At 37.0% G+C, this 72089-nt stretch overlaps 2 protein-coding genes across 2 annotated transcripts; both read right to left on the bottom strand.

The window, feature by feature from the left end:
• Positions 1 to 50939: 50939 nt before the first annotated feature.
• On the bottom strand, positions 50940 to 53330 carry LOC128596599 (izumo sperm-egg fusion protein 3-like). The gene is made up of 7 exons (XM_053606171.1): positions 53099 to 53330; positions 52889 to 52963; positions 52647 to 52736; positions 52417 to 52434; positions 51923 to 52003; positions 51401 to 51491; positions 50940 to 51111 (listed from the first exon to the last, which is right to left on the bottom strand). Exons 1-7 carry the CDS (start codon positions 53328 to 53330, stop codon positions 50940 to 50942), a joined length of 759 nt encoding a protein of 252 aa, XP_053462146.1.
• Positions 53331 to 58600: 5270 nt separating this feature from the next.
• On the bottom strand, positions 58601 to 61587 carry IZUMO3 (IZUMO family member 3). The gene is made up of 7 exons (XM_053606164.1): positions 61356 to 61587; positions 61146 to 61220; positions 60607 to 60696; positions 60246 to 60263; positions 59757 to 59837; positions 59034 to 59124; positions 58601 to 58748 (listed from the first exon to the last, which is right to left on the bottom strand). Exons 1-7 carry the CDS (start codon positions 61585 to 61587, stop codon positions 58601 to 58603), a joined length of 735 nt encoding a protein of 244 aa, XP_053462139.1.
• Positions 61588 to 72089: the final 10502 nt, after the last annotated feature.

The following is a 72089-nucleotide window of genomic DNA, read 5'->3' as shown; positions in this document are numbered from 1 at the left end:
ACTTTCGGAAATCAGTGAAAAAAAAAAAAAAAAAGAAAATGGAATCACAGCTCCAAGGACTACAATTAGATTTGCTGCATAACCCGTCTCGATACTGAGTGACTTTAACCTTGTGAATCCTTAAATATCTTTTTTTTTTTTTTTTTTTTAGTTTATGGCTGGGGCTGGGTTTGAACCCACCACCTCCGGAATATGGGGCCGGCACCCTACTCCTTTGAGCACAGGCGCTATCCCCTTAAATATATTTTTTATAGAGAATCGAAAATAACATTACTGATAAGCTGACTGGGTATTAAACTAGTACAATATGGAACTTCTAACAGTTCTTTCTCCAGGTAACAGTCAGAAGCAGGTCAGTCATGAAGCTCCTACCATGAGTTCAAGGTTTTCTTCAAGAATGCAGGTAGAGGCAGGATGAAGATTTAGGGAAATTTATGATTTTTAATCAGCCTCCAGACATAGAATAGTGTGAGTCTGCACAAGTCTAGCCTCAGCTCCCCCAGGTTTCCCCCCCAGTGTTGTCCTTTTTCACTAAGCAATACCGAGGACCTTCTACCTGCCAGCCAGTGCTGCATGCTATAGCAAAACAGCAGTGAATAAGGCATAAAGATGCGTGCCTATGGAAATATAATAAATAATCTAAATAGGTAAAATTGGTGATGGTAAGAATGAAAATGTATTTGAGAGGTGATAGAAGTAGATAGGGTGTCAGAGAGCACCTCACTGAGATGTTAACTTCTGATAAAGATGCTCTTCCTGTTAGGAGGAACTATATCTGAGGGATTAAAATGGGACCACAGTTTCCCCCTCAATCTTTCACACTGTGTTACTCCCAAGATCTTCTGAATGGACAACGCACCATTTTAGTGAGATGCTCCAAGTCTCATTCTATTGCCAGTTGTGGAGTTACCACTTTAGTTTTCTTCCTATTTTTTCCCAAAAAATCTTGTCTCATTTCCCTGCCATGTTATTTTTATACCCATAAGGAAATATATCTTCTGGGAAATGGTTACAAGTTTGTAGTAACTTGATCTCTGGTCAAGAATGTGCTGGGTAGTCTTGTATCCGTTGCTTGTGCTTGGTTGGGCAGGCAGGTATGGGGCTAGAGTCTTCAAAAAGGCCAGGAAGGAGGAATACAGGGGCATGTACTATGCTAGACACAAGGCAGATGCAAAACTCATAAGGTAGGTGATATTTCTCTTATTTCACTGATGAAGTAATTGAGTTTGAGGTAAGAAGCCTATCTCCCTGTGCAACTTTCTGATCTTCTGTGCTTTCATTGTGTGTGTGTGTGTGTGTGTGTGATCATGTGTGTGATGGATTACATAGGCTTTAGGGGCTACAGTGATAGCACCCCTCTCAATATACTATCCTTCAGCTTTTTTAAAGTTCTCATTGAAATGAAAGAATTTTGCTATTTAAATGATTTGTTCTAGTATCAATGGAATGCTGAAAAACTTATCAAAGAAAATAAGCTTTGTGAAACTTGAAATTTTATTTACTATTATCTCTTAATTTTTAGCTGTAGTAAACTTATCATATCTTAAAGTCATTTTAAAATCTCATGCTTGCTAAACAAGATCACCAAAAACAAAAACCCCATAATCATAGCTAGACAGATGATGAATGTACTTATTATTGCATTCCTCTCATCTTTTACCAAGCATTTACAAAATAAATACTACCATCTATACATTTAAAATGTGACAGTAAAATATCCCACGATTACTGAGTGCTCGCCGAAGTCTAAGCTTGAGGTGAAGAGCTTTGGGTACATTATTTAATTTTCTCTTCATGGCACTCCATTGGGGGAAGATACCAATATGTCTGTTATAAAGATGTTAAAAACATGGCTTGCTCAGGTTAAAAACTTGCCCAAAGTTACATAACCAGACTGGATTTACGATGAGGAGCCTGATGCTAGGACACACAGTAAACTACTGCCACTTGGAGAGATTAGTGGAGAGAACGTGAAATTCAGAATGGGAAGTTTCTCATTTTAATAGCATTGTGGTGTTAGATCTTCTTACTTTTGGCACACGAAAGAATATTGTGCTGAAAAATCAGATAGTATGTGTGAAAGCACTTTGAAAATTTGGATTACTAGGCAGAAAAAAACAGTTTATTATTTCCTTAGAAACCATTTCTAACCAAACTTTCTTTGACATAATAAACCACAATCTAAAAACTAAATGAAAGGCATAAAAAAATATTTAACATATCTTTTTTAAAAAAATGCACTGATCGTTAAAAATAGGATTGTAAATTTCATCAGTTTTATGCAAGAGGAATCTTTATGCTGTAATTTCTGTCTAACACATGGGTACACAGAGAGATATAAGAAACTTGGTCTTAAAAATAGAGTAGAATAGTGTAGCCATTTATCACATAAAGGCAGATATATTTTCCTTATAGCTTTTCTATAGAAATATAAATATGATTATAAAAATAACAGTAAAGGATTTTTAGCTGAACTTCAGAGTACAACAGTGACTGAAATACCTTTTTTAATCTTTTTAATGAAAATACTCATGAAAGTGTATTAGAAGGTAAAAATTTCAAGTATATTTCCCTTAAAACCACAAGAATCAACTGAAAAGCTGTGCGTACTTCCAGGAAAATAGCAAATTTAAAAATAAATACACAGTGTTAGTGATATTTGTATAAAATACATAAATCAGATAGAAAATCTTAAGAAAATCCTTATATTTAAATTAGTAATAAAATATTTAAAAATTCTTAGAAATAAATCGAATAAGAAATAAGCTAAATGTGTTACCTGTTAAAAAACTTGACTATTAGATCAATGGAAAGATGGACCAATTCCCTGATGGTAAATATAATGATCACAAGCCAGCCTAAGAAGACTCTAAGGAAACATTGTAGTATTTTGGTACTGTTTAATGGTGCTCTACTCTAACATTGTTTAAATTTTTTAAATGTAGTGAGGTATAATTGAATGCATTTAAAAATGTACAATTTTATTTTCCAATATGTTTATACCAACAAAGCCAGCAACATAACCAAGATAATAAACATATCCATCATCTCTAAAATTTCTGTCTGCCTTTGGTAATGTTACCTACCCTTCCCTTTCCAACAGTTCTCCTTCCACAAGCAACAACTTGTGTTTTCATTCACTGCAAATTAATTTGCATTTTCTAGACATTTATGTTATGATTCCTTTTTGACTATGGCTTCATCACTCGTCATAATTATTTTCTTGTAGGTAGGTATCAATGCTGTAGGTATCAATAGTCTTTTTTATTGTTGAGTAGTAGTCCATTGTAGGAATATGCAATAATTTGTTTATCTTGTTATCGTTAACGGCCTTTTGGATTGTTTCCAGTTCTTTACACTTGTAAATAAAGTTTCCACATTCATGTAGAAGTGAGCAGTTCAGGTAAGAATGGGATATACTTCTCCCTAGGTGATAAGTATTGTGTTGATGGTGGTGATAATGACAATCATAGCAACTAACACTAAGTGCAGGTATGCTATGTGTCAAATATTTCTTCCCTTCCTAGATGTCAGATATCTTTTGCATGCATAACTGTAATAAGATAAAAATTAAAGTTTCTGCTCAGGCACCAAGACAACAAAATTGTCATTTCCTTAAGTGAGTGCGCAAACATGTTGGAGAAATCATCATATTAGATAGATAGATAAAGATTGTTTTTGTGTCTCTTGGGTGTGGATTAATGCCTAGAAACAGTTGAGAGAATACTATCTCTTTATTGTGAAAGGTAAAGGTAGAGACTTCAACAGGACTTTTGTTGGGGGGGGGGGTGGTTGATGTGCAGCTCCTTCAACTAAGGAACCCTGTGTGGATACCTGACTGTTCCAGGGAAAGCTAAAGCTGAATTTGGCAAGGCAAAGTGTGAAAGCAGGAGGCTGGGCTCAGGAAGTAACAAACCACACTTACATGGCGAGGAGTGATCTGACCTGGGGTTTAATCTTACCAATGTAGCCCTTCTGGAAGATCAGAAGACTCTGATAGCAAGTGTTAAGTTGTGTGTAACTGGAGAACCAGGGCTAAGGAGGGAGAAATGGCCAGAAGGCTGCAATGAGAGAGGTGGGACGGGAGCCCACTGCACAACTCCTGCTTTGACATCGCCTGCCATAGAGACAAACAAAGCTTTTCCTATCTCAGCTTCGCTTCCCCTGCTCTCTTCCACCTTTGTGAGATTTAAAAGCAGCAGGTGATTTGAGAAAGAGAAGGAGTCAACTACCTCCTTTTCCTGAGGGCCAGCAGGTTACCAAATATAGGCCTTAGCTGCAGAGGAAAAAAATAAGTGAAAAGAGATTGAAATGTTGAATTAATAACTTGGATTGGATATATCTAATTACTGAATCAATACAGAGCTTTCTAATATAATCATTATTGTAGAACTATCTTTTATCAACCTGTAAAGGTAGTTGCTTTTTAAACAGGACAAATTTGATACAGTGACTGGGAGGCAAAATAAAGTTGCACTTTGATTTCATCCCAGGTATCATTCTTGGGCAGTGTTCTGATTACATGTGAATTATTAGGTCATATAATCAATTGCTTTTGAATTTTTACTTGTTAAATATAAAAAAATCTTAAGCACAATGTTCAAGTGAAAAGCAAGAAATTTAGCTATTAGATGAGAAATTCAGAAGGAAATAATTGTTACTGCCCCCCTAACCTCCAAATGGCCATTTAAACCAGAGTCACCAACAACTTAATATTGACCTGCCTTGGAAGAGAAAAACTAATTCATATCGCAAAGAGTAAGATTTTAGAATGCTCTTTGCAGATACAAATTTAAGATGTGACTCCTTTGAAAACTGTTCATTTCATTTCTGAAAATGCTACTGTTCTACTCTAGGTTCCTATCAGCTAAATGCATGTCTTTCTCTGGAGCTCGATGTTTGTTTTTAAGCAGGAGACATGAAAAATGAGGGTTCTGTATTGAGATGTAACTTGGTCACAGCAGAATGATCTCCATCTAGTTTTATCACAGAGCTAGCAGAGCCTTAAGAAACTAGAGACAGGGCTTTGAAATGACAATTGCACGTATAATGAAATAGTCACTCTCTTTACCCAAAGCATATGAGTAAAGACTTTTCCCTGGAAGTTTTATGTTTTCTTTACATCAACCATGAGTCTCTCACACACATACACACACGCGCGCGCGCACGCACACACACACACACCCCTACTCCCAAATGTACACACCCTCCACTCACAATTTTGTGGCCTATGTGTGTACATTTAGCAATGGGGGAGAATGTGATTTTAAATAGAAGTCAATTTAGGAGTCGGTTTATCCTTACCTTTGTACTAGGATTTTATATTATCTTTTCTAAAAATAAACTGTGAGTACTGAAAGAGACATTCTGAAACATCTTTTATCTGAATAGCAATGCAAATCAAATTCCAGTAAATTTATTTATTTACATTTAAAATATGTTCAATGTTTCTTATCTTGTATGTGTTCTAACTAGGAAAATTTCCAGCATTTTGCATTGTAATTCCCAATGTTAGATCATTACAAAGCAAATGTTAGGAAATTTTTTATATAAAGCGATTATGATTATAACCATTTAGAAAAAAATGCCTAATATGCTATGGTAGGAAATACTCAGCATATTTAAATTGAATACATGTTCAGAAAAAAATTCTCATAACGTCCTAGTTCCCAGTTTTAATTGCTCTTCTTGTATTTTTAATGAGTCTTCGTTCATTTTACAATCTACTTGTTATATGATTACTTCCAGAAAAAACTGGTCTTAGTCCCAAAACATTATAACAAGTCAACATATCTGATTGGAATATTCTAATGTTTAACTAGGCAAGCGCTAACAAATTTACATTTTAATTGAAGAAATACTTTAAAATTAAAGAAAAAATTATATTTATGGATAAAACTATAGGATATATTGGACATTCTAAGCTCATCATTTTCAAAATGGATACACTGAGGTACAGAGCAGTAAAATGATAGAGTCTAAATTATTTTGTGTCAGGGAATTGATTATACTATTTATTGTTTCTTTTTGAACCAATGCTTTGAAATCAATACGAAGAAGCTAGGGTGATGAATTATGATAAGCATTTGTCCATATGTATAATCCTTTAATGTCAGTGATGTGGAATAGTAGGGTGAGTGTACAATAATTCTAAGGTAGAGTTACTTATCTTTCAGGAGAAAATGTTTTCTTATTTTGTTTCTATTCTTCTGGACTTTGTAATATCCTTTATAAAATTGATTCTGTATATTTATTGAGTTGAAATAAATTGGTGGTAGGAAATATTTCTAAGGATAGTATAGTAAGAATAGAAATCAGTATTACAAATAATCTAGAGACAAACTTAAGACTAAATTTTCTAATGCATGTGGTAGTTAATGTCGAAATATTTGGTGAGTGCAATCACTTTTTTGACTTACTGTTTGACTTAGATTTTGTGATTTAGGATCATATTAAACCAATCCATTTGGAATTTGTGGACATAAGACTATTTTGTGTGACATTTACAGATGATATGTACCCTCAGGAAATAGAAGAATACACACACACACACACACACACACACTCACAGGCGGTCCCCAGGTTAGAGGCGCTACGCAGCCCTGAGAAAATCTTCAGGTCAGATTTATAATGCGTATGCAGTAGGAGCAGTAACAATAATCATAATAATAATGAAAATATTATGACTCACGTGGTAATAATACAATGTAATACTATAATAACAATAATACCCCTGTACAATAATAAATAACCAAAACTACAATTGTATTTTGCGCTCTTTTAATTTGAACAAGCAGAACACAAAAACAATCTCGTACAAAATGTTTAGATAGAAGATAAAGAGGAATTTCAGAAAAGAATATTGAAGGTTAACACAGCCGATGCTGCATCAGTGCCAGGCTAATGAGAATGTTACACATATTTTGATCTTCTGATCAAATCAATAATAACTTTTCCATTTCAATAATTAATCCACTGCTCTGCTTAGTAATAATTGATGCTTTCATTGGAGCATTGCCTTTTGTATGCTCCATTATTCTCACTTTATTCTTTATAATTGTTCCAATAGTCCAGCAACTGAAGCCTAATGCTTTCACAGTGAATATGGAGTCTGGCCCTTCTCCAAAAGCTTAATTATTTCTGCTTTCATTTCCGTTGTAATCACCTTTCTCTTCACTGCAGGCTCATCTGGATTTGCAATGGACTTTCGCGTTGGAGGCATGGTCATAAGGGTAAACACACACTCACAAAATTGAATTAAAAAGTTAACACAAAAGTGGTGCTGTGTGTAAGTGACCATCTAAACAATGAGACTAGCTACTAGCGGAAGGATGCTATGTCAAGGAGCCACTCACACCATGTGTGTTTGTGTACATGTGCATAAGGAGCTAGTTCCTGAATTATTAATTTAATCATAAATTATCCCTGTGGGGCGCTTTGGGGGCCCATTCGTAAGTACAGAATGCCATAAGTTGGGTTGTCTGTAACCGAGGGATTGCCTGTGTGTGTCTGTGTGTGTAATTAGTATCATGTATACATGTACATGTAAAACAATACTTATGTTATACATTCATGCATAATATGAAGTTTGCATATATAATGTTTATAAAGTATAATGCATGTAAGTGTATATACATGGTCATTTAAGCCAACCACAATTCTGAGATAGGGAATAGTTTTGCTTGTTTGTTTTTTAATGGGCTTTGTTTTTAAAGCAGTTTTAGGTTCACAGTAGTTGTGTGAAAGGCACAGATGTACAGCCTTCCCCACGCATGCACAGCCTCTCCCTTTATCAATACCCACCAGATCAGTACATTTGTTACAACTGCTTAATGTACACTGACACAACAATGTCGCCCAAGGCTTATAGTTTACATTAGGGTTCACGCTTGGTGCTGTACATTCTGTGAGTTTGGAAAAATGTATAATGGCATGTATCTACCACTGCAGTATCATACTATCCTACGCTGTGCTCCGCTTTTTTATCTTACCGCCACCATAGCCCTGTAAACCATTTATCTTTTTTCCCCATTTTTTAAAATTTTGGATTAATGTAAGGATACCTATATTTGGGTTGCATTGTTTGCATTTGGTAGGTAGCATCTGAGCTGTAGTTGAGTCCTTCACCCAGGAGATGTACCATATACCCCTACATTGTACCCATTACCAAGCCCCCTCCTCTTTTCCCTCTCTACCCTATTTGAATTTAATTGTATTTTTTCCCCGTGTGGCATGGAGTTATTCATCTACTGGTTTCAGATTAGTATTGAGTACATAGGGTGGTTGCTTTTCCATCCTTGAGATATTTACTAATGATAACAGTCTTTAACTCTATTCAGGTAAACACAAAATAATATGTAAGGATCTTTTTATGGCTGAATAGTAGTCCATGGGGTGTGTGTGTGTGTGTGTGTGTGTGTGTGTGTATACCACAGTTTATTAATCCATCCACTGGTTGATGGGCATTTGGATTGTGTCTACATCTTTGCAATATGAATTGAGCTGCTAAACATTAGAGTAGAAATGTCCTTATGATAACATTATTTTCTTCTGGGTAGATACCTAGTCATGGAATTGAGGGATTTAATGGAAGGTCTACTTTTAGCTCTTTGAGCATTCTCCATACTTTTTCCCATAAAAGGCTGTACTAATTTGCCTTCCACCAACAGTGTGTGAGTTCCTTTCACTCTGCACTTTTGCCAGCATCTGTAGCTTTGAGACTCTGTGACGTGGGCCATTCTCACTATGGTTAGGTGATATCTCAAGGTGGTTTTGATTCGCATTTCTCTGATGACTAAGGATGTTGAACATTTCTTAAATGTGTTTGTTGTCCATTTATCTGTCCCCTTGGAAGAAGGATCTGTTCATATTTTGCCTAGTGATTTATTGGGTTGTTTCCCCTTTTCTTGTTGATTTGCTTGAGCGCTTTGTAGATACTGGTTATCAGCCCCCTTTCAGATTTTTAACATACGAATATCTTCTCCTATTCTGAAGGTTACCTATTTGCTGTGTTTACTGTGTCCCTCGCTATGCAGAAGCTTTTAAGCTTGATCAGGTCCCATTTATGTATTTTAGTTGTTGCTGCAATTGCCAATGGGGTCGTATTCATAAAATCTTTACCCAATCCAGTATCATTAAAAGTTTTTCTCACACTTTTGTCTGGAATGTTAATAGTTTCATATCTTAGAGTGACTATTATCAACATGTTAAACCACTGAGTAAAGTGAGGCTCAGTAAGATTAAGCACTCTGCCAGATTTCAGACGACTGTTAGAATCCATGCTTTTAACTGAAATCCACACATTTCCATAGCTCCATGCTCTTTCCTATTGACTCTCCACCTAAGAATCAAGCAGTGCAGAGGAGTTGCAGAACACTAATAACCTATTGTCAAATGTTGACAATTTCAAGATATAAATGGACTTAATCTATTCAATAGAAAATTGTGATCATGCTTAGTTCATGGTAGAACCTAAGCCATAAACATTAAGTACTAGCTTGTGTCTAGTAGCAGGTGACAGGAAAAAGGTGTCATAAAAGGGCAATGTGCTTGAAATAATTATCAGAATATGTGGTGAATTGTGATAAGGGTTTTTAACAGTTGCTTATTGTAATATTTAAATCAGTAACTCCTGGCTTGTAGCTATGAAGCATGCTAAAAGTACTGTACTCAGAGTATTGTGTTGAGCAAATGGCAAAGACACATTTTCTTGGGATACAATTTTTTCCAATAAACAAACAATATCCTCCTCTATTTGGATGTGAACAGATGGCTGAAGCTTCAATGTACTTACTGCCCATAGTAATGGATGATTTTATGAGACATTCAAATTAGGCTCAAATAAGTGTTAGGAGTTAGTAGATCTGCTTAGCTTGATATTTTTATTCTGACAAATAATAAGAATTTCTATAAGAAAGGGTGAAACTGAAAGGGCAACTGAGACCCCTTTGAATGAATTAGTATTCCTACTGTGTTACTTGTGTGGATAATATTCTTTACCTTTGATGTGACCCTTACAAATTTAATTAAGTGTGATGGCTGGCCAGCATGTAGATTTTTTCCTGCTAAAAATATTTGAATGTTTTATAGCTGTGAACAAAATATTTGTGGAAGTTCCTGCTAATTTATGTCACTCACTCAACTTTTTAAATTTTAGATGTTTGAGTTGAGGAACAAATTATGTTTGTTGCCTTGCTATTATGTGTTTTGTGTCTATTAACAGTCATTCAGAAAGGTGTGGTAATGGCACATGGTCAAGGCTACTGGAGATGTGTTATAAAATGTACTTTTTTTTTTTAATGTTGGGGATTCATTGAGGGTACAAAGAACCAGGTTACAATGATTGTATTTTTTAGGTAAAGTCCCTCTTATAATTGTAACCTGACCCCCAAAAGGTGTGCCACACACCATGACCCCCCCCACCCTTTTCCCTTCTTCCCTTTCTCTGTTCTTCCCTTCCCCCACTCTCTACCTTCCTTCCCTCTCTCTGCTCTCCTCTTCCCCCAACCCCCATGGTGTACTGGGTCATTAATTGTTCTCATATCATAATCGAGTACATAGGATTCATGCTTCTCCATTCTTGTGATGCTTTACTAAGAATAATGTGTTCTACTTCCATCCAGGTTAATAAAAGGATGTAAAGTCTCCACCTTTTTAATGGATGAATAGTATTCCATGGTATACATATACTATAGCCTGTCAATCCATTCCTGGGTTGGTGGGCATTTGGGCTGTTTTTACGTTTTGGCAATTGTAAATGGCCATTTCATTTTAAGCTAAGTTGATAGGTAAAAATTAGTGTTTTTTTTTTTTTCTTTTTCCTTTGTGTGTGTGTGTGTGTGTGTAAAATTTGGAATCATATTCTCTAAAGTAAACTTTAAAAAGAACCACATTTAATTCATATAACACAGATTTTTTTTAGATATAAACACTTAAATATTTTCTATTAAAAACATAGCTCTGAGAAAAGTTTTCTCCTCTGAAATAATTTTATTTTTCTAAGTATCTTGATACATAGTACTTCACATCTATTACATTTATGTTGTTTGGTGACTTTGTGATGTGATATCTTTCTGAACGGAGCCTTCTCACTGTCTTAGAAGTTTCTAATTGGAGAGATAATATAATTGGTAGAGCATACTGTGAGGCAGGAAGTGTGGTGGAAGCCATGTGGTACAATTAGCTGGGTGTTATGGCTCTGGATAAAGCAGTCTGTGCTGTGAGACCTCCATTTCTTCATCTCCAATAAGTTATTGAAAACACTTTCACTGTGATAATGGACAAGTAATACCTTTGGGAGAGTATCATAAACTTCACTTTTTTTCATAATTACTGCTAAAGCACTGATAAAGGTTACTAATTAATAGTAGAGTTGAAGAAAAGAAGAGTATTACAAAAGAGTGCCTATAATGCAAAGCAAAAACTACACTGATTCTCTGAGGAGGAGGACAGCAGTGTGGTAAGACCAAGAGACCAGGAAGTGCTACAGAATCTGACCCCCCCTCCCCCCGACACACACACACATTGTCATTCTTATCTCACTGGCTTCATTGCTCTTTCCAGAACACACTGATCATGCTTGGATTGATCTTGCAGACACCAACATGCCTCACTCCCTTACTTCCTTCACATCTCTGTTCAAATAAGACTTCTTCACGAAGGTCCTACATAAAAGCACCCCCCCCCACTCTTACCCATGTTGGTTTTTATCCCTTTAGCCTGCTTTACGCTGCATTACCACTGTATGACATACTGAGTTGCTTTTGTTCTACCCAATAAAACATAAACTTCATAAGAGCAGGCACTTTGTCCCTTTGGTTATTGCTCTATCCCTAGAAGTTATTGTGTGGATTAAATGCATGAAAAAAATCAGTGCTATGAAAGTACACAGCTATGATTTAACAATAAAAAAAATTTAAAAAATTTAAAAAAATTAAAGGTATAAAACTCTTAAGTACAAAATATATCATTTAATCATCAAAATAGCAAATAAATTAATGAATAGCTATCTTTAATAAACTATCCTATAATTTGCTAGGTAGAAAAGATATATAGTTAGGTTACTTTCTCCTCTTTTATAACTTTAGGCAAAAATGAGAAATAAGTAAAACCAAAATCCTTTATTTGGATATACTTGTATTGTTATCGATACTTTCTGATTGTTGATAGGTTTATGGTCTTCACCTTTTATAGAGATAGGTAATAACTTGAAAGCAGTAATATCCTACTATCTCAGGCTTTTGTTATGGATTTTTTTGCAGATCTACTTAATTTTGTTTATTTCAGCAAAAGATAATCAGTTGCTGCCAGTATTTTGATTTCATTATTCATTTGATAAGTGAATTGATTTATAGGACTCTTATAATAAAGGTCTTTTAATATTTGCAGCACAGGGTTTGACAATATAGAGAATACCTTTTCAGCCAATTTGGGTACATAAATAATAGGCTTAAAAATACTTTTTTCCAAAGAAAAGGTCATGGAAAGATCTTCTGAAGAGGATTTTCAAGGGTAAAAGGGAGAGAAAACACAAAAAGATTCTCCATAGAAAATCATTTAAATGACAAGATCTCTGAATTAGTTGCTCACTCTCAAAGGCTGACAAATAGAAGAGGAAAATGGTGGGCTTGGTGGACAGAGGGAAAAAAAGAACTGTCTTTATTCTAAGTGCCTTAGACTTCACGTTTCCTTATTAAAATTTGGCAGAAATAAGCTTAAATGGATCTAGAGCCATTTAGAAACACTGAATAATTAATTCCTATTGCCATTTGTTTTTCTATACGAGGCCAAAATATTTTATTTTATTCACTTAAATAGTTTTAGGCCAATAGACAATGGGCCAAATGAAAAGTTTGTCATGTGGAAAGATCTTAAAAAATAAAGCAATTTTTTCACTCTTAATAATTAATTTTAAGATACTTAGAGATCTCATTTAGAGTATATTAATAAAATATAATTACCTTTTAGTTTTGATTCTCCATGTCTAAAATACATCAAAGCCTCATTAGAAATCCACATGTGATTTCCTTTGTTTAAGCATAGAAAGGTACTGAGATGCTTTTTAGTTTCTGTGTTACTGGATGGTATGTCTCTTGCTCTGGACATGCTATTTCAAATCCCCTGGGGGTAGTTTAAATGAAATTGGCCAAATGAAACTGACAAGAAAAAACACTTTTTATTGTTCTCTAGAGTTAAAAAAAAAAAAAAAAAAAGGCAGTGAGAACATGAGATGAATGAGGGAAATGAGCATCAGATTATCAACCAAAGGTTGGTACAAATACACTGTTTGATTTTTCTGGTAAAACCGATCAGTCATATAGGGGACCTATGTCATCAGTCTATTTATGATTTTTTGCTTAATTATTTACTTGAAAAAAATCAAAACTAATATTTAGTAAATATTAAAAAATGTTATTGTGTGAAATGACAAAACAAGTCAGGATATACTATATTGCCTTGCTTTTATGGAAACATTCTTTTCTGATGTTCATTAGAAATACATGGTTCTAGGTGCTATTGAATGTTAATTAAGAGGAACTATAAAGTGCAGAATAAAGGATAGAAAGGATGGAGAAGGGTGAGTGGGTGTGAGTTCATATAGGAGAATGTAATTGAAACACTTTCATTTTGGTTTGGCTTCCTGGAACACAGAAGAGAACTATATCCAGGTGCGTGTGGATTGTACCTGTTTCCTTTACAATGGTGATGTATTAAAAGTTTAAATAGATGAAACATATTTCTAGGGAGAAGAATATTTTAATGTAGACCACTCAGCTGGGCCTAGTATGTGGACTAATGAGTATGTTACCATACTGCTTTAAAAGGAAAAATATGCTTGGTCTGCAAGGATCCTTTAGAAAACAAAGCCAAACAAAAATGAAAGGAAAATTCATATATATTTTTTCTTATTGTACATTGCTTTTTTCCATGAGCAGCAGTATCCTAGCAGTTTTTATCTGAACATTAGCCTGGCCCAGTAGGTGTTAGATTAGATATACATTACTCCATTATCTGGGTATACTACTTTGCATCAAAGGATCTATGGACTTGGAAACTGAAAGAGAAAGAGAATAAATAAAGGATATCTCTTTTCAGTTTTAGAGTAGCACTCTTAACATTAAGAAAAATCAATAGCTGGATTGACTGCATTCAGTAGGGAGCATTATTGTTTCCCATAATGTATCTAATGCATATCATTACCAGAGTAATCACATTATTATCTGCCTCTGCCTTGCTGCTTGCTTGGCTAGATATGAAGCCAGAGCTATTTGTGAAGTAAGGTTTTTTTCCTCTTTTGCAAAATTGCTGCAAGTTGTATTCTTTCCATTTTCTTTATTAGTTATATGAACTAGCCAGAACCCCAGAATTCAGATTAAGTGACTTGGTTTGTTGTTGTGATTATTATCTTTCTCCTTTCAGATTTCTTTTTTCTCTTCTCAAATTCTTCTCACCTTTAGGAAATGGGACAAATCATTTGTGGTCCATTGTATTGTCTGATGTGGGAGATGGGGGAATTAGAAACTGTATGTGGGAGTGGGTTTTGTGTTTCTAAGTGATCTTTTGAAATCAGCAATTGCAGACTGATTCTAGGATGTGTTTGAAATAGTGTGACTTCTGACACTCCTATGAAGGGGGCTCAGTGTAAAACAATAAAGAGTATCTACAGACTAAAACATTCAATTTCTTTTCTGTCTCTGATTATAAAAGGGGATAAAAGATGTGCCTCTACTAACATTTAGTGACATGTCTAGCTTGAGTGTAGCCCTTTTACTAATGAGCTTCATGCTATTGAACTAAACTTGATAAGCCTTAGTTCTCACTTGTAGAATCAGAGTCATAATAAATTCCATGGTACAGATGTTTGGTGGAGATTCAAGACAATACATGTAAGATATCTAGCCAAAAGTAGTGTAGTGGTGACCTTCCAAGTGTCAGTACAATAAAAGAGGGTCTGTGGGGCTGAAAAACTTCCCAGAAGACTAAAATAAAAACATATGGAATGTGTTTCTATAAAGAATTCTCACTTCAACACTTTGAGAAGTTGCTGATGATATGTGACTAAAGATGAATATTGAGAAAGAAAAAAGAACGTTCAGGTAACAATGAGATTATTTGATTAGTGTGACTTGCGTTGTTCATTTCTGTTCTGGGTTGAAAGATCACTTATTGTCAACCTGTCACAACATCTGTTGAAACATGTTCCTGAGAAAAACAACAAACTAAATTAAACCAGCAAAAATACACACACACACATACACAAGGTAATTGCCCTATATTTTCCTTTTTACATATTTCTTAAACTGTTCCCTCTTGCTGAGCAATGCAGTCAAACCAACCTCATTTTGCGTTAGAAATAAGGGGAATGTGCAGCTGAATTAATTCATGAGCCTGTCTGATAGATTTCTGAGAATGAGAAGATGACATTTTTGGTAAAATCATTGTTCTTAGGAAACACTGGTTGGTATTCCCCTGGATCTTCCATCCTTAATTTGTCTCTTTACTTGTGTACTAAGGAGGAGATTTCAGAGTTTTACGGTCAGAAAAACAAATTACACTTCTTTCTCCTTCCTTTATTTATTTTTTTTTTTTGAGGCCTATTCAACACTGTGGCTAATAATTGATATAAGAGCCTATTTGACAGAAATTTGAACTTTGGCAAGCAATCCACTTTACACTCACTTGAAAACACTTATTTGGTCACAACTACTTGTTCATTCAGTTTGTAGAAGCCAATTATGCCAAAGAGCTGGTGGTATGCTTTCAGACTGAATTTTGTCTTGACATTAGGGAAAGAAAACCAAAGTACTTGGGAACTAAGAACCTCTTCGAATACAGAATTCAAGAGCATTGCTCAATTTGGAACTGGCAAGGGATGCAAAAGAATGAAGCAGAAAATGGATGTGGAAAACGGATGTTCTAATTTTCCTTCTAGTCCAGATGGAGGCATTTAAAAGAATCGTGCTTTTAGGATCCTTTGAACAAACCAGTGGAGCTTGTAATATGAAGACCAGGCATTACTGGATGATACGTAGGGAATGCTTTTGCTATGATGCTTAATTTTTAGTCTACAATCTGACATGATTTTGAAGTACGAATTCCACAGTGTTCAAGCAATTCAAATCCAGTGCACACACACACCGAAATGCAAACACGTAACTAAAGAAAAACAAAGGTATTTTGTGACTTTTTTTTTTTTTTTTTTTTTTGCAGTTTTTGGCCAGGGCTGGGTTTGAAACTGCCACCTCTGGCTTATGGGGCTGGCGCCCTACCCCCTTGAGCCATAGGTGCCACCCTATTTTGTGACTTTTTTTTTTTTTTTTTCTTTTTTTTTTTATTGTTGGGGATTCATTGAGGGTACAATAAGCCAGTTACACTGATTGCAATTGTTAGGTAAAGTCCCTCTTGCAATCATGTCTTGCCCCCATAAAGTGTGACACACACTAAGGCCCCACCCCACTCCCTCCCTCTCTCTTTCTGCTTCCCCCCCCCCGATAACCTTAATTGTCATTAATTGTCCTCATATCAAGATTGAGTACATAGGATTCATGCTTCTCCATTCTTGTGATGCTTTACTAAGAATAATGTCTTCCACTTCCATCCAGGTTAATACGAAGGATGTAAAGTCTCCATTTTTTTTAATGGCTGAATAGTATTCCATGGTATACATATACCACAGCTTGTTAATCCATTCCTGGGTTGGTGGGCATTTAGGCTGTTTCCACATTTTGGCGATTGTAAATTGAGCTGCAATAAACAGTCTAGTACAAGTGTCCTTATGATAAAAGGATTTTTTTCCTTCTGGGTAGATGCCCAGTAATGGGATTGCAGGATCGAATGGGAGGTCTAGGTTGAGTGCTTTGAGGTTTCTCCATACTTCCTTCCAGAAAGGTTGTACTAGTTTGCAGTCCCACCAGCAGTGTAAAAGTGTTCCCTTCTCTCCACATCCACGCCAGCATCTGCAGTTTTGAGATTTTGTGATGTGGGCCATTCTCTCTGGGGTTAGATGATATCTCAGGGATGTTTTGATTTGCATTTCTCTAATATATAGAGATGATGAACATTTTTTCATGTGTTTGTTAGCCATTCGTCTGTCGTCTTTAGAGAAAGTTCTATTCATGTCTCTTGCCCATTGATATAAGGGATTGTTGGCTTTTTTCATGTGGATTAATTTGAGTTCTCTATAGATCCTGGTTATCAAGCTTTTGTCTGATTGAAAATATGCAAATATCCTTTCCCATTGTGTGGGTTGTCTCTTTGCTTTGGTTATCGTCACCTTAGCTGTACAGAAGCTTTTCAGTTTAATGAAGTCCCATTTGTTTATTTTTGTTGTTGTTGCAATTGCCATGGCAGTCTTCTTCATGAAGTCTTCCCCCAGGCCAATGTCTTCCAGTGTTTTTCCTATGCTTTCTTTGAGGATTTTCATTGTTTCGTGCCTTAAATTTAAGTCCTTTATCCATCTTGAATCAATTTTTGTGAGTGGGGAAAGGTGTGGGTCCAGTTTCAGTCTTTTACACGCAGACATCCAATTCTCCCAACACCATTTATTGAATACGGAGTCTTTCCCCCAAGGTAAGTTCTTGTTTGGTTTATCGAAGATTAGGTGGTTGTAAGATGTTAGTTTCATTTCTTGGTGTTCAATTCGATTCCAAGTGTCTATGTCTCTGTTTTTGTGCCAGTACCATGCTGTCTTGAGCACTATGGCTTTGTAGTACAGACTAAAATCTGGTATGCTGATGCCCCCAGCTTTATTTTTGTTACTAAGAACTGCCTTAGCTATACGGGGTTTTTTCCGGTTCCATACAAAACGCAGAATCATTTTTTCCAAATCTTGAAAGTACGATGTAGGTACTTTGATAGGAATGGCATTGAATAGGTAGATTGCTTTGGGAAGTATAGACATTTTAACAATGTTGATTCTTCCCATCCATGAGCATGGTATGTTCTTCCATTTGTTAATATCCTCTGCTATTTCCTTTCTGAGGAGTTCATAGTTTTCTTTATAGAGGTCCTTCACCTCCTTCGTTAGGTATATTCCTAGGTATTTCATTTTCTTTGAAACTATGGTGAAGGGAGTTGTGTCCTTAATTAGCTTCTCCTCTTGACTGTTATTGGTGTATACAAAGGCTACTGACTTGTGGACATTGATTTTATATCCTGAAACATTACTGTATTTTTTGATGACTTCTAGTAGTCTTGTGGTTGAGTCTTTGGGGTTCTCTAAGTATAAGATCATGTCGTCAGCAAAGAGGGAGAGTTTGACCTCCTCTGCTCCCATTTGGATTCCCTTTATTTCCTTGTCTTGCCTAATTGTATTGTCTAGAACTTCCAGCACTATGTTGAATAGTAAAGGTGACAGAGGACAACCTTGTCTGGTTCCAGTTCTAAGAGGAAAATCTTTCAGTTTTACTCCATTCAGTAAAATATTGGCTGTGGGTTTGTCATAGATAGCTTCAATCAGTTTTAGAAATGTGCCACCTATGCCTATACTCTTCAGTGTTCTAATTAGAAAAGGATGCTGGATTTTATCAAATGCTTTTTCTGCATCTATTGAGAGGATCATGTGATCTTTATTTTTGCCTCTGTTAATATGGTGGATAACGTTTATGGACTTGCGTATGTTGAACCAGCCTTGCATCCCTGGGATGAAGCCTGCTTGATCATGATGAATGACTTTTTTGATGATAAGCTGTAATCTATTGGCTAGGATTTTGTTGAGAATTTTTCCATCTATATTCATGAGTGAGATTGGTCTGAAATTCTCCTTTTTGTTTGGGTCTTTTCCTGGTTTTGGTATCAGGGTGATGTTTGCTTCATAGAATGTGTTGGGGAAGATTCCTTCTTCCTCAATTTTTTGGAATAATTTCTGCAGTACAGGAATAAGCTCTTCCTTGAAGGTTTGATAGAATTCTGGAGTGAAGCCATCTGGACCAGGGCATTTTTTGGTTGGAAGATTTTTTATTGTTTCTTTGATCTCAGTGCTTGAAATTGGTCTGTTCAGGAGGTCTATTTCTTCCTGGCCAAGTCTAGGGAGAGGGTGTGATTCCAAATATTGATCCATTTCCTTCACATTGTCAAATTTCTGGGCATACAGTTTCTGGTAGTATTCAGAGATGATCTCTTGTATCTCTGTGGGATCAGTTGTTATTTCCCCTTTATCATTTCTGATTGAGGTTACTAGAGATTTTACTTTTCTATTTCTAGTTAGTCTGGCCAATGGTTTATCTATTTTATTTATTTTTTCAAAAAACAAACTCCTTGTTTCATTAATTTTCTGAATGATTCTTTTGTTTTCAATTTCATTGATCTCTGATTTGATTTTGGAGATTTCTTTTCTTCTACTGAGTTTAGGCTTAGATTGTTCTTCTTTTTCCAATTCCATAAGGTCTCTTGTGAGATTGTTGATGTGCTCTCTGTCTGTTTTTCGAATGTAGGCATCTAAAGCGATGAATTTTCCTCTCAAAACTGCTTTTGCAGTATCCCACAGGTTTTGGTAGCTTGTGTCTTCATTGTTGTTATGCTTAAGGAAGTTAGTGATTTCCTGTTTGATTTCTCCCTGCACCCATCTGTTATTCAACAGAAGATTGTTTAATTTCTATGCCTTTGGATGGGGTCGAGCATTTTTGTTAGAGTTGAGTTCCACCTTTAGTGCCTTATGGTCTGAAAAGATACAAGGTAAAATTTCAATTCTTTTGATTCTGTTGATATTTGTTTTGTGTCCCAGGATATGATCAATTTTGGAGAATGTTCCATGGGGTGATGAGAAGAATGTATATTCTTTATCTTTGGGGTGGAGTGTTCTATATGCGTCTATCAAGCATAATTGTTCTAGGGTCTCATTTAAATCTCTTATATCTTTGTTTAATTTCTGTTTAGAGGATCTGTCCAGCTCTGTAAGAGGTGTGTTAAAGTCCCCTGTTATGATGGTATTATCAGATATCATATTGCTCAGACTGAGTAAGGTCTGTTTCAAGAATCTGGGAGCATTTAAATTTGGTGCATAGATATTTAGAATTGAAATGTCTTCTTGTTGTAGTTTTCCCTTGACCAATATAAAGTGACCATCTTTGTCTTTTTTGACTTTAGTTGCTTTAAATCCACATGTATCTGAAAATAAGATTGCAACTCCTCTTTTCTTCTGAATTCCATTTGCCTGAAAAATTGTCTTCCAACCCTTGACTCGGAGCTTGAATTTGTCTTTTGAAGCCAGGTGTGTTTCTTGCAGACAGCAAATGGATGGCTTGTGTTTTTTAATCCAGTCAGCCAATCTATGTCTCTTCAGTGGGGAATTCAAGCCATTAACATTTATGGAGATAATTGATAAGTGTGGTAGTATTCTATTCGTCTTATTTGGTGAGAGTCCATTGCTTAGTTTTATCTTTTGCATCAGTGTGGAGGTTAGGTTCTGTCCTTTGATTTCTGAGTTCTTACTTTGCTGCTGATCCATTGTGGTGGTCAGTGTGCAGAACAGGTTGAAGTATTCCCTGTAGAGCTGGTCTTGTTGTGGCGAATTTCCTCAATGTTTGTATATCCGTAAATGATTTGATTTCTCCATCAATTTTGAAGCTTAGCTTAGCAGGGTACAGAATTCTGGGCTGAAAATTGTTCTGTTTAAGTAGATTAAAGGTAGATGACCATTGTCTTCTTGCTTGGAAAGTTTCATTAGAGAAGTCTGAGGTCACTCTGATGGATTTGCCCCTGTAGGTCAACTGGCGCTTACTCCTGGCAGCTTGCAGAATCTTTTCTTTTGTCTTGACTTTGGACAGGTTCATCACAATGTGTCTTGGAGAAGCTCGGTTAGAGTTGAGGCGACCTGGGGTCCGATATCCCTCTGAAAGCAGTGTGTCAGAATCTTTCGTGATGTTTGGGAAATTTTCTTTTATAATATTCTCTAGTATGGCTTCCATTCCTCTGGGGCATTCTTCTTCCCCTTCTGGAATTCCTATAACTCGTATGTTGGAACGCTTCATAAAGTCCCATAATTCTGACAGTGAACGTTCTGCTTTCTCTCTCTTCTTTTCTGCCTCTTTTACTATCTGAGTTATCTCAAAAACTTTGTCTTCTACCTCTGAAATTCTTTCTTCTGCATGGTCTAACCTGTTGCTGATACTTTCCATTGCATCTTTAAGTTCCCTGATTGACTGTTTCATTTCCTTCAGCTCTGCTATATCCTTTTTATATTCTTCATATCGTTCATCTCTGATTTGATTCTGTTTTTGGATTTCCTTTTGGTTATTTTCCACTTTATTAGCAGTTTCCTTCATTGTTTCCATCATTTCTTTCATTGTTTTCAACATGTGTATTCTAAATTCCCTTTCTGTCATTCCTAACATTTCTGTATAGGTGGAATCCTCTGCAGTAGCTACCTCATGGTCCCTTGGCGGGGTTGTTCTGGACTGGTTCTTCATGTTGCCTGGAGTTTTCTGCTGATTCTTCCTCATGAGTGATTTCTTTTATCTGTTTCCTTGCCCTAATTTTCCTTTCACTTCCTCTTGCTCTTTAAGTTCTTGTGCCTGTGGACTAAGGGTTACAGGACCAGAAAGGTGAGAAGGTTGAAGAGCAAAAAAGGGATGAAAGAAAGGAGGACCGAGTGATAAGAAAAAAAAAGAAAGATAGAGAAAGGAGAGTGGGTAGGGATAAGGAATATTGACAAAAAGAAGAGAGGCACAGAAAGAGGGAGACAGGGCAATATAGGTGTACAGTAGGGTACTTTGACACAACCTTACAAAACCCCACCTTCTGGGGGTTGGGTGCCCAGTTGGGTGGTTCCCTTGAGGTCAGCAGCTCTTTGCTAACCTGGTCAGACACAGTACCCCACCTCCACCAAGTAGAGAGGAAAGACAAAAATGCTATAAATCAAACTAAAACAAGCAAACAGAAAACTTTATGGCGATATAATTGGGTGAAAAACCAAGTGATAGTGGTAGAAACACTAGCAAAAATGAAGTTGTAGTTATTAAAAAAGGCAGCAATGGGAAATTATAATTAAACTAGAAAAATTGAGAAAGAAAAAGGGATCTGTATGGAAAAGATTGAAATTAAGAAACAAAAGAACATCAACAACGTCAAAATAAACAAACAAAAAAACCCAACCAAACAAAAAAAAAAGAAAAAAAAATACACAACCAAAAACAAAGCAGTTTGTATATGTTGTTGAATATTGTCTGGGCAACAAGTGGTCTTTTGGGGTATGAGATGTTAGTCACAGTTCTGATACGACTGGAGGCTGCTGATTTCTCAAACCCCAGCAGGTAGACACCCTAAATCTCTCTTCAGCCCACTTAAAAGGCACTTTGAACTTGTAAACTTGCTGAGCAGAAGCTTTCCCAGCTTTCTCGCTGGAATCACTGCTGAAGTGGCTATCCACTTACTCAGTGTGCCAAAATCGGTCTCACTCTGCCCCTGAGGGTTAGGGCTGCAAGGCGGCTCAGACCCCACCCTTAGGCTACTTGGTTGCTGGGTTACCAGCTCCCACCCGTTTCTAGCTCTGCTACCCTGAGGGCGGAGCTTGCCGGGGCAGATCACTGACAATGGATCCGTGTGACCCACCGCCAAACACTATTAGCTCCGTCTGGCTCAGCGGCTCAGACTGGGGCCCTAGACAACGGCCAAAGTTCTCCGCACTCCCACTCAGGCCTTCCCCAAGGCAGTTCAACTCAGTGCCAAGTCCAAGGACATCAAAAGAGTTCACAGGTAAGGCCTTTCTGGTTTGCAGTCTCGCTGCTACTGAACTTACAGTTGTGGGCGGGTTTAGACGGGTTGAACACACGCGACCACTTGCCGGTTTTCCACTGTTTTAGTCCTCCTCTTGGGGTCCAGAAGTCTCTCGCTGACTCCCTGTATCCTCATAGGAGTGATGATAGGCAGTTCCCACCAGCCAGAGATGCCTGGAGTCCTATCTCCCCAGACTCACGGTGCCCAGATGCAAGGAAGCTGTTACTCGGCTGCCATCTTGCTCCGCCCATCCCCTATTTTGTGACTTTTTAAAAAAACAAGTTTGAGAAATATATGAACAGAAAAATGTGGGAGAATTAGCTTTTGTGTGGATGCGTATCTCTGTGTGTATGTTTGTGTATTTTTACTGATATAATTTAGTTTGTTGTTTTCCTCAGGAACATTTTTTAGCAGATATGGCAGGTTGATAGTAAGTGATCTTTCAATCCAGAACAAAAATGAACACAAGTAACTCTAATCAAATAAATTCTTAATAGCCTCTGGTCAGTGAGAAAATTCAATTGTCTAGTCAGGCTTAAAAATCAATAGTAGCCACTCCAAATTTGACTATAGTTAGAAACCAAAAAACTTGAGCACATTCTCAAAGATCAAAATATTCTTTCAGTTGAAAGCAATGATGTCATAATCTGGAAAAAAAAAAAAATAGATGCATTGAAACCTGAAAGAGAATTAGGATGTTTCACAGTAGGCTCCTAAAACCTACTCAGAAAAAATAATGATGAAATCACCAAACGTAAGTAACCAAGTTACTGCTGAATATAAGATATCAAACATTTTGTAAAAATGTTCTTATAAATAATATATTTTATATTTTATTTGCCTAATATACCAAATGCATGTCATTCAGTAGAACATCCCTAAATTTAGGAACACCATTGTTTAAAGACTTTCTTATTTAAGATTTTTAGAATGAGATGCCTCAAGAGGCAGTCTTGTACAATAAGTAGTTAAGAATCCAGTGAGAGGTTAAAGACGGAAAATGAGAGATTATTCCAAGATGTGAAATGACAGGAATCTGAGTCCAGTTTCTGTGTGGGCAACACAGCTCTTATTTACACTCAGACTTGAGTCAGCTGAGTTAGAAAAGGAAGTCAGCACATGGGTTAAGATGGATGGGAATATAAAAGTTCAGAGGGGTAGGTATTGGTGCATTCATTTCTTCCTGGGTAGAACGTTCATGCACACATTCCTTCCTGGGTAGGACAGTTCTATTTGGGCAGGTCCCTACATTCAGCCCTATCATCCCAGTCTTTTTAGTCTATTATAAGAAGGCAGGGTGATGGGTGTGGTGACTCTTTAACTGCTTCCTACAGATTGAAGGTTGGCATGGGCTACCTGTCAGGAAAATGGGAAGAGGAAGGGAGTAGTGGTGTTTACAGGAACATTCCTGGGTCTTCAGTCTGAACTGGTTGATATCCATGTAAGGTGAGGATATAAGCAGTTGGTTTTGGGGTTACTGCCTGGTCAATAAATCAGGGAATGAGGTAGAGGACTACTGGTCTAAAACTGAGAATGAGAAAGATCATAATTAGTGATTCTAACATAGACAATAGCCATGGAGGCCATGATTTGAATAAGGAAGAGACATTAGATTTTCAAGGTCTGTCTGTCTCTGTTTGATTTATTCTCAGAATTCTTTTACTTTGCCCATAATTATTCCTGAGTGGTTAACAAAGAAGCAACATTCCTCTTCCCAAAAAATATATATGCCCCCTTTTTCTTCTGTTATTAAATCTGAGGTTTGGCAATTTTGGATGACCACTGCAGCTAAATAATTAATTTGGGATTCTAGGGTGACTAAAGAGTCTGCTACTCTTTCCATGTCATCATCAAGTTCTAGGGAGAATTGGTCATAAAAGTGGGTTGAAGTACTAATGCCTGCAATGCCCATGCCAATTCCAATCATTATGCCTGCTCCAAGGAGTACAGGAAGGATGATATCTCTTTTTTTTTTTCTGGAGTAGGAAGATATATCAGGGCCTAAGTTAGAAAGGAGTCATTTAAAAAAGACATTTGGGGGATGTAGAAAATTTGGGTGCAAAGATCAGAATGTTCATTGTATAGCCACCAATTGGCAAAGTGGCCACAGAGGAAAAATATTCTTGGAGGGGTGGAAAAGTTAAGTTGAGAGAAAAGTTAAGTTGAGAGAAAAAGGAAAAGTTAAGTTGAGAGAACAGAGATCAAGCTTTATAAAACCTATAGAGTCTCTTGTACTGGTGAAATTGAAGCAGGCTAAATTGGGGGAGGCTAGGGCTGGAAAGTCCATAGTTACAGGGCCAACAGAGACGTGTTAATTTCTGCTGGAATGGAAGAGGTATATGTGTCAGGTACCAGTATGGGATTGAAAAGATTTTGTTCTAGAGAAAGTCGTATCCAGCATCCTGAGGGGGAGAGGAGAGAGGAAGAGTCCAGGGCAGCTGAGCAGGAGGTATTTAAAAACTGGGAATAAGAGAATGTTGTTGTATGTCTTGCAGGCCAGTGAGGTCTAATCTTTTATAGGGTAAAGGGGTTAGACTGGAAGAGAGTTTTTTAACGATTTTTTTTGTTTCTTACTGACATGCTATGTCCTGGACTTCTCCTTCACCTGGTAATTCTACATGTGAGAGATATGTCCAGCAGATAGTGGTCCCGACTTTACCTCTGGGGCATGTAGCACTCTTCATTTTACCAGTCCAGTGCCTCTTTCCTCCATAAGAACATTCAGATGCTTTGGTAAACTCATAACAATATACTAGCATGTAAGTATAGCTAGTGAAAAGGGGGGTCTGAGGTAAGAATTGGGCATAGTTGATATGGGAATGGGGGTTGGTAAGGTACTCATGGATATATGAGGATTAGGTAGCAAGAAAACCTGTGCATTCAGTAGGGGTCAACGGTGGGGGGAGAAAGGCCAGAACTGACAGGAGGGGTAGACAGAAGGAAAAGAAGTAGGGAGAAGAAAAATTGAGTTCCCTTTGGAGGAAAGTCTTGGAAGGTGCTTATAGCCACAGATCTTTAAAAGCTTCAAAGAGGTCATCCCAGTTTTGAACGTGTGAGAGTCTCCAGGCATCCTGAGAAAAGTCATGAAGAAAAGAGAAGAAATGGGGAAGAATTATATACATTTATGGGGTAGTGGATTCTTCTGGGATCCTGGTGAGTTTTAAGCTATTGGCGGATAGTTCTTGCATTTTCCAGTGGGGTCTTCCAGTTTTGGAAGTTTTTCTGTAGGACCCAGCTTTATTCAGGATTTGCAGATACAGACTGGGGAATTCAAGAGATGGACGGCTGTGGGGGTGCTGGAAAGAATTGTGTGAGCACTTGTTCTGTGAGGAGTTAGAATCCTGAGGGGCAAGGGAGATTCGAGGAAAACTTGTTCCTCAGTCAATTGGTCTCTGACTTTCTCTTCTGAGGGTTGAGGTAAGAGCTGGTTTATTGTTTTTCTAAGTTCATCCCTGATTTCCTGGAGGATGGGAAAATAGTTTCCTATAATAGAGTCGGGGGTGGGTATTCCCAGGCCCCAGAATAATAGTTCTGTCATACGTTATTTCAAAAGGGGTATAAAAGAGAGGTTGACAAGCTGTAGAGTGAATGTGAAGTAAAGCAGTGGGGAGGAGTTTAATCCAATCTTGTTTGTGTTGCAGTACTAATTTTGTGAGATGTTATTTAAAGATGTTGTTCATTTGTTCTACTTTCCCTCATTATTGGGCCCTGTAAGTCACATGTCAGCACCACAGGGTTTGTGAAGTTTGGGAGGTGATCTGGCTAATGAAAGCTGTCGGTCACTCTGAATGGAGCTGGGGAGGCTAAATCGAGGAATAATGTGGTGAAGGAGGGTGGAGACAACTTCCTGGGTTTTCTCCCCTGTAATGGGAAAGACTTTGACCCACCCTGAGAAGGTATCAACCCAAACTACAAGGAGTTTATATTTTCATGCAGGAGGCATATGAGTGAAGTTAATCTGCCAGTCTTGTCTGGGTGGTTGGCCCCAGGTCTGCTGTGTGGGAAAAGGGGGTGATTTTATAGTTCCCTGGGGTGAAATCTGGGTGCAGATTGTGCAAGACTGGGTTATCTGTTCTAAAAGGGAAGATAGTTGTGGGTGAGAAGGGAACAGATAAAGAAGGGTCAAGAGGCTTGAAGCCAAAGTGAAGGCTATTGTGGAGGGGAGAGAAGATATTTTGTGTTTGGGAGGAAGGAAGAATAAATTTTCTCTGTTGAAGGAATCATCCTCTCTATGTGGGAAGATGATGGCAATTGTCCTGTTTTTTGGATATATAGACTGGAGAGCATTTATTGAAGGACATGTACAGGCCTTTTGGGGTGAGGGAGGGTGTAAGGGCACTGAGCTGCCTGTCTGACCTCTATATTGGCTTTTTGGTTGCCTTTGGAAATTAGATCTGTTTTATTTTGGTGGCCTTTACAGTGGATGGCTACTTCTTTTGGAAGTGTGGCTGCATTTAGGTTTTTAGTGAGTGTGGTATTGATAATAGAGGAGCCTTTGGTGGTAATGAATCCTCTTTCTTGCCATATGGCTGCATGGTAATGGATTATGTGGAAAGTATACTTGGAATCTGTGTATATGTTAATGGAGTGGCCTTGTGTGAGTTTTATGCCTTTAGTGAGGGCTAAGAGTTCTTCCTGTTATGAGGAGGTGCCAGAGGGCAGAGTAAAAGAAGTGATAATACGGGAAGAAGATGCAATATAAAAGCCTGCCTTGGCAGGAGTGTGAGCACTAGGCTTAGAAGAACTGCCATTGATAAAGTAGGTGTCTTCAGGGTTTGATAAGGGAAAGAGAGAGATGTAGGGGAAACGGTGTAATCAAAAGCCAGCAATCACGGAATGAGTTCTGGGAAGTGTAAGAGTCATGAGAGTGGAGGGCAGCGAATGGAACTAAGGGGTTATATGCCGCGTAAGGGAGAAAATGAAGGTCTAGGTTTTCTACAAAGAGGATTAAGAGCTGGAGTAAGAGAGGTGCTGAGATTAAAGATGATAAGTATTGGCACTTTAAAAGGGAAGGAATGTTAAGAGGAGTAAATAGATATTTGGGGGCTTGGTGGGTAACATTCTGGGTCCCCAGGAAAAGAAGGGATGTGGCTGCCACCACTCAGAGGCAAGGGAGCCAGCCCAGGGCTGTGAATTCTATCTCTTTTAAGAGGAATGCTATTGGGAGATGATTACTGTGAGGTTTCTGTGTTAGGACCCCTACTGCACATCCTTGGTGTTCTGACACTGAGAAGTAAAATGGATCGCAGAGATCAGGGAGATGGAAGGAGTGTGCTTAGGACAGCAAGGATTGCAGCAAGAGGAAAGAACTTGACCAAAGCTGGTATGGGTCTAGGAGGTTGCTTGGGAATCTTTTAGCAGCAGTGTATAGGGGCTTAGCTGAGGCTTGAAATTTGGAATCCAGGCTTTAAAATATCCTTGAACCCCGCCTCAGGAAGAAGAGGAGGTCAGTTTTCTTTGAGGAAGGCATAAGGAGGAGATAGCCTGAATGTCGTCAGGGGAGATAAGTTTTTCCTCCTTACTGTAAGAGAATGCTAAGGTGTTGGACAGAGGGAGAGATTAACTTGGCTTTGGAAAGGGACACTTTATACCCTTTGGTAGTGAGGCAGGAGAGTAAGTGAGTGCTGTCTGCTGGGAGGCAGTGGCAGAGGGCCTGCATAAGAGAAAGTCAGCTACATACTGAAGAACTGTGGAATTCTCCAGTAAAGTTAACTGCTGGAGGGCGGTGCCTGTGGCTCGAAGGAGTAGGGTGCCGGCCCATATGCTGGAGGTGGCGGGTTCAAACCCAGCCCCGGCCAAAAAAAAAAAGTTAACTGCTGAAGGTCAGCCTGAAGTGCCTGACCAAAGTAATGAGGATTATCTCTAAATCCTTGTGGGAGAACTGTCCAAGTGAACTGTTGGCTGGTGGAGAGATCAGAGTCTGTCCAGATGAAGGCAAAAAAGGGTTGGGAGAGCTCATGGATGGGGATGGTAAAGAAGGCATCTTTGAGATCTAACTGTGTGGTGGGAGGTGTTGGAAGGAATGGTAGATAGGAGGGTGTAGGGATTAGGGACTACTGGGTGAATAGGCTGAACAATTTCATTAATAGCCCATAAGTCTTGTACTAACCCATATGACCCATTGGTTTTTGTTATTTATTTATTTTTTTTACAGGAAGGATGGGAATGTTGCGGGTTGAGTTAGTATGCTTGAGAATACCAACTCACAGGGGCTTGAGGATAAATGGTTTAACTCTCCTAAGGGCTATCTTGGAGATTGGGTATTGTTTAAGGGAAGGATATGAATGTTGGGGATAGAGATCAATGAGATTGGGTGAATGATAGGAAACTATAGAAGGAAAAGAGGTGTCCTACATGATAGACTCTACAGGGAGGTCATATTGAGAGAATGGAGGGGTAATAGGGGAGGGGTTGGAGACGGGCAGGATGGATAGTGAGAGGTGGGAGATGGCGGAAATTGTCAGGGTTGCTTATAATCTTGAGAGGATATCCCTACCTAGTAAAGGGATGCTGCACGAAGGAATGAATGTAAGAAAGAGTGTCTAGAGAGAGAATACCACAAGGGTGGAGTAGTGTGAGGGTATAGTAAATTAGCATCAGTACCCACCACTGAGATCTATGTTTGTTTTAAAGGACCTTTATAAGATGGTAGCATGGAGAAGGTGGCCACTGTGTCTCTTAAAAATGAGATTGGTGGGGCCAGGCACAGGGCCTTATGCCTGTAATCCTAGCACTCTGGGAGGCTGAGAAGGGTGGATGGCCTGAGCTCACAGGTTCAAGAATAGTCTGAGCAAGAATAAGATCCTGTCTCTAAAAATAGCTGGGCATTGTGGTGGTGTCTGTAGCTCCAGCAACTTGGGAGGTGAAGCAAGAGAATTGCTTGAGCCCAAGAGTTTGAGGTTGCTGTGAGCTATGATGCACAGCATCTACTAAGGGCTTCAAAGTGAGACTGTGTCTCAAAAAAAAAAAAAAAAAAGAGAGAGATTGACTTACCTTCCACTAGCAAAAATACCCAGAGTCCAATCCTTGTGATTGTCCAGGGGACATTCTGATTCTCTGGGAATCATCAGTCTTCACCAGCTAGGACTAAGAGGTTGGGAAATTCAGCCAGGTCCTGGGAGTGGCTGTGAACCATATCCTCAGAAGGACTTGGGCAATCAGACTTCCAGTGAGCACCTCCGCAGGCTGGATATGGCTTGGGGGGAGTGTTTGGATTTGGGCACTGCTTTGCCCTGTGCCCTGGCTTACTGAGCTTAAAACATAGTTCCAGGGGAGATTATCTTTCTTCAGACTTCCCAGAGGAGTTTCAAGAAGTATCTGGGTTTTGTCTAATGACAGAAGACAATAACTGGAGCTCTGAGAGGTGCTACAGCTTAAAGGCCTCTTGGTTATTGAAGACCTTGAAGGCCAGGTCAATGAGATCTTGCTGAGGGTCTGAGGGCCCTGGGGGGATTTTTATAGTTTTTTTCCTGGATATTGGGTACAGACTGAGAGATAAAATGCATGGTAATAGTGTGACTGCCCTCATTGCTCTCTGGCAGTAGGGTGGTATAGCACTGGAGGGCTTTGTTAAGACTAGCTAAAAATTGGGCAGGATTTCCATCCCATTTATGAGTTATTTATTTTAATTTGTCATAATTCATGGCCTCATGGGCTGCTTTTTTTAGTCCCTCTAAGAGACACTGGGGCATGTGGTTACAGAGACAGACCCCAAGAGCATTAGTTTGGTAATTCCAATTGGGGTCTTCCCGAGGGGTGCATCCAGGAGGGGTTTGGTCTGTCCTTTGTAGATCTTCAGTGCGAACCTGGGCCTGAGTCTAGACTTGCTCTCTCTCCTCCGAAGTTAAGGTGGAGGTGAGGATAACATATAAATCATGCCAGGTCAGATCAAACGATTGCATTAGATATCTAAATTCTTGAGAGTGTTTTGTGGGATCTTTGGAGAACTAACCTACTTTCTGACTTATGTGGGACAGGTCTAAGAGCAAAGAAAGTGAACACGAACCCTGATGAAACCTTCCATTCCGCAAGCTCTTGGAGGGAGTATATTGGTTGTGGTGGCCTGGAAGTGGAAGGTCCAAAGGTGTGGCCAGATCTAGTATGAAGGGAAATTGGGCTCACCCTGTCTCTTTCCCTGCTCGGGTCTGCCATGAGTCCTTCCTTACCCCCCTAGGGATGCCATCTTTCCTTTTCCTCCTCCCAGAGACATTATCTATCCTTTTTTGTACACCTGTGGTAGAAGGCAAGTGGAGGGAGTTAAGAGAGGGGGTATGGGGTGAAATTTTGAGGGTAGGGTGGAGGTTTAGGGGTAGTGGGTGGTGGAGGGGCAGAAGAGGTAGAGTTGTCTCCTGGGTCAAAGGAAGACAATGGAGATTCAGGGAGGTCAGGGAGGGCTGGATGGCCCGCGCAAGGAAAATCTGAGAGGGTTCACAAGACAAGCACAAAGGAGAAATGTTTTAGAGGAGGAGGAAGGGCTGGATGCAGGGATCTCTGACCATTTGCCCAATCTCTGACAGTAATTGTCAAGGTCAGTGAGGATCCAAAGATCAAAGGTGCCATTTTCAGCCTGTTGTGAGCCATTGTCTAGTTTATACATGGGCCAAGCAGTACTACAGAAAAAGATGAGGCATTTAGATTTAAGGTCTGGATAGAACCGTAGATGCTTGAGATGAGTTAAAAGGCAGCTTAAAGGTGAAGAAGTAGGGGATCTGTGACTGAGTAATCCCCATATTGGAAACTGGAGGTAGAAACCAAAAGAGGCTAAAGTGAGGAAGTAAAGAAAACTTACAAGGAGGAGGAGTAAGGAAGTGGCTAAGACTGGGGTCAGGGAGGTTACCAGGCCTCTGTGTATACCTTTAACCAGCTAGAAAAGAATGATCCAGGCCTATGGGAGGGCATCCCCACACATGAGGCAATGGAAGGCAAGTCCGATTCTCAGGGGTTAGTCTGTGACCGGTACCAGATTTAGAAGGCACAGACCACTGAAATTTTTTGGCCCAGTGTGTGGAATGGGAAGTGAAGTTCAAAAAAGCTCAGAGGGGACTATATATGAATGCTTAAGAGGCCCAAAGATGGAGGTAGAGGGAAAGGGGAGCTGGAGTGGGGAAAAGGGAAAAGAAGTTAAAAAAAGTTTAGAAAGGAGTTCTAGACAAATGCTCACCTCACATTAAGCTAGTGAATGATGCCCCATGATCATATCAATGTACACAGCTATAATTTAATTAAAAAAAATGAAAAAAAAATGGCTAAATTTGGGGTGGAGGTCAGAAGGGTCCCTTATTTCCCTTTGTCTCATCAGAACATGATTCTATCTAATTGGGTCTGAAGAGGTGTATCTCGGTCCCCTGAGGGGGCTTCTCCCTATCCTGGGCTCTCGGCACCAAAGTGAGAGGTCAAAGACTGAAAATGAGTGATTATTCCTTCCATTTCATGTTTTAGAATAATCTCTCATTTTTGGTCTTCAACCTCTCACCCATTTTTGCTATCAGACATGCAAATGTCTCAACTCCAACTCATGTCCCTTTGCTCTGAAATAAGTACCTTCTTCTTTCAGAACCCGTTTCTTTGATGCAGCAGCGCTACTCCCAGTGCCTACATCATAGCATTTAATGCACTTTATAGGAGAATTAAATGAAACACTACAGCTAATGTATATGATATCTAGAACAGCATAACTATTGAATATGCCTATTATAGTATAATATACAACAGCTAATGTAACTATTAAGACTCTATGCTTTAGTTCAGACTGTTCACCTCATTTGTTGGGTTAATGAGTTACAGTCTTGCTGTTATACATATATAGAGTCTACATATTTTTTCAAAGCATCTACTATGTAACTTATTCTGCTTGTTTTTATAAGATATGAACATAAGTATAATGTCATCCTTTTATTAAGGAGCTTATGATCAAAGAGGAGATACAATTAATATACACAAATGAGTGTAATATAAAGTAAAATTGTGATGGGTAAAATGAAATAGGGAAACATTCTCTGGTGATAAGCAGAAAAGGACAATGCCTTTTAATTGAGCGGAAAGTGATCAATACACTACAGTTATCGTTTTTACCATTGTTATTGCCAATACCAAATCCAAAGCACTCTATCAGACCTAAAAAAAAAAATAGGTCTTTTAAAATACAGAGATATCGTGAATTGTTTTATTAAATCTATTAGCAGCATTTATATAAAATGTATTTTGTTAAAAACAAATAGAAAGTAGACAAAAATCTATTGTAAAAAGTTAAGACTCTATGACTACGTTCTGCTTTCGGCAAGTAGACCTCACTGAGAAGAAATCTATGGCTGATTAAAATATGTGCTATCCCATTAATCACATAATACATTAGATAGTAAATTGTGGTTGTTAACTTGGTTTGCAGCATTGAACATGGAGAAAAATATCACATAGGCAGACAAGTGCTCCAATGTATGACAGTATAATAGCTTGTGGATATATTCTTTTTGTAAATATGTCTGCAGCATATCCAGTGTCTCACTGAATTGTGCTGTAAAATAAGGTTATTCTTTAAGTTACAGAGATTAATACTGCAGATTTTTCAGCACTGGAAAAAAATCATACATTTGAATAGAAGAAAGGGTGAGATAGAAATTAACATTTTTTTATTCGGAGTGTGTTGGTCTAATATTTCATTCAACTTCAGAAGGGAACTCTGAAGATGTTAAATTAAAAATTTTTTTCTGGAAAAAGAAAAATCAGAATATAATCTACTGACAGGTAATTATGTGAACTAAATTTAAACTGAGATCAAGGATGTGTAACTTTCTATGCCACGTGGATCTCAGGATCCTGCCCTGAAAATTTGCTGTTAGTGCAAATAGGAAAACACAGAGAAGTGCCACCTTATGTAGTCTTGACAATACTGTTTTTCAGTGAAGAATTAGTGATTTCTTTTAATTTTGTTCTAGTAAATGTGTACATTTAAAATTTAAGAGGTAGTTAAAAAATAATTCTGACCTGGTCATGTGTTTAATTTTTTTAATGAAGTAACATAGAATTGAGCAAACTATACTAGACTTGTTGTATTGTTTCTGTTCCTGCTGTTAATTAGGGCAGCTACTGGTCACACAGGGCCACTAAGTACTTCACATGCTGTTAGTCTGACTTGATATGGGCTATAAGTATAAAGTACATATCAAATTTCAATGCCTCTATTTTTTTATAAGGCAAAATATTTCACTTGGACATAAAGATCAAATAAAATGTATAAATTTCAACTTTTTTAATATGTAGAGAAAAAAGTTTGAAATTACATATGTGATTTGAGTTTGTGACTTCTGTTCTGTTGCTGCCAGACAGTGCTGGTCTATGTGATTCGGAAGTAAACAACTGAGAAAGGAAATAAAATTCTGAACAAAGAATCTTGACCTCCTCAGAACCACGTTAAACTGGCTCATAGTCTTACCATAAAACTTGTTTGGTTTAGGTTGTGTATAAGTGGTTATAAATAAACTATATAATTGAACACACACTATGCATTAACAAAGTAACAAGAAAAATACAGTCACTACAGAATTATGTATGTGTGGAAAGATAACGTTGCAAAATCTAAAACACAAAATACCTATTTGTTGACTGTTTTATATGAAATGTGTGCATTCATGTTCTTATACTAAGAATATGTAACACCCCCCCCCCCCCGAATTTCTAGCATTATTTTCTTGTATTCTGTTAACAGAGACACATTTCCCCAATACGGTCTAAAAGTTAGTAGAAAATTTATGTTTTCACTGAAGAATTTTAGATGTAGAAATCAATACAAATCAATTGCTTAAGAATCGTTATCCAAAACCCTCTATCAAATCTTACAAATACAAAGCAAAAACTCACTTTTGGGGGGGTATTTCCCCTCCCCACAAAAGACCATATAAAATGCCTCTTTTTCTTTTTTAAAGTATGTATTTGTCAACAAGGGGATAAATTAAAGGAGAGAATAGACGCAGATACAGACAGAAAGAAGAGCTATACAGTATGTGACTTTCAGGATTTATTGCTTTGGGAAACTATAACAGACTGGCTTTGGGTTGAAAACTTAAATCTTTATTACCTCTTAGAGTGCATATCTATTTCAAAGAGAGTAATTTTTGCTTTCATTTGCATTTTTTAAGAATAGTCATTCATTTATATTGTAAAAATATGTGCCTCTTTCAGGAATTATTTCCATATAAATTCTTTTTTTTTTTTTTTTGAGATAGAGTCTAAAGCTGTCTCCCTGGGTTGAGAGCTGTGGCATCACAGCTCACAGCAACCTCAAACTTTAGAGTTCAAGTGATTCTCTTGTCTCACCCTCCCAAGTAGCTGGGACTATAGGTGCCTGCCACAACACCTGGCTATTTTTTTATTTTTATTTTTTGCAGTTCTCATTGTTGTTTTAGCTGTCCTGGTCCGGGTTCAAACTCTCCATCCTCAGTGTAGGTGGCCAGAGCCCTACCCACTGAGCTACAGGGGCCACCTAGTTCCATACAACTTCAAAGTGCAATAGTTGTTGCCTAAAGAATAGAACCATCATATACCAGTAGTCACTATCAGCAGAGAGGTATTCCACTGTGTTTTTCCTGTGTGTGGGAGTTGGAAGTCGGTACTCTGCAAATATTGCCCAAGGGAAGTTGTCTGTAAGTCTGAAAGAGCCACTGCTGGGGATGGATGTGTGGGCCAATCTTGAGGATTAGTCCCTTTGGACCTGACAAAAATAGGTATCCTATATTTGAAAGTCTGAAGAAGGAAATAGCCTGTGAATTCTAAACCTCTGATGACAGCATAGTAGCTATTAACCACCTGTGGCTAAAGATCACTTGGATGTATCTAACTTGTCAAATACACTGAATTTTTAATTTATTTCACTTTAATTAAGGTAACTTTAAATTTAAAACTGACACTGGATTCAGCGATTGGAAAACATATGAGTGCCTTCGGAACAATTTCAGATTTACTTTTCAGCTGAATATTTTATGATATTTAAATGTAGATCAAGTATTTCCAAACAAAAAGTTTCAACTGAGATGTGCCCAAAGTAATGAACACAAAACAAGATTTGAAGACTCACTGCTAAAATAAATAAATAAAATAGCTCATTGGTAATTTTATATTGACTGCACATTGAAATGGTATTAGTTTGGACATTTGAGTTAAAATACATTATTAAAACTAGTTTGACCTGTTTCTTTTCATTATTTTAATGTAGCTACTAGAAAGTTTGAAATTATATATGTGGCCCAAACTATATTTGTATGGGAAAGTGCTGGTTAAACCAAGGAGAAAAACACATGGAATTATCTTTGAGGTACTAATATTGCAAATGGGATATGATGACAAGAACTAGTGACAAGATAGTAAGAGTGAGTAGCAAAAGGACCAAATGAAAAGTAGTTCCTTAATTAGCCCTGCCATGCTATTAAATGAATACCCCATGGTACCTGAACTGAATTAGGGGTTAGGATTGAGAACATGACTTTTCCGTGTTTATTATCTTACATGCGATAAAGAAAAAATAAACATAGTGTTGCTTTAACAATAACAGTTTAATTATTACTAGCTTTATTGTTTAAAATTATTATTATATTTCAATCTTCTTTCAGCCTCCACATGCTATTAAATGCCTTGCATCAAGACATAAAAAAGGATTTTATTATTACAACCTTTAAAACAAAAGATATCACTAGAATTATGTAGGACACGAAAATGAATGTTGAGACAAATTTAATTTCCCAGGGTAGAAATCTAAAGGAATGTTCATTTGGGGCACTTTGTTATATAAAATCTACTCCATAGCTACAAACTGAATTAAATTCATCCATTGGACAGTCTGGAACAAATTGCATTGCATTGTGTGTACACCCTGAAAGTCTTATTGCCCTCATATTGAATGAAAATAGTCTTTCTCCCCACACTAGTAAAATCCAAGCTCACTATAGAAAAATCAGGGTACTAACAAGCAAAAAGGAGAAAACAATAATCACTTGTAACTTATACCACCCAGAGATAATGACTATAATTTCCCTTTGCATTTTCTTGAAGGAAACACAGTTCGTTTCTAGGCAAGTTTCAGTATGTGTTAATAAGCACTGTATCACAAACTCTATGTGTGATACTTTTCACCCTTTTCTTTGAACTTTCTTTGGACTATTTTCATAAGCCAGACCAAGTTTATGAGTTAAAGAACAAAAACTTAATAAATGATGTCTTGTTAGCTTGAAAGTCTTACTCACATAGATTTCCAAAGCACCAAACGTAAAATCAGGAAGTATTTTATTCACTAGAAAACCTTGTTGAACATTTTCTGACACTATTAGTAAGATAAAGAGAGTGTGGATGAAAGGGAAAACATGAATTCTGAATCCTGAAGAGCCTGTGCTTATTAGTACTTTCAGCAGAAATCATGAAGGGTCACCTCATCAGCAGATGGACCAAGCGGTAAAGGTGCCTCATTAGGTAAAGGTTTAAGTGTCAAGAATATTCCCTCACAGAAAGCTCTGTAATTGTCCAAACATGCCTATTTGCTGATTCTGTCCTTTGATTGAAAAAAGTTTTATTTATCTATTCATTTTGTCTTCTTTAAGAGGAAGATGGGCACCTAAGCATAAAATTACCCTGGAAATTTAGCAGTTCCAGGTCTGGAAATTCAAACCCGAGGACTTTGAGTTAGGCAGACTCCTTCAGATGAAGTGGAGCACGAAGTGTCCTTTTGCAATTCTTGAGATATTTTCTCTGATTTTCACTTTAGTTGTTGTCCTTTCACCTACTCTTGCTTTCTAACCTATCTCTAGGTCCATTGAAAAATAAAAATATGCATCATGAAATTAGACAAAGACTCATAACCTCCTGTGTTTATTGATTATAAGACCATTAGGTTCATAAATACCAATGTTCCTCTGCCTCTTTCACAATTCCCACCCTTTCCCTATAATTAAGGTTACTTGGAGGGAATATGAATTTAGACTTTTGATCACTGAGATATTAATAATTTCTAGATTTATATCGGGTTTTCTGGTCCAATTAGAGGCAAGCTGGAAGGGCAGAGTATACCAACCTCCCCTGAGGCACAAGTGGAGATGCTGAGAACTTCCCACAGGTGCCCTTGAACTATGAAACACTATGGAACCTGTGTGCTTGATTTGGAAACTCAGTGCTTATAGTGCTTATTTTATATCAATGCTGGCTGTCACGGTTCATAGGATTTTAAAGATCAGGACAGGCTACTGTGGACGATATGATAGACAAAATATAAGTGGTGGTAGGAAGAATGTCTGGAGTGTACTTAATTTCAAATGGAATAATTCATCATCGCGTTCATTTACATATTCATACTTTCATTCACCTACTATTCATCTTATATGTGCCAGGCATTTCAGAGCTCTGGTGATAGGTGCATCTCATTTATGAACAAATAGCAAACATAATTTCTGACCTCTTGGAGATACACATTAATTTCTAGCATATATAATCTCTTAATTCCTATAAAGCCAAAAAATTGGCCATAACCAGTGTAATCTGAAGTGCTAGCTTAATATGGGGATTCAGGGAAAACTTCCTTGAGGAAGTGACATTTAAGCTGATGGAAAGTCCCATTGCTAGATGCTGAGAATATAAAGATAAACATGGCATAGGCCCTATCCCTAATTAGTTCATGTCTAGAAAGTAGATATGCAAAAACAATAATGATAAGCATCTGTTAAAAGAACTTTATAGAAGCATGTGAATTGTAGTGGTTTCCAAAGGTTATGGGTGACTAATTCTAACCATGTCAGGAAAATCTATATGACCATACATGTGAGTTTTGAAGGACAATAATTTTTAAGGCTAAGTAAGATTATCAGGCAATCAAGACAGGGGAGAATGTAGCAAGTATTGTCTAAGAATAAAAAGAAAAATTAAAACCTAGTTTGTTTGGCAAACTCACAAGTAGAGAGTTAGGCCTGGGAAGGCAATCACCCAAAAGTTGAATTATGTAAAAAATGCTGGTAAAATTTAATGCACATAAAATGTTATAGAGAAGAGATTATACTTCTCTTTCAGGTGTGGAGGAGACAATGGAGTATTTTAATCAAGGGTTTAATAATGATTTGTGTTTCAAGGTTGATCATTCTAAGTGCAAAAGGAAGGATGGATTTGTCTCCTCGAGAGGCTGGGCTCACAAAGACTAATTAGGAGAGCCTTGCAGCAGCTTTGGAGAGGAGGGGGGACCTCAACGGTGGCCGTAGCAGGGAAGACGTAAGAAATATTGAGGAGTAAAAACCAATACTAATTGAATAGCAACTGGTCAGGATAGAAGATAAAGAAAGAGGACTACATAATTTATTGAGATATCTACCTTCTGGATAATTTATGCCAGTGCTAGCAGGTAGATAAACTTAAGATTTGGAGTTTGAATCCTGGCTCTACCACTTGTGACTTAGGGGGATTGGAAGAATTCATTAAATGCACTGAGCCTCAGTTTTCTCATTATAAAAGGGCTTAAATAAGTTTGCAGGTTTCTTGGGGAGATAATTTTGAAAATACTTGGAAAAATGCCTTTTGCATAATGTATATTCAGCGCATATTTTCTTCATGAGAACTGAAGGGCAACCTGAATTAGGATAAATTTTATAAAATCAGAAATTGTTTAAGATGTTAGGTTAGTACTGTCTGTCTAAATGGATGTATCTAGTATTCAGAAATGAAGGTTGAGGACCTTGGAGTGTGTGCAAACTTAAGCCTAAGAATTTGGAAGTATAATTATTAGGTGGTAGTTTAAATTACATAAGTGGACGAGATTCCTCCAGGTGTAAAGTGAGAAAAGATGTGGAATGTTCTCTGGTATCTAGTATTTAATAGGTAGGCAGGAGAAGAGTTCCCAAAAGCAACTAAAGCATGGTTTGAAAAATAAAAAATTACAAACATGAGAACAAAATGTGCCAGTATATCACTAGGATACTTTAGAAGTGACTTTGGGAATAAAGAAAATTCTGAAAATAACAACTAAGAGATCACTGGTGACCTTAAGAGACACAAATCTCCATATGATGGTGAAAAAGGTGACGGCAGATTGTGGTGAATTGAGGGAAGAATGGAAATGAAGAAATAGTTATGGGAAATAGGATACTTTTGTGAGAAGTTTGGCATAGACAGCTGGGTTGATAGAAGTGGATACAGGATGAAGTGCCTTTAATTATGGTAATAGACAGTGAGAGTGAAAACCTATTGAGAAAGAGGAAGAAAAAAATAAGATTGGAGGTAAATGATGAAAGAATGCTCTATGTCTGCAGGTCAGGAGGTAGGGAAAAAAAGAGAAACTATAAGCTAAGATGAAAGAAGACAAACGTCTTTGAATCAGAATGTAGGAGATTAAGATGAGAAAAAACAATTGGAAATTAAGAAACTTCCCAGTATTAATTTAGCTTTTGTTTTATCCATAACTTTTATTTTTATGTTCTAGGAACTTATGTTTCTGAGCACCTTAATTAGATAGGCTAGCATATTTTAGTTTATCTCTAGATGGAATGAATTATTGAATTTTTACTCAGAATAATCTGAGTGAAACCTCACATCTATCTGTTTTCTCCTATATATGAGAAACAAAAAGTAACAACAAAAGACATCTTGGAGAATACTGATTCTTAAAAATGTAGCCTCAAGTGTAATGGGGGTCTTAAAATTTCTTCCATCAGTGCTAAATTCTAAGACTATCAGAGTAATACCTTCCTCTAATGATTTGTATACGTTAAATGCTACAGAAATGCTAGATCTAAGTTTTGTATAGGGTTGACATTAGGGCCTATGGGTATGTTTTAGTTCATAGAATATAATTCTTCTAGCAATGCAGTGATCTGAATTATTAATTTATTGCTATAAACAATAAATTAGGTTTATTGTTTATAAACGATAAACAAGGTTTTGGTTGTTTCTAACAAGCAAGTGATTTTACATAGCCTTGTTATCTTAACTGTTAGCTTAAGCTTAAATTAGGATTGCAAGCAATTAATTTTGTATTATGTTTACCTCTGGAAAATAGAAATAGCACATGACCTTTCCTATTTTCTATTAGATAAATACATAGTTTAATTAGATCACCTTCATTTTATTGTATTGTAAGCACATAAATGAAAAGTAAAAAATCTTCTCCTCATACTGGTGATTCTAGAAGTGGTAAAGTTAGGATTCTAGATTTGTAAAGCGATTTTAGTAAATTGTGCAGACAGAATAATCATCTATTTTAAAAATGTAGTCCAAAGCTGATGGAACTTCAACCCAAAGTCAGCATCTCAAATAAAACCTTTTAAGAATAAGTTTGATAGATCAGTTTGGAATTTGGAGTATTTTCATATCGTAAGTATCTTAATAAAATAGTATATCGATGGATGCCCCTCCCAGCCCACTTAGAATTGTATTTTACTTTTATCATAATGTTGGTTCTTTAGTATTCTGTCCTCGGTCTTCATCTCTACTTGGCTGCTCTCAGTTGTATTTTCAGCTTTTTTGTTTATTGTGGCATAGTGTCTTTGAATGGTGTTTCATTAGCTTGGATCTTTTTGCTATGTATGCATATGCAAATCAAAACACTGAAGTAATATCATTTTTGATACCCCCAAAGAATCCATACTTAGTGTTTTCTAAACTGAAGTTGGAACTTTTCTATTAAACTTACTTTCCTCCTAGATTGCCTGTTTAACAATAGAACCAAGCACCAGATATAGATGGGAGAATTTTATTATGTCTTCTTTATTATTCTTGATGGGCTCTGGTTTAAATTATTTTCTGATATCAATTATATAATTCATTCTTTATTTTGGATATATTTTGCTAGGTATTCTTTTATTTTAACATTTAGTTTGTTACATTGTTTTAGGTTTATCTCACATAAGTAGGTTATGATTAGTTTTTTAAATTTGCAAACTAGTCATTCATCTTCTGATTGATGAATTTGTTTTATTTATACATTTTTCATTGTTATTTTCTTCTTTTCTATATTTTGCTTATTTTTCCTATCTGCTTCTGTTGTATTAATGAAATTTTATTTATCTTCTCTTTTTCTCTTTGAAAATATGGACATTATACATTCCATTTTCATTCTCTATGAGCCATACTCAAATATTTCATAACAAAATATGAAGTTATCTTTACTTCATTTTTATTTTTTTAAGTATATCTTTTAAAAAACAATGTGTTCAAGGGACTGGTTGCAGTGGCTTATCCCTGCAATTCCAGCACTTGGGAGGCCGAGGCGAGTAAATTGCCTGAGCTCACAAGTTTGAGAGCAACCTGAACCAGAGAGAGACCTCATCTCTAAAAATAGCCAGGCATTGTGGTGGATGACTCTAATCCCGGCTACTTGGGAGGCAGAGGCAAGAGAATTAATTACGCCCAGGAGTTTGAGGGTGCTGTGAGCTATGACACCACAGTGCTCTAACCAAGGTGACAAAGTGAGACTGTCTCAGAACAAAAAATAAATAAAATAAAAAATGTGTTTAATGTGGATGAGAACTTTGTGTGTGTGTGTGTGTTTCAAAGATCTTGGCAACTTTTATTTAAATTTCTTTATCTTTCATTCACTTTTAGTTTACTCTTTTTCTATACAGCACACAGTTCCTTTTGCTTTTTAAACAACAAAACTTGCTTTATTCTACTGTGAATATTTAATTGAAATATTAATATCTGTTTATATTTTTCCTGTACTTTTGCTACTTATATCCATTATCTGACTGTTACATAAAATCACATACCACAAAGAGACATAAGGAAATCATTAACAGAGTTGAAGGGTGAAAAATTTATTTTTCTTTAATTTTGGTAGTTCCATGGGTGCTTCTTCCTTATTTTTCACTTTTTTCCTAGTTCCTGACAATTTTGTATATATTCTAGTACTAAGGAGACACAGAAACCATATTATTGATAAGAATGTGTCTAGTTTATTTTGAAATATTGTAACTAATTCATGAAAGATTTTAAGATTTGATCTTACAAAGGCAATTATATTATCTAAAGATACTTGTACATCAGAATTATTTTCCATGAAACTAGATTTCTTAACTCTAAAAAACCAATTGTAATGAATGTTCAAATATATTTTCTGTTTTTCCCAAATAATTCCAATATAATAATTTACATTTTTTGAGACACTTAATGTGTTAACTTTTCCAATATTTGCAGTTTAGAGACTTAGGCAGTGATTAGGTTCTCATTCTTTTAAGATTAATAATTGCATAGATTATCATTTAGCAATATCTTAGAAGTTCTTGCAGGTATACTAGAAAACAAGCAAAGTAACTTGTATAAATAGTGGAAAATATAAAATACAACCTAAGTGAATTATGTCTCAAAACAACAACAACTTGCAAGTACTCCCACAGACTTAAAGGAAAGGCATTCAATAAAATATTCCATGCTCATAGAAACTAAAAGCAAGCAAGTGTTGCCATTCTCATATCAGATAAAATGGACCATAATTCAGCAATATTAAAAAAAGACAAAGATGGTTATTTTATATTAAAAGGAACAGTTCAATAAGAAGATACAACATATATACTGGTATAGGAGCTCCCATATTCAGGAAACAAAATGTGCTAGCCTTAAGCAATGAGTAAACAGCAGCATCACAATTTTTGGAGACTTCAATACCCCACTTACAGAACTGGACAGATCATCAAAGCAGAAAATTGATAAACACCTGACTTAAATGGGGCTCTATAACAGATAGACCTAACAGACATTTTCAGAATGTTCTATCGAAAACCTACTGAATATACACTCTTCTCATCAGCATACTGGACATTTCCCAAAACTGATCATATGTTAGGCCACCAAAAGTGTCTCAACAAAATCAAAAGGTTCAAAAGTATACTTTTATCTTCTTAGACCACAGTGGAACGGAACTGGAAATAATTCTAAGAAAAACTCTGCAAGCCATACCAAGTCACTGAAACTAAGCAACCTGTTGCCAAACGATCCTTGAGTCAATGATGAAATTAATATTGAAATCAAAAGATTCCTTGAACAGTATGACAAAGGGGACATAAGATGTTAAAATCTATGGGATACAACAAAAACAGTCCTAAGGAGGCAATAAGTAACCTTAAATGCTGCTATCAATAAGACAGGATGATCAGAAACCACGGATTAATGTAATATCTTTAGGAACTAGAAAAAAAGAAGAAAACAAACCAAACCCCAAACCATCAGTAGAAAAGAAATAGAAAAGCTCATAGTAGAACTAAAGAAACTGGGAACTGAAAACAAACAAAAAGGACCAACAAAACAAAAAATTGTTTATTTGGGAAGATAAAATCAGTAAATCACTAGTCAGCATAACCAGAAAGTAAAGAGAAATGACTCAAATAAGTTCAATCACAAAACAAAAAGAGAGAGCGAGACATTACAGAAAATAGCACAGAACTAGAGAATATTATCTGTTAATACAATCATATCATCTACACACACAAACTGGAAAACCTAGAGGAAATGGATAAATTCTTGAAAACACACAAAATCCCAAACCCGAATCAAGGTAAGTAAAATATTCTGAGTAGAACAATCACTAGGAGAGAAATTGAATCAGAAATTAAAAAAAAAAAAAAAAATCTCTCACAAATAAGCAGCCCGGGACCTGGCAGATTCACAGCAGTTTTATTCTAGACTCACAAAGAACTGTACCTAACCTAAAGAAATAATTCCATAACACTGAGCTGAAAGGAATTCTCCCTAATTTTATGAAGACAGTCTCATTTTGATTTCAAAACAATGAAAGGAAATGATGAAAAAAGAAATCTATAGAACAATATCCCTTTGGAAACTGTATTGTCTACAGGAAGCCCATTCACCTAAAAAGACACACAGAGGATGAAAAACCATAGGATGGAGAAAGATATTCCAAACAATTGGAAACCAAAAGACAGGAGGAGTAGTTATACTTTTAACACATAAAATAGATGCCAAGATAAAAACTGTAAAACAAAACAAAAAGGTGATATAAGTAGTTAGTTCAGCAAAAGGAATTAACACTATAAATATATATGCACCCAACACTAAAGCACTCAGATGTTGGAAACAAATATCAGACCTAAAGAGAGAGAGAGAGAGACCCCAATACAATAAGCATTGAAGACTTCTACACTACATTTTCAGCACTGGACAGATCACTCAGACAGAAAATCAACAGGCAAACTTTGGACATAATCTTCACTGAGACAAAATGGGTAAATATTTATAGAATGTTTCATCCCATACTTGTGGAAGACACGTCCTTCTCTTCATGTTCATGGTCCATTCCCTAGGATAGATCATATGTTAAGCCACAAATCAAGTCTTAATAATACAAAAAAGGAAAGAAATTATACCAAATATTTTCTCTGACCTGAATAAAACCAGAAATCAGTAACAAAAGGAACATTTTTTAAAAAATGCATGCACATGGAAATTAAGCATGTGCTTTTGTATAGCAAGTGGGTCCATGCAGGTTTAAGAAGAACATTTTAAAAAAAATCTCAAAACAAATGAAAATTAAAATGCAGCACAACAAATGTTCGACACAGAAAAAAAGGGATACTAAGAGGACATTTTATAGCAGTAAGTGCCTACATTAAAAAAAAAAAAAACTACTTCAACATGATCTATGACAGACCTACAGCTAGTATATATTCACTGAGGAAAATCTGAAAGTTCTTCCAAGATCTGGAACAAGACACGGATGCCTATGTTCACCATTGGTATTCAATATAGTATTGGAAATTCTAGCTAGAGCAATCTGAGAAGAGAAAGAAAGGAAAGGAAGGAAATTGGAAAGGAAGAAGTCAAATTATCCTTGTTTACAGATACTTTCTGACATGTAGAGAAACCTAACGATCAGAACTGATCAACTCAGTAATATTGCAGGGTACAAAATTACCATAAAAAATAAGTAGCATTTCCATAGGCCAGGAGTAAATAATATAAAGCTATGAATAAAATATCTCTACATCAGTGGTTCTCAACCTGTGGGTTGCGACCCCTTTGTAACAATGAAAATACATTGTGGCATTAGGAAGGTTGAGAGCCACTGCTCTAAGTAAAAACAAAACAAGTGGCAAAGTTAACCAAAGAAGTGAAAGATCTCACAATGAAAACTGTAAACATTGATGAAAGAAATTGAAGAAAACACATAAAATGGAAAGGTGTTTCATGCTTAGGAATTGGAAAAATTATAGTATTACAATGTCAATACTATCCAGTGCAGTCAACAGATACAATGCACTCCTCATCAAAATATTAATGACATTCTTCACAAAAATAGAACAATAGTTCTAAAATTTATATGGTACCACAAAAGACTCAGAATAGCCAAAGTTAGCCTAAGCAAAAAGAAGAAAACTATACACATTATCTGATTTCAAATTATATTACAAAGCTTTAGCAACCAAAACAACATGGTAATTGCATAAAAACAGACACATAAAACAATGCAACAGGGGCTGGGCATGGTGGCTCACACCTATAATCCTTGCACTCTGGGAAGCCAAGGTGAGTGGATTGCCTGAGCTCACAGGTTCAAGACCAGCCTGAGCACATGGAAGACCCTGTCTCTTTAAAAAAAAAAAAAAAAAAAAAAAAAAAAAAAAAATATATATATATATATATATAGCCAGGCAGCAGTGCCTGTGGCTCAAAGGAGTAGGGTGTTGGCCCCATATGCCAGAGGTGGTGGGTTCAAACCCAGCCCTGGCCAGAAGCTGCAAATAAAAAAAAAAAAAATGATGGAGACTTTATGTTTACCTGGATGGAGCTGGAACATTTTCTTCTTAGTACAGTATATCAAGAATGGAAGAAAAAGTATCCAATGTTCTGAATACTATTATGAAACCAATATATAATCACTCACACTTTGATATGGATGATAAAACACAACTATAGTCCAGAATGAAGGACAGAAGAGGAGGAAGAAGGGAGGGGAGAGGAGGGGGAAGGTTGGGTGGAGGAAGGGTAATTGGTGAGACCTCACCTATTGTGCACAATGCAAGGGTATATGTCAAAACTATTAAGAGTATAAATGTCTTAACAAATAAGTGAGGTGAAGCTTATATTAACCACTTTGATATAAGCATTCCAAATTATATATAAAATCACATTGTACCTCATAAATGCATTAATATACACAGTTATGATTTAATAAAATTAAAAATGCAACAGACTAGAGAATGCAGAAATAAATTCATACATCATGAATTCTTTTTGCAGTAAAGGTGCCAAGAACATATAGTGGGGTAAGGCCAGTCACTTGAATAAATGGTTCTGGAAATGCTGGATATCCAGATGCAGAAAAATGAAACTATACACTTATCTCTTACCTTATACACAAATAAAATAAAAATAAATTCTTAAATGTAAGACCTGAAACTATAAAACTACTAAAATAAAACATTGAGGAAACATTTCAGGACATTGGTCTGGGAAAGAAAATCCTTGAGTAATACATTCAAAGCATAGGCAACCAAAATAAAGTTGTACAAATGAGATGACATCGAGCTAAAAAGCTTCTGTACAGTCAAAGGATCAGTTAACAAGTGAAGAAACAACCCACAGAATGTGGAAAGTATTTACAGGGATTAATAACTAGTGTATGTGAAAAGCTCTAACAACTCAATAGGAAAAAAATTAAATAATTTCATTATAAAAATGGACAAAGAATTTTAATAGACATTTCACAAAAGAAGACATACAAGTGTACTATAGGTATATGAAAAAATGTTCAAGGTCTTTAGCGGTCAGAGAAATGGGCATCAAAACTATAATAAGATATTGTCTCACCCCAGTTAAAATGGTTTGTATCAAAAAGACAAGTGATGATAAATGCTGGTGACGATGTGGTGAAAGGGAGAACCTTTGTGCACTTGATGAGAAAGTAAATTAGTGCAACCACTAATGTTACTCAAGAAACTAAAAATAGAGCAATTATGTGATCCAGAAATCCCATTGCTGGCTCTACTCTATCCAAAGGACGAGAATTAAGTATATTTAAAGAATCTGTCCTCCTATGTTTACTGCAGCACTATTTACAATAGGCAATATTTGGAATCAACCTAAGTGTCCAATAACAGCTGAATGGATAAAGAAATTGTGGTCTGTATAATGGACAATGGATATTACATAGGCACAAAAAGAATGAAATCTTGCCGTCAGCAACAATGTGGATACAATGGAAGAACATTATGTTAAGTGAAACGAGCCAAACACAGAAAGACAAATCTCACATGTTCTCACTCATATAAAGGAGCTAAATATTAGGGAAAAAATTGATCTCACAGAGACATAGAGTAGAATGATAGTCACAAGAGTGTGGGAAGGGTAGTGAGGAGGAGAGCACAAAATAGGGGTGGTTAACAGGTGCAAAATATAATTAGATAGCATGAACAATATTTGAAAGCACTCTAAGCACAATAAGGTGACTATAATCAACAATAAGTTAGGGTAGACTTTAACTAAAATAGCAGAATTGGACTGTTTCTAATGCAAAGAAATGACAAATGCCTGAGTTGATGGATACCCCAATTACCCTGACTTGATTAATTCTTACTGTATGCCTCCGTATACTGTATGCATGTCTGTACAAAGATGTACTATTATGTACCTATAAGAATTAAAAATAAAAGAAATACGCCATCAACAAAAATAAATTAATGAGACTTAAATTTAGAGGGTTCTGCATAGCAAAGGAGGTAATCAACAGAATAAATAGACCACGTACAGAATGAGAGATAGTATTCACAAACTCTACACCTGAGAAAGGACTAATAGAATCTACAAAGATGAATAAATAAATGAGAAAAAGACAACCCCATCAAAAAGTGGGTAAAAGACATGAACAAAAGTTTTTTGTTTTTTTTTTTTTTGAAAGGTAGATAAATGACTGGCAAACATGATAGAATGCTCAATGTCACTAATCATCAGAAGTACAAATTAAAACCACAAAGGTGCCACCTTATGTCAGAATGGCCATTATTAACAAGTCAAAAACCAATAGATGCTATCAAGGATGCGGAGAGAAAGGAATGCTTGTACACTGTTAGCGGGGCTTCAAGTTAGTACAACCTCTATGGATAACAGAATAGAGATTCTTCAATGAAATAAATGTAGCCCTATCATTTGATCCAGTAATCTTTCTACTGGGCATCTACGCAAAGCGGGGGTCGGGGGTAGGGGAAAAAACAACCATTTCATCAAAAAGACATTTGAATGTTTATTGCTGTACAACACACAATTGCAAGCGTGTGGAAGCAACCTCAGTCCTATCAATTCATAAATGGATAAAGAACAGTGGTGTGTATCTGTGTATATATATACTATGGAAGTTTTACTGATACAACCTCCATATACATACACACGCACACACACACACACACACATCAGTAAAACCTCCATAGTTGATCACCTCCTTACACTGATCACCTCTTGACTTAATTTTAATAGATCAGACGTTCATTACATGTACATATCAGTACTATAGGTCTAGTTCCTTATGTTGACCACCTCCATATTTTGACCAGTTCGCATATACACACATATATACACACACAAACATATACATAGTACTTACAGTACTTATAGAAGTTCTACTGTACACACACACATTATGAAGTACTACTCAACCATAAAAAGGAAAAAAGTAAGATGGAGCAGGAGACCAGTACCCTATGGGAAGTACCTCAGGAATAGAAAATCACCACATGTTCTCACAAATAAGTGGGAGCTAAATGATGGGCATATACAGGAACAAAGAGATGTAAGGGCCTTTAGAAACTGAGGAGGTTGGGAGGGGAGTGAGGGATGAAAACTTACCTATTGGGGGCAATGAACAGTTTCCTGGTGATGAACACACTAAAAGGCCTGAATTAGCATTGTACAAGTTATCTATGTAACAAGAACATCTGTAACCCCTTAATATTTTGAACTTAAGAAAACCTGCAGGAAACATGAAGATAAAATTAAGTAAAAAATGATCAGTAAAACAAGTTTGTTACATGGCTCAATATGAGATGAGTATTCAAAATTAATCATTATTTTGGTTATATAGGTGATAAAGAACTCAAAATGGAAGTAGAAAGGGGGGTGGACATATAGATGGCTATAATAAGGCTTTAAATATTCAATTGACCAAAGATAGAGTTGGAAAAATGTATATTTACACTTGCAAAAATCAAGTTAATGTCTATCTTATGGAAAGACCACTTTTAAATTAACAAAAAACCTCTTGACCCCAAATTAGCAGAGTGTATGAATAAACAACTCCCTATTCAGCCAGTTCCAATGTCAATGAATAATATATAAAAAATCCTGACTCACTAGTAGAGAAAAGTAAATTAACGATCATACTTATCAGACTGCAAACCATAAAAGAGCTGTACAACTGATCGCTGGTAGAGATGTGGGAAACATGGACTACTGATTGTCACTGGTACATGTACATTATTATAATATTTATGTCACATTCATTACATTTCAAAGAACTTAACTTTCACTTCCAGTATCTTGACAGTAACATTAGCTCGTATAAATAAAAGTTTAGTAAGTAGGGATATGTCTACAGATATTTACTGCAGCATTATTCACAGTGACATGAAAAAAGGAAGTGTCTATCAATAGAGGACTGTTGGAATAATTATTGTGCCCCCCAAAAAATAGTGTTTTATATAATCCCCAAAAAGAATGAATTAAAATAATTCCAACAAAATATTTGTGTCAAAATCAACATGCAGAAGTAGTCATAATTTCTTAATTGCAAAAAATTTCATCTATAATTGTGGTCTTAGAATATAGATTTGGGGGGGAATGATTGGGGTAAATAAACCTCAGCTGCTCAGGAACATATTTTATTTGCATGTCCATTCCATGTGTGTGAGACATAATGATGAAAATAAAATGCTACATATTATCAAGGAAAATTGTCCACATTAACCCAGGGATAAATATGGCAACACTACCAAAGAAAAAAATTAAAAGCACCACAGAAATGTAAAGTTGTCCTGATTACAGCCATTGATGAGAATTACTAACGATGCATTCTTTATTATCACATGGTGTATCATCTTTTATGTGCATTGGTACAACTCGGGGTAAAAATCCGTCGCCCTCTTGTTGCTTCCATTGCCTCAGGATCTCAAATAGACTCTTCATGATAGAAACTCTGGGTTCTGTTTCAGTTTTAAAATACTGTGACTTTATGATCACAAAAGAGCTTAATTTCACAGTTTTCTACCATGATTCAGAACTTAGAATCGAAGATTTCCTGTCTGCGTGGATATATTTGCTCTTGGGATTGTGACAGAGTGCTCTTTCCCATCTATCCTTCGCAGTATGTCTTCAACTTTATCCTTCAAATATTCCTTTAGTGACTTTCGTACCACCAGCATATTCATCCGATGAAGAACACAAATATAATGTCTAGAATAGGGAAAGACAAGAGTCCCAACTTCAATGTCAGTAGCCCCATTCTTTAAAACAATCATGCAGTGTTTTCTCCTTTTCTGGATACTTCTACTCCATTTCCTTATGTTTCAACTATTACCCTATCAAACTTCTATTCATTTCATTCCTACCAATATCATAGCTCAGATTTTGAAATAACTCTCCCTTCCTTTTCTTTTTTCATCCAAAGGAGGAGGAAATTTGGGCTTTCTCTTTGCCCAAAGAATGTTTGACTTAGTGTTTATTTGGAGGGAAGAAAACTCACAGCAAGACAAGACATCCCAGCATAACAATTATTGACAGTAATGTCAGAAATAGTGAAATCTCTTTACTCTCAGCCATCCTGACATCTTCATCTGGCAGGAGATACATGAAAGAAAAAAGAGAAAGAAGAGAGTTTTGAAGAAAAAAATAAATTTGGACCTTGATCTAGAAGAGTCTTTTAACTCTATACAATAGCTCCTGTTCACTACTTCATCATTGTTCCCAGGTTATTCTGATCTTTATTACTCTTTGATGTCTAGGTTCTACAGAACATTTACCCTTGTTGCATCTAGACAAGGTTTGTCCACTTTTAGTTCATGCTTTTCATTTCTCAGCCCTTCCATTGGCCCTGTAACACATTCCTTATACTGGACACAAATTTGCCCAACACTATATTGCTTATTTGGTAGCATTGTCATGACCTGCCTGGAAGGGACTCGATCAATATTTCTTGGATAAATGGATGCATGACCCAGTTTTTTGGTTTCTGGACCTCAAACTTCTACACCACAATCTTTGTTACCTCCACAATATTCTCCTTTGAAGCACCTGGTGGTCATCCGAAGACAGGTCCAACAATCAAGGATGGGACCTTCAACCACAACTAATAAAGAGAAGATAATCAAGGGGGCTGTGGCAGACAGTTATTTAGCTCACAAATCGAGTATGGATTAAAACCAAGCATTCCCATTACAGTGAATTCCTTCTTCCCTTAGCAATTAAGTTTCTTGATTTAAGAAAAGTTATCAAATCCCTGAGGAAAATTGTGGAAAAAATGGAACCTGTGTGTCTATCGGGGCAATAGGTTGTAAAGGATAGTTTAGAAGGCCACTGAGTACCTCCAAAATCTGTGAGAGTCAGGGATAGATTTTAGTACATATTACTGACATAGCCCTTGTAACTACAGTTCTGAGAATTGGATTCTTATTGTGACAGGAGAGAGACAGGACCATATAGAGCAAAGGAGATAGGAAAATACGGGCTGAAAGTTGAAGATATCAAATGCACTGTACTCACTGCAATCTTCAGAACATGCTAGAAGAGAAGCAGAAAGTTCTAATGAGCTTAAAATCAACTTAGAGTGTACCGTATTTATCCCCAAGAAGTCTTTGTTTACCCATTAATTTGCAGCTACCCCTCCACTCATTCTAAAGGACTGTATTGTGAAAGCACATTCGTCCTCTCACCCCTCATTTTCTATTTCCTTCACACAATTTCCATGTTTACAGACAGAAAGTTTTTATTACCCACTTCAGAGAAGTTCCTTAATGATGTCTTCACTTTAGATTCCAGGTTTCTGCGGATCTTGAGAAGCTTGCCTTGAAGGATAAAGACACCTGAGAAGTAATGAAAGGCATCTTAGCAAATAGGGGTGACTCTCTCCTTTGTAGACTAATTCTAGCTGTTTTGGCTTGTTTTCTCCAGCCAAATTTTCCTAGGCTACTTGTATGGGTTATCCCAAACTTTCAAAATTGAAACAGGATCTCACCTTTCCATGTTTCATTGTCCAGTTTATGAAGTTCATTCTTCAGCCATTTTCTCAGACTGACAACCTTCTGAACGGCTGGAGAGGAAGGGAAAGAGTCCATGTGGGGAAATTATTATATCTGTGGAGCAAGTGACATGGACCCAGTGTTCTTTTCCCTGCCTCCCTTTTCCCTGTAACTACTCAACTCTCAGGCACTCAAGCTTCCCTCACCCAGGACCCGAAGTTTCTTGTCACTGTGGGAGACATCGAAGCTTACACGGATCATCTCCTTACTCTGCCGTGCAAGCACCTGAGCTCGGTCAGGGACATCTGGGGGTACCAATTCTGACAGCAAGGTGTCAACATCCTCTACAAATTTGGGGTCACACTCCAAACAGCCTTTGACCCCATGGAAGGCTGCCAAGGACAGAGGCAGGAGCAGAAGCAGCCGCAGGTCACCCATCCCCTTCCCCTTTCCCCCACAGCAGGTCGTCCTAGCAACTCGTTCACTTAGCTCCTTTCTCTTCTAAAATGCAGGAATGAGAGCCTTGCACTGGGTAGTCTAGATAGTCTGCCTTTCCCCCTGTTTCCACCCCACTTTCAGGCAATCTCATTTCCCTGAGGATGGATCTTCAGCTGTTCTCTGACTCTTATCCTTCATTCTGGAGAGCGGGAGTTGCCATGTGGGGAGCAGATACCTGAGTTCTCAGTGTAGAACACAAAGAGGGAGAGAAGTCTTGAGATCACAGAGCAGAGTTCTGTGCAGGGAGATGTCTCAAAGGAAGTGTTTCTTTAGCTTTCTCACTTCTTTGTATGCTTGTCAGGCTCCCACATTCCCCCTGACATTTTGAGCAGTATATCCACAGGGATGGATGGTAGAGAAGATCTTCGACCAACTTAAAAGTTGTTCCACTAAAATCCACCCTCTACAGAAGTGGTAAGAAATGTCAAGAATATTGCGCTGCTTGGGTCCCAGTTCCTACTGATAGTAATACTGTTGATCATTTAGGTCTGAGCATTTATCTATAAATCTAAGTGATAATTTTAATGTACGGTTATTGATAATTTCTGATAAATTTCAGGCTGTTTCTGTAGGATGATTCCTCCAGCCATGCTTTCTAAACTTATAGCATTCTTGTTTTGGAGAGTCTGGAGATAGACACCAGAAACAACAGTTGAGGGTCATGCAGTGATAAGTGGGAATGCAGTAATGTTCAGGGGCCTTGAGCAAGTGCATCTTGAAATACTGATGATGGGCTGTGTAATGTATGAGAACATAACTACAGTTACCATGGGCTATCGTCTTAGGCCGGTTACATGGAAGGTAGCCCAGTATACTGTGTTCCTCCTTCAGTTTGTGGTCCTCTGACTAAGAACATTCTTTGTTCTTTGAATTAATGCAGGCTGCCTTACAGAATTTATAGCACCCATTACCCCTGTTCTAATATATTTCTTATGAGTGCAACCTTCTGGAAACCAGGAGATGCTAGTTTCCTAGAGGGTTAGGGTAGAATTTAGATGGAAAATATGAGATAATCATGGACTGGAAAATTATGAGAGGGGTTTAAAGAATTATCATTAATTATACGTTTACCATGTGAAAGACACTGTACTGCAACACTTCCGATGGATTATCTACAAATCCTCACACACAAGCGTATTTTGAGAGATGGTCCTCTCAAAATAAGAAACTGAGGCTCAGAGACATGCAAGTATCTTCTCTGGAAGAATCATTTAGTTGTATGGACTGTGGGTTCAAATTCTGTCTGACTCCAAACTACAAGCTTTGCTGCCTCTCAACAACCACTCTTGGAACTTGATACATTAAGAGATAAGGGGCAACGTAACTATTTTGATTTGATTTATGATTAAAATTGGCATCTCTGTGCTATGATTTTTTTATCCCTTCTCTAGATAATCTCAATTTAGGTGATCCTCCAAAGGATTTTTACATGCTGAAGTTTTAAGGCAATTGAGCTAATTATTTTAAATGAACTCTAGAAATCAATATTGGATACTAAGGTGGCTAAGAAATTTCACAGGTGGCCAGGTATGAGGACAAACTGTTCTTTAAGAGAAGACATACATTATAGATATTTCCAAGTCATTTACATGTATCTTTACTCTGACAGCTTAAAGAGAATTCTCCACATTACTGAGTAATTCTACCTTATTCATTCCATTGCACATTTTGTGACCCAGACTTAGTGGCTCATCTGCCATTTTTATCCTTGCCTCACCCTTCCAGCTTAATTTTCAATCCAGATTCTTAGAGTGAGAGAGAAAAAATAATTTGAAGGTAGTCTTAGAAAGATTGGAAAGAAGCAAGTCAATTCCTAATAAGACCAGTAGTACTTGTAATTAGAAGAACATAAATGGAATAACTATTAAAGCAGTTTCAGTCTTGTAAACAGTAAGCACATAATAACACTGTTCAAATGGTGAAGGCAGAGGTAAATTTAGAGGTTTATGGACAGACAGACCAGCACTAACAAAATGTAGGGAGATTTATTATACAAAATCTAGATCCAAAAGTTTAGAAATAGTAGCTAACTAATAAATAGTAAAAATTGAATAGTATTTGGGAACTTTTAGTGGGAACATTCTGGAAGTACTAATGAGATGTTTAACATATAAGAATATAACCACCATTATTGTGAGATCTTCCAATTTCATAAATGTAAAATATGAACTTTGGGAAAAATTGTCTAGAAATTAATAATATAGTAATTATATTATAATACTTGAGTCTAGGAGACAATAGGCTACAACTCAAATTATAGATTATGCTGGTATTTGGTTTGGATTGACAGTAGAGTATATGATTTATAGTCAGAATAAATCTTCAGAATAGATACATGATCTCTTTGCTTAAAATAGTTCAGCAAATACACAGTAGCACAGGCATTCATAATTTGATACCATATTTGTATTCATATATGTGGGAATATATACTCATTGTGGTCTTACACAGACGAAATATTCACGGCAGTTTTTTTTTAAACTATAATACTAGCCATCAGAGAATCCACTTGTAAAGTCTAGAATCAGTTATTTTGTAGCATTTGGCCTTTTAATATGGGTCATATACTAATAAGGCACAAAATTTGAAGAACCAGTTTATTCTTTTGTTGTCAAATGAAGTTAGTCACATTCTTGACTGTAATCTGAGATTAGGAACCCATTACTTGATTTTTGGTCATGTTATAAATTATCTTTCTAGGCAGTATAGTAATCATAGGCAAAATAATTACTATATTTCAGATTTTTAACATGTGAACTAAGTGGAGACACCCACCTCTCTATGTTTAGTCCATTATTATAAGCCAATTACTCTACCTATTTTCTACTTATCTTTTAGAAACAGTCATAAAATTTAAATTATTGGGTAGCCTGAAAGATTTGGAAGACTTAGAAGGAATCTCTATCTGACAGCAAATGGACCAATTGGAAAGCCAATTGTATTGGAATGATTATGGGAATTCCGAATTCCGAATGAAACAGGTTGGGTAGTAGAAGAAGGTATATGTCATTGCCTCTTATTCCTAGGGTAAGATTCCAGAAAGGGACATATAATAGACATAATATGGAAATATAAGCTCTTGCCTTGCTTCCTTTAGTGAATTCCAAGGGGGTATTCCAAGTTTGCAATACTACCCTGTTTCCCCAAAAATAAGACAGTGTCTTATTTTAAGGTGTGCTCCCAAAGATGCACTAGGTCTTATTTTCAGGGGACATCTTATCTTTCCTGTAAGTAAGTCTTATTTCCAGAGGATGTCTTATTTTTGGCGAAACAGGGTATTTCCATAACCAAGTATGGACAACTCTATGTGAAGAATGTGTTAGCATGGAAGGATTGGCTAATAAGTACTCCTAAGAAAATATTAGTTCCCATGGGGAGAGGAAGATCCAAGTGGTTTCTCCTGAATGCTGGGGTTAGATGTGCAGGTGAATTCAGGATCAAGCCTGAATTTCAATGTTTAGGACATTGTTTCATCTGGGCTCAAGAAGGGTCTAGTGTCCAGAATTACTCAAACTTTATGATTTCTTATTATTTTGAGGGGTTTAGAACTAGTTGGGATGACACATAACAGCTTTGATATCTCCTGGTCAGTAGCTACTATAAGAAACTTTTCTCTAAGGCTATCCATGCAGGCCTTTCAATTTCACCATGCCTTGAGGTGACATCAGCTCCCCACATCCCCATTCCTAGATGCTACCCTGGATGGAAGAAGGTAAGTAGAAAGGAATATGAAAGAATGATTTTTCCAAAAGAAATGCCTAAAAAAAGTGCCTAAATTATTAGGTGAGATTGCGTTTATCATATTGTGCTAATATTGCTTTTTATCCCTCCCCAGGGGAGTGAGACTTGAGAAGTTCACTGAAAGCTCAGACCAATTATAGAGTGTGGAGAAGAGTATAGAGTATGTATCTCATTTGTGTTTCTGAGGTCAGTGTATATAGATGTGTGACCTTGCAGTATAAACACCACAATGGTATTTCGTCCCCAAGATACGCTTAGACTACTGTTTCCATTTTATAACATACAAGCTCGACGTTCAGAGCCATTTAAGGGACTTGTCAAAGATCACACACCATGAAGAGAAAAATTTGGAATTGTGACAAAAATTTATCTGCCCTCAAATTCGTCTTCTCTCCAAAACACCAAAATGATTCCTGAATAGAGTTAATCCACAGTGCTGTCACCATTGCCTCAATGAGCAAGAATAAGGACGTTTATGGAAATGATTTTTGTGCAAAAGGAAAGATGTTTTGTTCTTTTTTCCCATTAAAAACTAAATAAATGGAGTCTGTAATCCTAACCATATTTTAATCTTTCTCCCCATTGCCAATTCATTTTCCCCTTCTTCATAATTACTTGTATGGGGGATTTGAAAAGAAGACCCCAACAGCAATCACAGCAGAAGCAAAAATAAATAAATGGTACCTGATCAAATTAAAAAGCTTCTGAATCACCAAGGATACAATCAAAAGAGAAAATAGACAACTCACAGATGGGAGAGAATATTCTTATCCTGTAGATGTGATGAAGGTCTGATAATCAGAACCTACAAAGAATTCAACACATCAGCAAGAAAACAACCCAAATAACCCTATTAGAAACTTTTCAGGTTGAATGCAGTGGCTCATGTGTGAAATCCTAGTACTCTGGGAGGCTGAGGTGGGTGGACTGCTGGAGCTCAGGGCTTGAGACCAGCCCAAGCAAGAGCCAGACCTCATCTCTAGAATAGCTGGGTTTTGTGGTGGGTGCCTGTAGTCCCAGCTACTTGGAAAGTGGAGACAGAATTACTTGAGCCCAAGAGTTTGCAGTGGCTGTGAGCTGTGACACCATAGCACTTTATCCAGTGCAATAGGTGAGACTGTCTCAAAAAAAAAAAAAAAATGAGATAAGAAGCAACCATAGAAATGTAAAGTCCTAATTACAGCCATCGAAGAGAATTACAATGCATTCTTTATTATCATAAGGTATATCATCTTTTATGTGCTTTGCAACATACCAGTATTAGTTACTATTTGTACAACTCTGGGTAAAAAACCTTTGCCGTCTCGTTGCTTCCGTTGTCTCAGGATCCCAATAATGCTCTTCATGGTAGAAACTCTTAAGTTCTACTTCAGTTTTAAAATACTATCACTTTATGATCACAAAAAGAGCTTAATTTCACAGTTTTCTACCATGATTCAAAACTTGAGAATCGAAGATCTCATCTGTGTCTATATATTTTCTCTTCCAATTGTGATATAGTTGGCTTGTTTGTTTTCTAACCTTAGCATTATTTGTTCAAGTTTATTTGTCAAATATTCCTTTAGTGAAATTCGTGCTTCCTTCATAGTCCTCCGATGAAAGATACAAAAATGGTGTCTAGAATAGAAAAGGAAAGAATCCCAACTTCAATGTCATTAGCACCATTCTTTAAAACAATCATACAGTGTTTTGTCCTTTTCTGGATACTTCTATTCCATTTCCTATGTTCCAACTATTATCCCATCAAATATCCATCCATTTCATTCCTATCAATATAGTATCCCAGATTTTGAAATGAGTTTTCCCTCCTTTTCTTTTTTCTTCAAGAGGACAAAGAAATTTGGGCTTTCTTTGCCTTTGGAATGTTTGACTTAGTGTTTATTTGGTAGGAAGGAAACTCACAGTAACACAACAGATCCCAGTATTGCAGTTATTGACAGTAATGTCAGAAATAGTGAAATCTCTTTACTCTCAGCTGTCCTGACATCTTCATCTGGCAGGAGATACATGAAAGAAAAAAGAAAGAAAAGAAGAGATTTTGAAGAAAAAATAAATTTAGACCTTGATCTAGAATACAAAAAACTTTTAAATAGAATTTTTTTTATTGTTAAATTATAGCTGTGTACATTAGTGCAATCAAGGGGTACAATGTGCTGGTTTCATACACAATCTGAAATATTCTCATCAAACTATTCAACGTAGCCTTCATGGCATTTTCTTAGTTATTGTATGTAGACATTTGTATTCTGTCTTTAGTAAGTTTCACCTGTACCCATTGTAAGATGCACTGTACATCTGCACCATACAATATCTCCTGTTCACTACTTCATCATTGTTCCCAGGTTATTCTGATCTTTATTACTCTTTGACATCCACGTTCTACAAAATATTTACCCTTGTTGTGTCTAGATAAGGTTTGTCCACCTTTAGTTCAGGCTTTTCATTTTTCAGCCCTTTCATTTGTCCTATAATACATTCTTTATACTGACCCCAAATTTGCCCAACACTATATTGCTTAATTGGTAGCATTGTCATGCCCTGCATCGATATTTCTTGGATAAATGGATGCATGACCCAGTTTTTTGGTTCCTGGACCTCAAACTTCTACACCACAATCTTTGTTACCTCCACAATATTTTCCTTTGAAGCACCTGGTGGTCATCCGAAGACAGGTCCAACAATCAAGGATGGGACCTTCAACCACAACTAATAAAGAGAAGATAATCAAGGGGGCTGTGGCAGATAGTTATTTAGCTCGCAAATTGAGTATGGATTAGAACCCAAGCATTCCCGTTACAGTGAATTCCTCCTTCTGTTAGCAATTAAGTTTCTTTATGTGTCAAAATTTGTAGGGGAAACTTGGGGGGGGGAATGGTGCCTGTGCGCTTATTGGGGCAATAGGTTGTAAAAGATACTTTTAGGAGGCCACTGAGTACCTCCAAATTCTGTGGGTTTTAGAGATAGATTTTGTTAGATATTATTTACATAGCCCCTATAACTACAGTTCTGAGAATTGGATTTGCATTGTAACCAGGGAGAGACAGGACCATATAGAGCAAAGAAGACAGGAAAATATGGGCTGAAAGTTGAAGACATCAGATGCACTGTACTCACTGCAATCTTCAGAACATGCTAGAAGAGAATCAGAAAGTTCTAATGAGCTTAAAATCAACTTAGAGTGTACCATATTTATCCCCAAGAAGTCTTTGTTTACCCATAAATTTTCAGCTACTCTTCCACTTATTCTATTTTGTTGTTGTTGTTGCTGTTTTTGTTGTTGCAGTTTTGGCTGGGGCTAGGTTCGAACACACCACCCTTGGTATATGGGACCAGTGCCCTATTCCCTGAGCCATAGGCACCACCCCCTCCACTCATTCTAAAGGACTGTATTATGAAAGCACATTCCTCCTCTCACCCCTCATTTTCTATTTCCTTCACACAATTTCCGTGTTTATAGACAGAAAGTTTTTATTACCGACTTCAGAGAATTTCTTTAGAGATGTCTTCACTTTAGATTCCAGGTTTCTGCGGATCTTGAGAAGCTTGCCTTGAAGGATAAAGACACCTGAGAAGTAACGGAAGGTATCTTAGCAAATAGGGGTGACTCTCTCCTTTGTAGACTAATTCTAGCTGTTTTTTTTTTTTTTTTTTTTTTTTTTTTTTTTTTGTAGAGACAGAGTCTCACTGTACCGCCCTCGGTAGAGTGCCGTGGCGTCACACGGCTCACAGCAACCTCTAACTTGGGCTTACGCGATTCTCTTGCCTCAGCCTCCCGAGTAGCTGGGACTACAGGCGCCCGCCACAACGCCCGGCTATTTTTTTTTTTGTTGTTGTTGCAGTTTGGCCGGGGCTGGCTTTGAACCCGCCACCCTCGGCATATGGGGCCGGCGCCCTACTCACTGAGCCACAGGCGCCGCCCCAATTCTAGCTGTTTTGACTTGTTTTCTCCAGCCAAATTTTCCTAGGCTACTTGTGTGGGTTATCCAAACTTTCAAAATTGAAACAGGATCTCACCTTTCCATGTTTCATTGTCCAGTTTATGAAGTTCATTCTTCAGCCATTTTCTCAGACTGACAACCTTCTGAACGGCTGGAGAGGAAGGGGAAGGGTCCATGTGGGGAAATTATTATATCTGTGGAGCAAGTGACATGGACCCAGTGTTCTCTTCCCTGCCTCCCTTTTCCCTGTAACTACTCAACTCTCAGGGACTCAAGCTTCCCTCACCCAGGACCCGAAGTTTCTTGTCACTGTGGGAGACATCGAAGCTTACACGGATCATCTCCTTACTCTGCCGTGCAAGCACCTGAGCTCGGTCAGGGACATCTGGGGGTACCAATTCTGACAGCAAGGTGTCAACATCCTCTACAAATTTGGGGTCACACTCCAAACAGCCTTTGACCCCATGGAAGGCTGCCAAGGACAGAGGCAGGAGCAGAAGCAGCCGCAGGTCACCCATCCCCTTCCCCTTTCCCCCACAGCAGGTCGTCCTAGCAACTCGTTCACTTAGCTCCTTTCTCTTCTAAAATGCAGGAATGAGAGCCTTGCACTGGGTAGTCTAGATAGTCTGCCTTTCCCCCTGTTTCCATCCCACTTTCAGGCAATCTCATTTCCCTGAGGATGGATCTTCAGCTGTTCTCTGACTCTTATCCTTCATTCTGGAGAGCGGGAGTTGCCATGTGGGGAGCAGATACCTGAGTTCTCAGTGTAGAACACAAAGAGGGAGAGAAGTCTTGAGATCACAGAGCAGAGTTCTGTGCAGGGAGATGTCTCAAAGGAAGTGTTTCTTTAGCTTTCTCACTTCTTCGTATGCTTGTCAGGCTCCCACATTCCCCCTGACATTTGGAGCAGTATATCCACAGGGATGGACGGTAGAGAAGATCTTCGACCAACTTAAAAGTTGTTCCACCAAAATCCGCCCTCTACAGAAGTGGTAAGAAATGTCAAGAATATTGCGCTGCTTGGGTCCCAGTTCCTACTGATAGTAATACTGTTGATCATTTAGGTCTGAGCATTTATCTATAAATCTAAGTGATAATTTTAGTGTACGGTTATTGATAATTTCTGATAAATTTCAGGCTGTTTCTGTAGGATGATTCCTCCAGCCATGCTTTCTAAATTTATAGCATTCTTGTTTTGGAGAGTCTGGAGATAGACACCAGAAACAACAGTTAAGGGTCATGCAGTGATAAGTGCAAATGCAGTAATGTTCAGGGGCCTTGAGCAAGTGCATCTTGAAATACCGATGATGGGCTGTGTAATGTATGAGAACATAACTACAGTTATCATGGGCTATCATCTTAGGCCGGTTACATGGAAGGTAGCCCAGTATACTGTGTTCTTTCAGTTTGTGGTTCTCTGAATAAGAACATTCTTTGTTCTTTAAATTAATGCGGGTTCTTTAAATTTAAGCGTACCTATTATCTCTTTTCTAATATATAGCTTATGTGAGTATGACCTTTTGGAAACCAGGAGATACTAGTTTCCTAGAGGGTTAGTGCTAGAATTACCACTTATTATATTACCTATTATAGTAAGATAATCACGGAATAGAGAATTATGAGAGAGGTTTAAAAAATTATCATTAATTATACGTTTACCATATGAAAGGCACTGTACCATGTGAAAGGCACTGTACTGCAACACTTCTGGTTTATTATTAACAAATCTTCACACACAAGCATATTTTGAGAGATGGTCCTCTCCATGTGAGACATAAGAAACTGAGGCTCAGAGACATGCAAGCATCTTCTCTGGAAGAATAATTTAGTTGTATGGACTGTGGGTTTAAATCCTGTCTAACTCTAAACTACATACTTCACTGTCTTTCAACAACCACTCTTGGAACTTGATAAATTAGGAGATAAAGGGCAACATAACTATTTTGTTTTCACTTATGGTAAAAATTGGCATGTCTGTGCTATGATTTTTTTTTTTTTTTTTTTTGTGACAGAGTCTCCTTCTGTTGCCCTCAGTAGAGTGCTGCAACATCCCTGCTCACAGCAACCTCAAACTCTTGGGCTCAAGTGATTCTCTTTCCTCAGCCTTCTAAGTATCTGGGACTACAGGCGCCCACCACAGTGCCCAGCTTTTTTTGTTGCAATTGTCATTGTTGTTCAAACCCTCCAACTTCAGTGTATGCGGCTGGTCCATAACCACTGTGCTAGGGTACCAAGCCTATGCTATGAGTTTTTATCCCCTACCTAGATAATTTCATACTTAGGTGATCTTCCAAAGGATTTTTACATGTTGAATTTTTAAGGCAATTGACCTAATTAGTTTAAATGAACTCTAGAAATTAATATTGGACACTAAGGTGGCTAAGAACCTTCATAGACAGGTGGCTAGGCATGAAAACAAACTGTTCTTTAAGAGAAGACATATGTTATAGATATTTTCCAGTCATTGTCACATACCATCACTCAGACAGCTTATATTTCACTACATTACTGAATAATTCTACCTTACTCATTCCATTGCATATTTGTGACCCAGACATAGTGGCTCACCTGCCATTTTTATCCTTGCCTCAACCTTCCAGCTTAATTTTCAATCCAGTTTCTTAGTGTGAGAGAGAAAATAATTTGGCTGTAAGGTAGTCTTGGAAAGATTGGAAAAAGGCAAGTCCATTCCTAATAAGACCAGTAGTACTTTGTAAGTAAGGGGAACATGAAAGGAATAACTGTTACAGCAGGCTCAGTTTTGTGGAGTAAACAGTATGCACATAATAACACAGTGTGCTAATGGTGAAGGCAGAGTTACACTTAAAGGTTTGTGTAAAGATAGACCAGCACTAACAAAGTCTAGGGAGATTTATTATACAAAGTCTGGATCCAGAAGATTAGAAATAGTAACTGACTAATAAATAATAAGAATTGAATAGTATTTGGGAACCTTTAGTGGGAACATTTTCAAGAGGTTATAACTAGTTATCATGAAATAACAGCTTTGATATCTCCTGGTCAGCTGCTGCTGTAAACTTTCTCTAAGGCTATCCATGCAGGCCTTTCAATTTCACCATGCCTTGAGGTGACATCAGCTCCCCACATCCCCATTCCTAGATGCTACTCTGGAAAGAAGAAGGAAAGTAGAAAAGAATATGAAAGAAAGATTTCTCCAAAAGAAATGAAATTACCTAAAGAATGTGCCTAAATTATTAGGTGAGATTGCATTTATCATACTGTGCTAATATTGCTTTTTATCCCTCCCCAGGGGAGTGAGACTTGAGAAGTTCACTGAAAGCTCAGACCAATTATAGAGTGTGGAGAAGAGTATAGAGTATGTATCTCATTTGTGTTTCTGAGGTCAGTGTATATAGATGTGTGACCTTGCAGTATAAACACCACAATGGTATTTCGTCCCCAAGATACGCTTAGACTACTGTTTCCATTTTATAACATACAAGCTTGATGTTCAGAGACACTAAGGGACTTGTCAAAGATCACACACCAGGAAGGGAAAAATTTGGAATTGTGACAAAAATTTATCTGCCCTCAAATTCGTCTTCTCTCCAAAACACCAAAATGATTCCTGAATAGAGTTAATCCACAGTGCTGTCACCATTGCCTCAATGAGCAAGAATAAAGGACGCTTACGGAAATGATTTTTGTGCAAAAGGAAAGATGTTTTGTTCTTTTTTCCCATTAAAAACTAAATAAATGGAGTCTGTAATCCTAACCATATTTTAATCTTTCTCCCCATTGCCAATTCATTTTCCCCTTCTTCATAATTACTTGTATGGGGGATTTGAAAAGAAGACCCCAACAGCAATCACAGCAGAAACTAAATAAATGGTACCTGATCAAATTAAAAAGCTTCTGAATCGCCAAGGATACAAACAAAAGAGAAAATGGACAACCCACAGATGGGAGAGAATATTCTTATCCTGTAGATGTGATGAAGGTCTGATAATCAGAACCTATAAAGAATTCAATACATCAGCAAGAAAACAACCCAAATCACACTATTATAAAGTGGATAAAAGAGATGACCCAAAAGTTTTCAAATGAAGCTGTACTAGTAGCCAAGAAACTCATAAAAAATGCTTGATGTCTCTAATCATGAAGGAAATGCAGATAAAAACCACAATGAGATATCATCTAACTCCAGTGAGAATGGCTTACATTAAAAGTCCCAATACAGCAGATGCCAGCATGGATGTGGAGAGAAAGGGGCTCTTAAGCAGTGTTGGTGGAGGGCAAACTAGTACAACCTGTATGGAAGATTGTATAGAGCTACCTCAAGCAAATAATACGTCTACTGTTTCCATTTAGAGATGAGAGAATTGAGGATGAGTTGTTGAGCATTTTGTCTCAGGGAGGTGACAGAGCTTGGATTCTTACCCTGTTTTGACAGATAACCTCCTTATGTTCTTTTGACCACCAAATTCTCATTGTTTTTTCTTAGCCAAAATGAAAAGGGAAAGCACCCTACCATTTTCCCTAATAAACTGGCATATTTCTGGAAAACTAACACTTACGAGTGTGATCTAAGTGTGGCACAATTTTGGTTTTAACTCTGGTCCCTACAGGAATTGATTTCAAATTTGAGAGTCAAGACAGGAAACTCTTAGCTGAATTTGAACTTGATAGTTACTAATTTTATTGTAGGTAATTTTCTTTTGTATTATATTGCCTTTCATTGAATTTCATATAAAATTTTACATTTGTTCCTTATCTATTTGCAGAGTTCTGTTTGTCATCTGGTCTTAATGTTGCTTGTGATAATTTCCTCCTGATATTTCCCTAATATTCTAAGTAAACATTGTCTTCATAAATAAACACTACAGGTCCAAGTATTGGGTTATCCATAACGTCACTGAAAATTTAATCATATTCTGTTATATCTTGTTGGGTCTTCTAAAAAAAAAACCCTCAACAAAATTTTCTTTTTATTTACTACCATAAAATGATATGAGGAAATCAAATTGGCCAGTGGCGAAGCAGGTAGGTTTTAGTTTAGTGGAGGAGAGAAGATCTTGGTGGAAGTGATCATTAATTGTAGTTATTGGAATGAACTATGAAAGAAGATAAGGAATCTCCATTTCTCCATTTCTCTGTCACATCACTTCAGGGTTTGGGCTTGACTGAATTTGGGGTCCTGTTAACTGACAGATCTGCTATAATACTTCAAGAATGATAACTTGAAATATTTATGCTTTACATTATATCTTAATTTCACTGCAAGTATAACAACAGATGTATATATATATATATTTTTAATTTCTTTTTCAAAAAATTGGAATTTTTATATTACATATACTAGACAATAGAGGTGTTTGGTTTCATATTCTGTACATTCATAAGGTATTTTTGGAATAAACATATTTTCCAAGATGGATTCTAGAAACCACTCCAAATCACTGTTTTAAATGGTAGTTAGAAGGGTATACATTAGATAAAAATATAAAATAGTTTTCAATTGCAGCTATGTGAGCATTTCACCATTAATACTCTATTTAAGCCACACAAAAAGACCTTGACAAAGTGTGCATTGACCACTTTTCTTTTACGCCAAGTTTAGCTCTATATCTGAAGGGCATATGCGATAAATTGGTCATACATTATCTCATTTGCAGTCTGAGTTTTATGGGCTCTCATAAAACAATTACCATATACACATTTTACAATAAATGGGCAAACAAAGTGGCTGCAAACACTATGGAAAAGTCAATAATTAATTTCAGATTTCCAAATGTAAGAGACATTGGAGCTTTCTCTTCTTCTCAGAAGGGAAGGTTTCTTTGTTAGGAATATGCAAGCATGTTAATTCATTACTGTGTGGTTTCTCTTTTTCCAAAGCTTGTCGAAGGCCTAATTTATGTGCAAGACTGAAAGCTGTTTAAACGGATAATATGCCTCCTTCATGAGAAATACCACCCCTTTATGCTCCATTAAATACAGACGTTGACTCCATAACCTACGTACCAATTATTTCTTTCCAGAAACAGCAGCATATTTTTTTTTTTCTGCAAAGGACAACAGATTATTTTCAGGCTGCTATTAGTCTCCACATAGTCCACAAAATACATAGGACACTAGGGAGAAAACAACTGAATTGCTATTTTAACATTTGCAAAATGTTGTATGGAGAGGAAATAAAAGGAAGATGCTTGTCTAATCACAATTTTCCTATATTATTTCTAATCTCCCAAGGATGGAAAAACTTTGAAATTATTCAATAATGACCTGCTAATGTTGATGCAGTACCCATGGATAATCAACGCAGAGATTACATCTTATCGTTGAATCTTTGTTTTCTCCAACTTCATGTGTAGCTCACCATGGCACAATTCAGCAGCATGAAGCATTAGTTGGATGGTAAATGAATAAAAATCCCTATTAAAATGCTAAAATGAATTCTTTCACAACATTTTTGTGTGCAGTGATAATGGGCCAATCTCATAGTGAAAAAGAGAAACATACAGTAATACTTCAACATAATCTACCATAGGAGTTAGAATTTAATAGAACAGCACCAAATCATTGTTAAGGAGATGAATTACTTTAAGTAGTACTTTCAGAACTATGGACACTGGTACTGGTCCACGTATCCAAATCCATGGAGATTGTAAAAATAAGAAGCCAGTGACATTTGTTTAATTATTTTACTTTATTTATCCAGTCAAAAAATATTTGAGTGCTTATATCTAGCTTACATTCAAGAGGCATTGTTGAGCATATATCATTTGTCAGAAACGGAGCTAGGTAATGCCAATAAGAGGAAGATTCCTGCTGCTATATACAATCAGGTGGTGAGCTAATACTTCAGTCCACGTTTTAGGTATTTTTACGTGCTCAAGTCACATGTTTTTCTCAAATATTCATTTTCATTACACATAGGTCATACTAATACATATGTACAGATGGATGGATAGATATGTGCAAATAATATATGTATATTTTTAAATTAAGAGTCCTTGAATTTCTGCATGGGGATTTTGCTCCATTCTAAACAAACAGGGAATCTTTTGGCTCAGATGGTTCACAGGGTAGCCCTTAACTGCCTTAAACCAATTAGTACATTTTATTCCTCCAGATATTGTATCAAGATGGGGATGTATGTCAATCAGAACCCATGAGATACCGGCAAATATCAATGGAAGATTTGGGGGAAAAGACATTTTCTCCTTCTTCTTCATGAGCTACCAGAGGAAACTCTGTTTCCCAGGACTTAGTAATGTGACAGTGTGAACACTGGAGCTGTGCTGGAACTACCCTGAACTGTAGGTCGTGAAAGTGTCGTATAACCAGCTCTGCCCTTAGTGACATCATGTTGATAGCTTATAACTCACGATGGTGAGAGCCAGGTGTCCTCAAACTACGGCCTGTGGGCCACATGAGGTGGTGTGATTGTATTTGTTCCCGTTTTGTTTTTTTACTTCAAAATAAGATATGTGCAGTGTGCATATGAATTTGTTCATAGTTTTTTTTTAACTGTAGTCTGGCCCACAGCAGTGTGAGGGACAGTGAACTGGTCCCTTGTTTTAAAAGTTTAAGGACCCCTGAAAGACATGTAAATGCTTTTTAAACTTTTTTCTTTTCTTTTCTTTTTTTCAGGGGGTAGGGGAAGAGCCAGCTTACTGGTATGTTCCTCCCATAAGGTAGCAGCTAAGAGTCCATAGAGTTGAGACTTAGCAGAAGACATAGCATAAATGGGGAGTCATGAGCAGCTAGGTCTTGATACTATAATTTGAACTAGTAGATCCGGGTTTAGTAGAAGCCTGCCTTACCTCTAGAATTTTCACTTACACAAGCATGTTATTTCCCCTACAAAATAACAAATTTTGTAGTTAATGTACATTATTTTTGGAAGGTAGAATATTCCAAAGTAGCATTACTTCAAGTGAGTTTTTAAATGCTAATTGGGGTCACATAAAAAGAGAATATGTGTACTAGAAATCTTGAGAGAGAGGCTAGACAGATTTGTGTATGTAACTCTTCTTGTTAAGGTGCATCTGGTGGGCAGGTCTTTGGGATGATAATTTGGAAAAGGCATTTTAATTGTTGGAAGACATCTGTTGCCTGCAGAGGTAAAGGTTAAGTAGTTAAACAAAATGTAGTATTGACCTAAGCACTGATTCCAACTGTAAGATCTACTTTAATAAATTTGCAATATATACTCCAATAAAATGACCTAAGTATTGCTTCAGTAAAATTTGTAATACCACATCTATCATTCTGTTGCAATCACTGAATGATTAGCCAGTTAGTTTAGGAACTGAGACTAAACAGAAAGCAAATTTCAAAATAGCAATGCGGGCAAATGAAAACTTCTGTTTAATATGACTGGGAAGCAGTGAAGGACATAATTCTACTGAGGCTGAAATACAAGGTGTAGCACATCTTAACAATGAACAAATAAATCCTACCATATTTTTACTAATATATTTAACATCAAAAGCAAAGATTTTGATTATATTTAAATTATGATACAACAAATTATTAATGGAGACTCACTAGCTCATTCTTTAAACTAAATTTTTCTACAAAAATGTTTCTTGTGACTTTAGTGACAATATTAGCAAAGGAATTAGATCTTAAGTATTTAACGAACTCCTATTATGTGTTAGGCACTTTTAGATGTACTATGCTATTTAATTATTATGGCGACCTCATAGACAAAGGTCTCATCTATTCCACTTAAGAATTAAAACTTCAAAAAGGAAAAATTACTTGTCAAAGCTTACATGTTTTGTGAAGTCATGAGTTTGAGTCTAATTCCAATACCATACTTAGCTGAATAAGATCACATCAACTAAATATTTTTATACATATTTCACTTTAGCCCAATAAAAAAGACAAATGGATTCAAAAGGAATGCAAAATAAAAGGGAAATATACCTTTAGTTTTGTTTACATGGCAGAGAAAATGAAACAGAGCGCAAGACACTGGGACAGTTAAGTAATTCTCACACATAAAGTTTAGTTATAAAACAATTGATGATAGTGGAATCTGAAACCTTTTTCTCTGACCTAGATTGGTTTTTGGAAATAGTAGCCTAAAGAAAAGGCTGGAACACATGTTCAAAGTCACATCATTTTTTTTTTTTTTTTTTGTAGAGACAGAGTCTCACTTTATGGCCCTGGTAGAGTGCCATGGCCTCACACAGCTCACAGCAACCTCCAACTCCTGGGCTTAAGCGATTCTCTTGCCTCAGCCTCCCGAGTAGCTGGGACTACAGGCGCCCGCCACAACGCCCAGCTATTTTTTGGTTGCAGTTTGGCCGGGGCCGGGTTTGAACCCGCCACCCTCGGTATATGGTGCCGGCGCCCTACCGACTGAGCCACAGGCGCGGCCCAGTCACATGATTTTTTAAGTGAGTGGAATATGTGTAGAGATTTTTGTAAAGATGAAATAACCAATGTTTCTATTTCATAGTACTAGTTAGGTGATTCAGAGAGACAGAAGGATTTGGGGAAGTAGCATTGCCTGTCTCATCAAAATACCTAGTACGTTATTTTTTTTTTATCTCTTTCTCTCTCTTAAGAGACAGAGTATTGCTGTTGCCCAGGATGGAATGCAGTGGCCCAGTCACAGCTCACTGTAACATTGCACTCCTGAGCTCTAGAACTGGGACCACATGATGTTGCCCAGGCTGGTATCTAACTCTAGTCCTCAAACAATCCTAACCTTCTCAGACTCCCCAAAGTGCTGGGATTATAGGCATGAGCCACTGTACCCAGCCCAAAAAGCTAGTTAAAGTACCAGCACTATGAACTTGGTGAAGTCAGTCAGCATTTAGAGGCCTGAGGCTTTGCATTTGTGATATGAGAATAATAAAATATAGTTCATAAGATTCTTCTGAGGGTTAAATAAGATGATAGTATGTTAACAATGGTATCTGGTATTTGTTAAATGTCAACATTAAACCTTAGTTGCTATTGATGTCATTGTGATTGAAAACCAAGCAGTGGCTTTCCTCTTGCCCTGAATAGCAGGAATTCTTTGGATCTCTTTAAGGCTTAGTGTCCTCATTCATAAAAATGGCTCTAGTATGCTATCATGTTGATCTTGGGGGGTTGTTCTGAGGCTTAAGCTGAAAAATAAATATAAACGTAAAACAAGTCCTCCCTTAACCTTGTTAATAGGTCCTTGGAAACCATGACTTTAACATCTTTGTATAATGTCATTATCTTCAACATTGTTTTGTCATAAGACTGAGAAAAAAAAAATTGATTTCATTATGCTTCATTTTACTTTAAGTCATACTTGCTAAGAACTTAAGAATAACATGGAGGACTTGCTGAGTTTTTTATTTTTTTTATTTTTTATTGTTGGAGGTTCATTGATGGTACAAAGAACCAGGTTACAGTGATTGCATTTGTTTTGCTGTGTTTTTTTTTCTAATTAAGGGAAGTGATATCTCAATAACATCCTCATTACAAAAGCCTACACATCTTCTCAAGTCTACAGCCTATTGGCATTTGCAGCATTTGCAAGAGAGAGTCACTACCTTTTGCAAAGTAGTATAATTCACCTTTTTCTCGATTTTCTTTCTTCACTGTTCTCTGCTCTATCTAGCCAATTCTTTTTCACTTCCTTTGCGGAATGGAATTTGTTTTGACCCAATAATTGTTGAGTGTTCCACAGGGCTCCTCCAAAGCCCCTTCTTTTCTTTTTCTACTTAATTTTAACTACTCTGATGCATTTGCCATCTAAATCCCTGTTTCTATGCTAGCCCTAGACCTGCAACTATCCTCATCTTAAAATGAAATTTCCCAAATAGGCTTGACAATGACTAAATGATTAGTGATCTTCATAATATATTGAATAAACTTTATAAAGCTATATCCAACCCTGTAATCCACTGTATCTTGTTATAGAAATAATTAAGCTGTACTATCAGACATCATTAAAATGACATATTTATCATAATTCTTTGCTATAGGCTTTTGGGAAGAAGTAAGTAGCCTCTGAGGACAAACTAAGTAAATCCACCCATTTCAGTTATAATAGAGA

This window comes from Nycticebus coucang, chromosome 2 (genome assembly GCF_027406575.1).
Source record: "Nycticebus coucang isolate mNycCou1 chromosome 2, mNycCou1.pri, whole genome shotgun sequence".
Classification (NCBI taxonomy): Eukaryota; Metazoa; Chordata; class Mammalia; order Primates; family Lorisidae; genus Nycticebus; species Nycticebus coucang.
Note: the sequence above shows the minus strand (reverse complement) of the source record. Positions and strands in the feature narration are given on the sequence as shown.

Coding starts and splice junctions, on each gene's coding strand:
- LOC128596599 (XM_053606171.1), bottom strand. CDS start 53,330: ATGGGTGACCTGCGGCTGCTTCTGCTCCTGCCTCTGTCCTTGGCAGCC. Junction 52,964..53,098: donor CAAGAAACTTCGGGTCCTGG/GTGAGGGAAGCT, acceptor CTTCCTCTCCAG/CCGTTCAGAAGGTTGTCAGT. Junction 51,112..51,400: donor CTGGGATGTCTTGTCTTGCT/GTGAGTTTTCTT, acceptor TCCCTATTCTAG/ACATTATATTTGTGTTCTTC.
- IZUMO3 (XM_053606164.1), bottom strand. CDS start 61,587: ATGGGTGACCTGCGGCTGCTTCTGCTCCTGCCTCTGTCCTTGGCAGCC. Junction 61,221..61,355: donor CAAGAAACTTCGGGTCCTGG/GTGAGGGAAGCT, acceptor CTTCCTCTCCAG/CCGTTCAGAAGGTTGTCAGT. Junction 60,697..61,145: donor GGACAATGAAACATGGAAAG/GTGAGATCCTGT, acceptor GTTACTTCTCAG/GTGTCTTTATCCTTCAAGGC.